Here is a 60,948-nt window from a genome sequence, read left to right on the forward strand (position 1 = left end):
AACTTATTATTATTTTTGTTGCTATTAATAATTATATTATTTTCAACTTAAGTAGCTCATTCTGGTTAGCAGAATTGGGAAATACTGAAATAAAAAGTTTAAAGTACTTCAAAGTTTAGAGTATACAGGGTTACCAAAAAACCTGGAATCCTGGAAAAACCTGGAATTTAAGAAATTTTGAAAAATGTCTGAAATTTGAACAATTATCACTAAAAAACATGGAAAAACGCTGAGTTTTAAATAATTTTTACATGTTAGGTGGTAAAATTTTTATTTGACACAAACAATCTACAAAATAAATAAAAATTTTATGTCAACATCAAATTTTTTCATTAAAAAACACATTTGAAGTACCTTTACAGTTATCTATTCAATGTTGTTATACTACTCACAGGGTTGCCACTTTACCTGGATCCTGATAAAAAACTGAAATTTGACAATTTAGGCAAAAAAATACTTGAAAAACCTGGAATTTTGAACAAAAATCACTAAAAGGATCTCGAATAACCTGGTATTTTAACATTTTTCACATTGTCAGTAGTGAAATTTCAATTTGACTTAAAAAATCTATCATATAAATAATTTAAAAAAAAAATTGCCATCATCAAAAAATATTTTATTAAAAAACATATTTAAAGTAGCATTACAGTATCTTTTCAATGTTTTTATACTTTTTAAAACAGTTTCTTACCTTAAACTTAACTTTAAACTAAAAATAGACCCAAAATGTGTACTTTTAAAAACCTGGAAACATTTTGAAAAAACAAGTGGCAACCCTGTACTTAATACAGTTTTTAACCTTAAATTTAATTTTAAACTAAAAATGAACCATATAACTTGTATTTTTTTTTAAACCTGGAAGAAATTTCTTAAAAAAGTTTGGCAACTTTGAGTATTTATTTTAAGATACTTTTTATATAAAAAAACAACTTCAATTAACTTTTAAGAGTAAGCATTTTTGTAAAAACAATCAAATGATGAACATAAAAAACATGAAGGTTTTCTGAAGTTTAATAAAATTCACTAAAAATTTAAAATCTATCTCTTCTTTCAATTTTAAAGCAATTTATTCAAGCTATCAGACAATGTTCATTTTAATGTTACAGACAATTTGTAGGAGGCAGATTTTAAAAAAAAGTTGTTTGTATTTTCATTTATGAACAAGTTTTAACGCTCCTTGCATAAACAATATTGTATAGTGCAGTTTTATTTTCTTATTAATATTTGATAAGATTTTATTTTTCTCACTGAAATGTAGTAATAAATATAATGTTTAGTTGCACTTGTAGTATAATTGAAAAACATTAAAATTATTTTTTTAATTTGTTTTCTATTTAAAAAAAATTAAGAATAATTTTAAAAATATGTTTCCTACAAGTTTTTTAAATTTATTAAAGATTAAGAGCATAGGGGGTCCACCTTGTTTTTACTAGTTGGTCTTATTTTATAGAGTTTTAATCTGAGCTATCAGACTTTTTTAAGCGCTTGAAAAAATTCAAAGAAATTTTTGAGATATGAGTGATCAAAGTTGGTGACCTCAATAGGTTCCTAATGGAAGGTGCAAAACTAAAAACTCAAAAAAAAAAAGACCATAAAAACTATCTCCTCCTTCATTTTTTAATTAATCTTCTTCAAATATTCTCAGAAAGTATATTATTAAATTCTAAAAATATTTAAGGCAGGAATTTATTGTATTTGGAAAATAAAATTTAAAAAAAACACCTCTTTTTTGTATAATTTATCTAAAATTTTTAATTAACAATATTTTTAAAATCGCTATATTCAAAGTCTATCAAACTTTAAAAGGAACATTTCCTGAAAGTTTAAAGCCCTAGCTCAAAAAATGAAAGAGATTATAGATTTTTAGTGATTTTTAAATTTTCAAGAAAATTGACCCTAAAAGTTTGGTCCATACGTTTGTATCATAAACTTTTTCTAAAAATTACAATATCCTGAAAGTTAAATAAGATTTTTTAATTCTTTAAAAACTGGCTTGTAGTTTATACTTCAAGCGTTCATATAATATCCAATGTTACTTTTGTTAAACAAAAAATGTTGGACCCCCTAAGCCTTTAACCTGAGAAAAATTGCTCAAAGTGCAGAAGGAGATAAATTTTTAGTGAAACAGTTTATTTTTACCTAAGCTTCCATAAAAAACCTATTAGAGGATTAGACTGTCTTTGTATCTCAAAAGTTACTTTGAATTTTTTGAAATCAGTAAAAACAAATGATAGCTTGCTCTTTTATGTAAAAAATAAGACTAAATAAAAAAAAAAGATTTACAATCGTTCTTGTGGTCTTATTTTGTGTTGAGTATTGAATTAAGGTTTGCCTGTTTTAACTTGAAATGCCATACTCAATTAGTTTTGTAGGAATTTTCTCAAAGCAAGAATGATGTAAACATCATTAGATTTTAAATTAATATAAGTTTGATTTAATTTAAACTTGTTTTAAGCTTTTTGTGTTTCCTTCCTTTATGAAATCAAAACATAATGTTTTTAAAATTGTTCCAAGTTAGCTCTTTTTTACTTTAAACTCAAATCCGCCTTGAGTTAAAAAATATCAATAATTTCTTAGTGTTTTTGTGATATCTAGTGCGAAAAGGATCTTTTTTCAAATGCTTAAAGTTTGCCAGAAAAATAAGATGGGCCTTTATAAAAGTTTTATCAAAATAGCTTACATTCTAAAAAAGGGTTTCTTAGGCATTTTTCATAAGTAAAAATTGAGCTAAAACTGTTTGTAGTTTGTGTTTTTTATAATCACCATAATGTATAACATTTGATAAAAAAAAGACTAATTTAATTTCAATTTTGCCAAGATGACTCTTGGTAATTTTTATTTGATCACTAAACTGTACCACAGGACCACTACTTTATAATTGTTTGATAAAAAACTTAAAACTTACAAAAAAAAATCGAAGTGCTTCTGTGAAACTTTTTTCAATTTCTGCAAAATATGTTTTCTTGTTTTCACATGTGAAACTATTTTCAGTTACTATTTAAATTGGAATTTTTAGGGTCCCATACAGTTAACATTGGGGTTATTTTTAGAAAATCAAAAATAGCTCAGTGAAAGTTTTTTTTTAATTTTGAGAAACTAGTTTTATGGTGTTTGTTAAAAAAAAATTATTCTGACTTTGCCAATGTTATACAATACATATAATTGTGAACTTAACTACTAGATTTAATTGATATAAGCTCAGATCTATAGTCTTGTACACTAAAAGCCAGTTGCAACTACCAGTAGTATTGTATTGACTTTGCTTAGGATGTTTTGTCTGTGTTCATCTATGAGGAATTTATTTGCATACTTTGTTTTTTTTTAGTTTAAACTGTTTTTACAAGTTTAAGAAGTACAGTGTATTTCATAGTTTAAATTACAAATAAAAGACAAAAAATGATGATTCAGTTAATTTTTTACAGGTCTATTGAAGGCTATTTAAATGAGTATAAGGAAACAAAGGGCGAAAATATCGTTAGTTATTTAATTTTTTTTGTTCATAAAAATTACAAGTATGTTTTTACTAGCCGGATCCGGAACTGGATTCTTAGTACTCTAAGTTATTTGTAATGTAAGTAGTATAAAAACTACTATGTACGATAATGCAATTTTACATAACTAACTACTAACTAAGTATAATTGTGTGAAGTTTATCTTTTATGTGTTATATCTAACTATATACTTTTGAATTTTGAAAAATTATAGTTTAAAAAAAATTTAGACTAAAAAATATTAATGTGCTGCTAAAATAGTTACATAAAAAGAAAGTTTATGATATGTTATTAAGGTCTAGTTAAGATTAACAGTTAAAAATAAGTAGCTGGTATGTTTGCTAATTTTCTGAACAATATTTACATTTAAATTTTATTAAAATTGAAAGAACAAAAGAAAAACTTAAAATTGAAAGAACAGTAAAAAAAACTTCAAATTGAATAAACAATAATAAACACTAAAATATCTTTTTTGCTAAACTTATAAACTTTCCATGATTTTTGGCAACCAGAATATCACCTAATTTTAGCTAATATCAGGGTTGCCACTCTTTGATTCAAAAAAACTAACCTGAGTGATTATAAACTTTCCTGAGTCAGAATGAGGTTTTGGAAAACCAAAAAAATAATTACTTTAAGCTAATAGTCAGTATAACAGCTAGCCACAAAGTTGAACATTTTAAGTAATGTTTACAATTAAGGCTATAAGGGGGTTAAACACTTTTTTTACAAGTTGATCTTATTTAATAGAATACTATCTTAGCTACCAGATGCTTTTTATAGCTTTACAAAATTCAAAGTAGTTTTTGAGATATAAGCGGTCAAAGCCGGAGAGTTCCATAGGGACCTAGTGGAAGGCGCAAGCTAAAAACGCGGAAATATCCATTTCACTAAAAATCTGTTTCCTCCTAGGTTTTTTAAGCTAGGTACCTCAAATTTTCAAAAAAATATTCCCTACACAGTTTAAAAGCTTTTGAGTGTTGGAATTTCAAATAATTGAAATTTAAAAATTTAAGGTCTAAATTTTCTCAAAAAAAAAAAAATTCCTGCACTTAAATAATTTAAAATTTAGTAAAGAGTAAACGTTTAAAATTTGAATATTATAGCTTAAAAACTGTAGGAGGAGATAGATTTTTAATGAAATGGTTTTTTTTCGCCTTTTAGTTTGCACCTTTTATAAGGAAGCTATTGATCTGGCCGACTTTGACCCCTTGTATCTCGAAATCTACTTTGAATTTTGTTAAGCTGTAAAAAGTATCTGGTAGCTAAAATTAAAATCTATCAAATAAGATCAACTTGTAAAAATCAAGGTGGACCCCCTTACAGCCTTACCAATCTTAAATCAATTAAAATCAAGTTCTTGAACAAAACTAACTAGAAAATCACAAAATATTGAAAACTGGATCATCTCAAACTCATTCAAAATCTAAAAGAAAACTAGCCTGAATTTTTCAAAAAAATCTTAAAACTAGCCTGAGCTTTTATAAAAAAACTTAACTAGCTTGTGGCAGCCTTAGATTTTCAAAAATTCCCAAAAATTTTCAAACTAGCAAGGTTGCCACTGTTTAAGTCAAAAAAAAAAACTAGCTAGAGTGAGTATAAACTAGCCTGAGTCTAAAATTACTTTAATATAATAATCAGTAGAACAGCTAGCCACAAGGTTGACAATTTGGTAGTAAAGTTTTTAATTTTACAACATAGGTAAAGAGTTGCATTTCTGAAATGTTTGTTTCATAGTTTAAATGTAAACAAATGTAAATTAGTCATGTGTACAAAATGAGCCAATCACGGTAGGTGTTTAATCTTGAACGTATTTTCTGACCAAAATGACTCTTTTTAATTTACACAGGGTATGTTTTTGAAAAAATACTTTTCTGTATGCTCTTTTTTACTAACTAGCTCCAAATAGACCGGATCTCTGTTAGGATCCGGCCGGACCCGGATCCAGACTTTTTTTTTCATATCAATATCTGGCCGGATCCGGAGATCAGACAAAAATAGCAATATGCGGCCGGATCCAGACCCGGATAGTGAGTCCGGTACATCACTAGTTTTTACTAATCTTTAAGTTACAGTTGAGTTATTGATTCTATATGTTATTAGGCCAATTAGAGTTGCTTCTGCAACAATAAATATCTATAAAAGTCTGTATCATAATCTGTGAATTTTTTTGAACCACACAAAAAACATTTAGTTATTTTTTAAATTCTACTTTCACACTTGGTTATTGCGTCATTTTAATTTTTTTTTAATTTCTTAACGTTGTGACTTTAGTATACTTTTACTTCATTTTAATTTACAAAGAGACAGTTTTGAAAAGCCTTAGTTGAAAGTACAGTCACCTCTTGCGAGTATATGCTCTCATTTGGTTACGCAATCTTGTTTAGCACGTATTTTAGAATTTTTAGAAGTTACAAAAAATTAAATTAATATTTTGAAAAACATATAAGGAGATTTTTTTTACTAAAATTCAGTTTTTACCTTCCGTAAGGAACCTATTGAACTCTATAGCTTTGCTCTTTATATCTTAGGTGTCATAACCCAATTTTATACTTTTAAATCGAACAAGGTACAATGTCTAATTCCTCACAGTATTTGTGTCATAAAATTTGGTTCTAACTCAATAAACCTTTTAATCTTGTACTAATACCATGCAATGAAAATTAATTTAGTGTAGTCAAGGAACAAATAAAATAAAAAACTTTGTATACACATAAATAAACTTTATTAAATTTCATTTTTATATTTTTTCATTTTCCTTTTAAACAGGAATTACAGTATCTAACTTAATACATATGTACAACTTAATAAAAACTTGTTAAGTAAATAAGGGATTAAAATTAGGAAAGCTCCCAAACTATACTTGACCAAATGCATTATAAGAAAACAGCAAATGTAGTTGGTATGTTTGCGGGTCGGCTGCAGTTGTAAGGCTCAAGAATTTTTTATTCATAAAATTATGCAAATGAGATAAAGCGATAATACAACAGAATATTAAGAATATATATACCCTTATCCTTAACCCACCTTACCCAGTTATATAAAAATAACTCGAAATGAATAAGTTTTATTAATTAAAACTTAAAATAAGAGTGTGTAAAAGAATATTTAAGTAGAAGAGCTTTTGATCTGCAGCTGCATTTCGTTTAACTACGCCTTTTTGCTGTGGACACAATGTGCGTAGATTGGGACTGTGCTTGAGATAAAATAAATATTTATGAAATTTGCGTTGTTATATTTTTCAAATGTGCTATGCAGTGGTAAAAAGTTGTTCAAATACCACTTTCACTATTTTTTTCAGATCCATATCGGTGATTCAAAATCTAAAGTTGAATTAATGCGTGATTTGAAAGTTAATTCTGCAAAAAAATGGTTTGAGAAGCTAGTGCAAGTAATAAAAAAAAAGTTTTTCTTTAAAGTTACAAGATAGCCTTAAATATTAAATCTTATAACATAAAATACAATAGTATATTTTTAACTTCTAGTACTATATTTTACTTATATACTTTTTAAAATATTCAAAACTTGTACAAAAAGTCATTAATAAATTTTTACCAGACTGTTTTTAATAAAAGTCAGCTAGTTGAGCTAGATACTGAGTCTCACAAAAATATTTGACAATAAAACAAGTTTTCGCATCATTATTCTAACTTATTATTTAATATTCAACACTCAAAAACTGAAGATTAAGTGCTTCAACCTCAGTTTTTATTTAGCTCAGAGTGTTCGCCTTGAAAGAACTCCAAGCATTCTCTGATAATCTAAATGTAAATGTTGATGAAAAGATCGCAAATGCTAAAAAAAAATTAAAAGAATTTCATGATGAGATTAAAAAATGGGACAGTGAAGTTGGTGAAATTTTAGAGAGACAGAATCTTGCCGTAAGTTCTTTCATTAAAGTGTTTGTATAACCACTGTTGTTTGATGTTCACCATTAAATTGTTTATCCAGCTATGAATTTAGTTTAAAAGGTTTAAAACATGTTTAATAAGTTTTTTAGTTTATCTAGAATTTAATTTTTTGTTAGTTTAAATTGGCAACTAACAACAAAAATTGAAACCTTTAGATCTGTAAGCAAAAAGTTTCAGATTTAAATTTTTTTTTTTAATGCGCAAAGCAGATATGTAAAATTAACAAATCTGTACATCTTGATTATTTAACGCAGTGTTTCAAATAATAAACAAAATCCTTTAGAGGAAATTTTGCTATAAAGGGGCAATAGTAAGCGAGATATCGGAAAAGTAAACTAGTGACTGGACGGTAAAGTGGCTGGGTTACATGACAATTCAAATTTGGACAACTCAAATTCCGACAATTCAAATTCTTAAAAAATATTTAAAAGACTTTATCTCAACAAATAATATTAATTTGAAAAAAAAAATATATGCACGTAGGTATTAATAATACCACTTTTTTCTTGACTTGTAGATATTAGTATGACCTACACATATTTTTTTTATTTGAAAAATATACATTACTTGTTTATTTGTGGCTAATTCAATTTAAAAAGAATTTGAATTGTCCGAATTGAATAGTCGTGCACCCAAGTGGCTGCATTCAGTAAAATAGGTCGATTAGTTTCATAAGTTAAGTCAAGTATTATTTCATTACAAAAACAACTATTTTGTCAACTTTTAAATATTGTTGTGTCATAGTTTTTTTTTCAGATCGCAGCTAGTAATTAGTCCAATCTGTTGGAACGTCTAGGATTTTTATAGTGCCACTTCTTTAAACTGTAAAAATGAATTGTACCGACATTTCGTTTGTTTATATAAATTTCAAACTTATGTTTCAAAAACATCTCAGGTGTTAGACGCAGATAATCTGGTGTTGGATTTTCAACCGGTGGATCACGCGATAGACGCGGCGACCTTCATGAATGAACTAAGAGATGTGTGTGACGATATTGTGTGCGCAGATGATGCCTCTGGGGAGGAACTCGATAAAAAAATGGAAGGCATATTAGAAGATATGGGACGGAGACAAAGAGCTGTCGACAATGAAGAAGCTGAAGGTGAAAAAAGAGGCGACCTTACGGTAATATTTGCTGTAATATTTTCTTAATAAACTTTAAAATAAGTTTGAATCGAGTGTGCATTAAAAAGATAATGAATGAAAAATGTTTAAACAGTTTTGGAATAGTTGTCATTTTAACCGATACTCTATTATCTAAATACTGATAATAATTTTTTTTTTGTAATACTTTTCAATGTTTATGTCAAAAAGCTATGAGAATAACAAGTAGTAATGTATAATGACATAAGTAATTAGTAGAATAAAGAAGTTAAAGTTATGTTTTTCAATACTGAACTATCAGATAGTTTTAATGCACTTTTTTTCAAATGTTTGTCATGTCAAGTTCACCAATGTATCTTATTAGAAATTTTAATAAAGTATATTCTAAATGACTCTTAAAACTTACGTTAACTAATCAATTAAACTGCTATATGTCTATATATCAATCATCACTTTTTATACATTCGACTTCAATGGAAATTAAATTACAGGGCGATATTGGTTACCAGTTCCAATCAAAACAAAATCGTTATCAAAGTACGCGAAGTTCTGCCAGCGGGTCTCAGAACTCTCCATATCATAACACATATCGCACACCAGATAGATTACAGACTTATTATATGCCTTCCCCAGGTTCACAGGATTTCACCAATAACTTTTTTGATCAAAGTTTGCCTTTACCAGATACATCAGAAGTTTACCAACAAACATATGGTTACTATAGGAGAAACACAGACAGAGCTCGACACCAATGGTACACAGCTCAAAATTCTGGCAATCGTTCCAGAAATAGCAATGCTAGTAGAAAACTAAAGTTTGACGATAACACCCAAGCCGGTGATGACGACGTTTTCAGAGAACTCGAAGCTCCCAGGCAGAATGATGGAAGCAATTCAAATGGTCCATCCACTTCCAACCCGAAAGCTGAACAAGAGGCTTACAGGGTTATCCCTCCCAACGAGTCCACGTTGAGACCTGATAATATACGAGAATTTGGGCCTGATCATGCACAAGGAAAAAAATGGGCTCCTCCCCCGCCAACCAGCGGTCTAAGTACTTTAGAAGGTTATTAATTTAATTGATAAGCTTCTTACCTTAACAAAATTGTTCTTTTTACCAAATAAGTTCGTATTAGTTTTTACAAAATATTTTTTGAGAAATATAAATTTGCTATGTGTTTTTTAAAATTATTTTATTGAACAAAACTTTCTTTTATACATTTTTTGTATTCTACAACGATACCGGATCTAGCTTTGAATGCATGTGTTATATTCAAGAGCTTAAAAAGTATTATATTCAATATTAACCTTCATTAATTTAGTTTTTTTTCTACCAGGGAGAAAAAGAAAGTATTCTATCTCAGAATATAACAACAAAAAGGTTTCTTGTCTGTAAATATTTAAATAAAAAAAGTTTATGAAGTGTTCTCAATTTACCAATAATATTTTTTAAACAAATACTTCTTTTGATTATTAAGTTAATTATCATTCCAATAGTTTTAGTATATTGTTTAAAGTTAAAAAGTTATGTGATTGTTTAATAATTTAATGAAATATTGAAGTTTTTTTAGTATAACGTATAACTCAAAGAATAACTTAAGTAGTTTTCAAACATATATGTTTCTATATAACTAATTTTATGTTTTCTTCAGCGGAGAATGGAACTCATAGAGTCAAAAATTGCAAAATACGAAAGGAAGATAAAGCTAATTCAGTCAAAAATCGAAAAATTTATGTAATGTAACGAATAAACAGCATAAAAAACAATGCAGACTTTTTATTGAAATAACCTAAGAAAAGTTTTTAAGAGTGCTTTAGTATACATTAATATCTAAATTATTATATTGGTCGTGACAATAAGATTAAAATATTAATTTGCAGAGTAGATTTTATTGTGTTACCATACAGATATGAAAATTACAATTAATTTATTTATTATTAAGAAATTAACATAAATTAAACTATTTTATATCAATAGATATCATTGTGTATTTGTTTCCCAAAATATTTAAATTTTGTAAAAATATTATCTTACGTTTGAGAACCTTCCTGGGTTGTATTTTGTTATTGTGTCTTGGGCATGACGTTAAACTGTTCTGGTGTACGACTCGATAACCGAAAAGTTTTTTGCACACCAGGTCCTCAGGCCAAACCTTTTGAGCGCTTTTTTTTCGTTTAATAAACAATGACATGGCTTACAACAGCTAAAATTAAATTATCAAGTAATTTTAATTTTATTATGTAATCAAAGTTCAAAAGCTTTTGTTGTTGTAACTAGTTTTGACTTGGAATTTCAAACTTATTTATAAATACAAATATTTTTGTCAAAAAGCTACGTTTATTCTTTTTTGCCACGCGTTAATTATTGTCTACGATTTAATTTAGATTCTTGTAAAGAAATATTATAAAAAGAAAGAAAATAATAAATTTTTAGTAAACGTTGTAAAAAAAGACTAGTGTTTTAAAAGAAGCCTTGCTAAACCTACGATTGCCTTCAAATCGTTCGTACCCAACTATGTTGCAGTTTCTGTTGCAGCTTTTATTATTTGCTACCTGTTAACAAACCATCAGTTTTGAGATAAAAAAATTTGTGGTGATCAACTAAAATTGAGTAATTTAAGATGTGACACTTTATACAACAGCTAAACTTACATTGGCATTTTATATTAGACGTTTTTGAGAGGCCGAATCGTATTTGATAGTTTTAATTTGTTGCTTACATCGACAAACTCTAAACAAAACTAATTTTAATCAAGCCCAATTACTCTTAACAATTTTTAAAACTTGACAGATACTAATTATTTTAATACCGTTCACTTATTTAACTTCATTTCAACAATATTTAACTCGTTGACTAGGTTTTGTTAACTTTGTTTTGTAAACTAATAAGGGCTAATTGTCTTTTTGTGGGTCACTGAGCAATGTATCTCTCGGTAATTTTAATCATTTCCAAGTAAAATTCAAGTATAGAAAGGTTTTTGCCTAGTCATTTAAATATTAAAAAACTGTTACTTTCAATGGTTTTTAATTTTAACTAATTAATATTTTAATTTTTTGTAAATAATTTATTTGCCAATGTCAAAAACTATCGGATCCTTATTTTAAAAAGGCGGACTACCTGCATTCATTACAATTTTTTAAGCATAAACTTCAAAAAATGAGTTTCAATCATTATTATACGTGCATTTAATGATTATTTCAATGCAATCTCGTAGTAATTTTTTTTTTAAATATTATAACAAAATTGAGGCGCCTGAACTTTATTTAAAGATGACTAAGATTGTTTTTTTTAAAGATTTTCCTTTTGAAACTTACATTTTTACTACTTAAATTATTGAACTACAGTATTACTTAAAAAAATTATTTAAATGTAAGTTTTTTAATGTGTTTAAATTAATGTAAAAATGCTTGATTTTTCTTTAAGAAATCGTACTAGAAAATTTTATGACATTAAAGTTGGATTGGCCGTAAAATATTAGACCCTGCAATTAAAAATGTTAGTTAAAATACATTATTGCTAAAAATGGGGTTTTTGAAAGTTAATCGTATTGGATTCAAAGTACTAACTCTTATATGTTTTAAACATTTGTAATCTCACAGATACATCATATTTTAATAATCATTGGATTTAAATTTATTTATCATTTTTTGAAACTTTATTTTGATATATCAAATTTGGTAATTTCTTAATGCAATTTTCATTCTAGTTCATCGCTCTGTTTTTAGATTTTTGTGTCTGGTTAGCTGCTTTGCAGTTGAACGGCGTAACATAAAAGAAGTCAAACAAAAACTAGTTTATCTTTTTAATGTCAATACTACCAAGGCTCTATTAATAGATTATTAAAAACAAGCGTGAATGCTTATATATCATTATCTTATAAGGAATATATCATTATGTGGTCAGATTTCGTCGAAGGCAGCGTTTCCCAAACTTTTTGGCAAATGGCCCCCTTTAAAGAAATTGAAAAAGCAATGGCCCCCTCAACAAGATTACTCATAAACTACGATAAAAAACACCCAAGACCTTTTTTTTTTGCTCTTCGTCTTCAACTGAAGAATATCTAGTGTAAGTTTCAAGTTATGGCCTCATGGCCCCCCTTGTGGCTACTTTACTGCTCATGGTCCCCTCTTCCCCCGTTGCTGCTCGTGACCCCATGAGTATCTGTCATGGCCCCCTAGGAGGCCACTTTGGGAAACCCTGGTCTAAGGACAGTTATTTTTTTCTAATTTTAATTATCTCTTAACCTCGTAAAATTATTTTAAGTATTTTTAATAATTCTGTAGATGTGCCATAGCTAAGAAAATGTGAATAATATAGTTACATGAAACATTGACAGTATATAGCAAGTCTTTAACAAAATATTATAAGTAAAATAAACTTACCTTGCAGTCGAATGCGAACAAAAATTAAGCGAATAAAAATTGACAAAAACAAAAAATGATAAAAAAAAATTACAGCAAGAAGCGTTATAGAACTGTAAAGTAATTTAAATTAAGATGAATAAATTTGGTCCACAACTTCATTTATACAAATTTGAGTTGAAGCTACGTTATAAACTAGCGAAGGGTTAACAGCCTTGCATAAAAGTCCTCGCGGCCCGTATTCATTTTAAATAGCTGTTTTGACCAGTACAAAAATACCTTTTATAGATAAAAATTTGAGAAAATAAGCAAAAGTAGTGAACAGTTATTCAATTTAGATCCGGACCGTAAGTTTTTACTACAAAAAAAAACTTTTTTTTTTATTTAAACATTATGTTTTTAGCTGAAAATTACCTATCGGACCACGAATTTTGGGTTTGACTAGCAGCTAGTTTAGTTGACATCTAGTTATATTCTTATGGTATTTTCGGATGACAAAATTTCTGAGTTATTGGTAAACATTTTCTTCAGAAGGACTTAATTCTTACCACCATAATCGTAACAACTTAACCTTTTCTTACCTATTGAATTTCTTCACATGTGGCTAAAATGAATTTCAAAAATTATCAAAGCATATCTGTTAGTTATATTAAACTGTATCATTAAATAAAATATTACTACTGTTTTTATAGTTAAGATCTTTTGGTAGAACTTTTTTTTTTAACCTCAAGTTAAATTTAAAGAAAGTTACCCGTTAAAAATAAATGAGACTTTTAATTGCAATGTAATAACATATTTTCAAATTATTTTAACACAAACTTTAGCTCCTATAAATTTTTCTTTGAACTACAGGATGACTGGTCTCATTTTATTAAAGGTAAAAATTTTTGAAGTGTCTTAACCGTTGAGTAAAATGACTGCGCTAATATTTAAGGGGTAACAATAAAGTGTTACTTAGGGTAGAGATGAGCGACTTATATCCGCCGTTTGTACCCGGCCCGCCAAAGTTAACATCTGACCCGAAAGTTTTTAAGACTCAGATCGACTTGTGTAAGAAAAAGGGCTAATTGATAACAAACACTTTATATTCGTTCATAATTTTTTCAGTACACTGCACTAAAATAAAATTGTACAAAGGGTCACTTTTGCACGAAGACACTTTTGCCTGGGTTGAACTTTTTTTAAATACTTTTTTTATCAATTTAAACTTTCTTTTACTATCACTGTTAACCCTAACCCTCAATCGGTACCTTTTTTTTCATTAATTAATTTTATTTTTTTTACTACCACAGTTCTCCCTCACCCTCGGCCGGTAACTTTTTTTTTTACTCTCAGACAAAAATGACACCCTCCTTGCAAAAGTGTAACTCGTGCAAAATTTATCCTTGGTACAAAATTGTTTTCGTGTAATTTGGTCCCATCGTGCAAATTTTTCTTTGTGCAATTTTGACCCGTTCCCGTTTTAATAAACCTAGCCCGCTAAAGACTTCTTTTTATAGTAAATTTCGCCAGTTAACTGTAAATTTATCATCCTTAACTTTGAGGCTGTTGAACGCCGACAAAAAGCAAGGATTAGTAGATTAAAGTTTAATAAAAAATTCAAACTAATAATTTAAATAAGAGCTGAATAAGAACTTTTTAGATATGCTTATTTCTATTGTATTTCTTGAAATACCAAAGGTATAAAAAATTATAACGTACTAAACAGTTTTTGGTTTTAAAATATGACATTTAAGGTTAAGTCAGACTTCATAATCATATAGGTTTTGAATTATGAGGTCACATTTAGTAGTTAAATCATAAATTCTAGAAACAAAATTTCATTCTTTGTGAGTTATATAACAATAATTATTCTCTTAAATAAATGAAAAGATAGTGAATAAAGATAATTCATACAGATGGAATTATTAGATGTTACAAGTTAAATTTTAAAATTTAGTTGTCATTGTTTTAATTTAAAGTATTCAGTTAAAACTTGTAATTTGTGCAAAACTAAATTAACTTGTGAGCATTATAGTGTAAAAAATCAAAATATTAAAATTGTTAGTCTTTGGTGTTTATAAATCTCCCTAGTAGCTTTCAAGTTAAAAGATTCAAGATGAACTTATTCAAAAACGATATTTAGTTAAACTAATAAATATTTAAAAGTTACAGTACATACTGTAGTAAACAACTATTTAGGTACTTAATTTTGCACGATTATGCTTAATCATAATTCAACTGAATATAGAAGTTTAGCATTATGTGATTAAAAGCAGGGGCGTCGCGTAAAGAGGGGCATATGCTTTACCCAAAAGAAATTAAAACTTATCATAATATTATACAACTATTGAATAGACTTTTGTTTCAAAACATTTTGAAAACAACTATTGAATAAACTTTTGTTTCAAAACATTTTGAAAACTTAAGTATTTTTATCTTACTAAACTAGTTTGAAAAGCAAATAAATAATTCATTTTTTTAACACTTGTAAATTTTCTGCAGCACTTAGCGAAAATACCAAGCGTCTTCTCCATTATTTAAAAGCTTACAACAAAAGTTTAAAATTAACAACTGATAGTTTATTTAAATATTCAAAAATAGTGAATTAACACTTGTAGAAATAATTATTTATAAAAACTAAGAACATTCCTTAAAATTAAACAAAAATTGGTTGTAATTACACAAGAAAACATATCTTACATAAGGTATGAATCTTTTAGTTATTATTAAGGGCAGAGGGGGGATAAGACACTTTTTTTGAAATTTTATCTTACTTTTACATAATTAGATAACTTACTTATTACCAGTTGTTATAATCGAAGTAACTTTTGAGATATAAGCGATCAAAGTTGAAAGGTTCAATAGGGTCTTTATGGGAGGTACAAGCTAAAAAGGCCACGTTAAGCAATTTCACTATAAATCTATCTCCTCCCTCAGTTTTTTGGCAATTTTTTCAACCATTTCTCAGCGTAATCTTTAATAAAACTAAAAAATTTGTCGCAGAAACAATTTTTAATTTTTGAAAAAAAACTTTTATAAAAACTAAACAAAAAATTTCGATTCTTTTAACTTCGGTCAAACCTGTTTCTTACACTTTGCTTGTAATATCAAAAAAAAATTTCTATAAAAAAAAACTAAAAATAAAGGCGGAGATAGATTTTCAGTGAACTTTTCTCAATTCAAAGAAAATATGAGTGAAAGTTTTTGATTTCATGCGGTTATATAGATTTTTTTTACTAAACTAGTTATATGTCAAAATTTAGTTGAATATTTTGTTCCACAAAAAGTATTTTATAGTATATACTCTAAGCTCTCAAGTAATCGCCGATTTTTATTTCTGTAAAAGCAAAAAAAAAATTACCTCTCTATGCAATGCTCTTAGTTTTGTGCTCAGATTGCATAAGTTTTGTGCTCCGATTGCACAAGTTTTGTACTAAGCATTTTCTATTTGGATGTAAGTACAAGGTTATTTAAAAATTAAAATGAGCTTTAGTGAAAACAAAAGTTCTTTTTTTTTGTTTTTTATTTTCAAAAGCAAAATGTGCACAAGAACTTAAAGGCTATAACTACCTAAATTAGTATTTCTTTAAAATTCTTAACTTCTATACACTTGCAGGTTTGCCACAGAACAAGCTGAGAAAAGTTTCCTGACTTTTCCGAACTTTTTACTACAATTTTCCTAACGTTTCTAAATCAAACTCTTAATTTAAACTTAAACTAAAAAACATAATCTAACACTTAAAACTATATAAAGCTCTCAATCCAGTTTTAATACAGGTTAAAACAACAGTTTTCTGAAAAAAGACACAATTTTTAGCATTTCCTAATAAAAACGTATCTAAATAAACGAAACAACATATAAGGAACGTTTACAATTAAAAATTTAAGTTAAAAACGAACTTTCCCAACTATAAGTCTTCCACAAGTCTTGTTCATTATTTTAATAGAAAATTTTTGCAGTTTTATAAAGGTTATTTTATTAATTTATACCAGATAAAAGCATTGAGAATTAAATAATTTTGTAAATTTCTAGGAAAATCTTTGAATTTTTTTCTGACTTTAAAGGACCTTTAATTATCTTATTACCACTTGAAAGCTTTGGAAAATAAGGAGTTTTGTAAATTTAAACTGACAAAATCTGATTTTTTTTTAATTTGTCAAATTTCTTGACTTTTTTTTAAAAACTCTCATTTTTTCCTGACTTTCGTAAATTTTCTAGTTTTTCCTTACTTTTTCTGACCTTGTGACAACCCTGCACTCGCTACAAAATAGATAAGTAAAACACTCTACACTACTTTTTTCAATTAATAAAAAAAATCTTGTTTAAAATTTAAGAAAATCTTTTTACTTAAAAATTTAGAATTTGATATGTTTTGAATTTTTTTGACACAAAAAAAACACTCTCTTAAGGGAACGGGTCTAAATTACATGAAGACAAAATTTCACAAGGGGACTAAATTGCACGAGAACAAAATTTCACGAGTGCAAAAAATTGCACGAAGCCAAATTTGCACGAGAGTAAAAAATACAAAAAAAAAACTGAAAAACAGTTAAAAAAAAATTACTGACCGAGATTAAGGGTTAGGGGCAACATTGATAATAAATAAAAATAAAAAAATAACTAATAAAAGTTATTATACATAATAAAAAAATAATAATTAAAAAAATAGCTACCGACCGAGGGTAAAGGGTGACAGTGATAGTAAAAAGTATAAAAAAGTTAAAAACTAATAAAAGTTATTAATATATAAAATAATTAGAAAACAATAATTAAAAAAATAACTTACCGACCGAGGGTAAGGATTAGGGATAACAGTGATAGTAGAAAAAAAAACGTGCAAAAATGTCTTCGTGCAATTTTGTGCACTCGTGCAACTTTTTCCCCTCTTGCAACTTTGTACGCTCATGCAAATTTGACAGCTATCCCTCTAAAGATATCTTAAAAACTCAATTCTTGATACTTAATAATTTGAAAATCTAAACAGAAATACATCAATTATTTTTGCTTTAGTTTAACTTTTATTTTATGAGTAAAAATCGAATTAATTGGTATCCAGACAATTGGTACGCAGTGTTTTTTTTAACACCTTAACAATGTTTGCCCTTATTTAAAAGCATTAAACATATTATTTAAGAACTAAAGCTCAAAACAACTGTATACGGCCAATTATAAAAAACTGACTCCTCGTTCAGCAGTTTTCCCAAGTTTCCAAGAATGCTACTTAAAACATTTAATAACATGTAGATAAAGGATTGAAAAAGGTTATGACAAAAAACAAATATTTTTTAAATTTAATTTTTATATTTAAAAATTGCTTTCCAAAGTTTTTTTTGCTTAAACTGAGACACTTAGAAAACATTTGCTTATAAATGGTAAAATATGTACCTTTAATGATACAGTATTGTTCTCTGATTTTATTTGAATTTTTCATTAGGTGAAATTTTGAAATCTTTATTGAAGTCAATTGCTTTGTCTTAAAAATCATTTTGAAGAAAAAAAAAGACAGTTTAAAATCAGCTATTAGATATCAATGTAAGACTGGGGTCTGGGAGATAGTCACGTAAAAGGTAACTGTAAAAAATGATATTAACTTTTACCAAGTTTACTTATTCCCCTCCATAATGAAACTAACCTTGGTTTTTTTAAAAACATGAATATTTGTTTTATAAAAATAATTTCAACATAATACCTAACTTAATTATGCTCCCTGCTGTAATTTAAAAGAAAAATACGAAGTACAAAAATGTTACTACATAGCAAAAGTAAATTTTAATAATTCTACTTTGGCATCATTTCGATCTCCTTGCAGTTTCCAGACTCCTTATTTGCTGTTCTCCAAGAAATATTGTTCTTGTGGTCTCCTTACAATCCCCCGATCTCCAAGATACTCGGCCTCCAACGTCGAATTTACCTTCACATGAATTGCACCTGTTCAAATTAAAGTATTTAGTTACACAAAAAACTTGTTTGTGGATTCAAATGATGATTATGTTTTTAACTAATAAAAACTTTGCATTAAAACACACTTTAACAATACTATTTTTGTATAAAAAGGATAAATAAAACACTGTTATTATCAATCCATATTTCTGCATGTTTTAACAAAATTAAATTATAAGATCAGAGTTTTAGAAATGACCGTAAAAAAAACTTTTAGTTGTGATTGTTAAACTGCATAATGTAATTCTTATTTGTTTTTGGTAAAAAAAAAAAATAAAATTAAACTAATTTATGAAGCAATGCTAAGATATGCTACCTTGCAAAGATCTTTCTATGACATATATGAGAACAGCTGAGAAGAAAAGTTAATAAATTTAAGTACAATTCAGTGTAACAAAACAGTTTTATTCTCACTTAAAAAATTTATATTTCAATTTAATAGCACTTTAAAACTAATAGCACTTTTAACTTGAGCTCTCAGTGGTATTATGATATTATATATTAGTATTTTAATAGCTTGTTGCTACACATTGTAATATTACAAGTTCAATAAGTTATCTTAATAAAGTTTCACAAAAGTAAACAACAAAATACAAGAAGCCAGCTTATATATATTTAATACAAAACAGCCAAATTCAATACTTATGTCTTGTATTTAAAACTAAGCTTTTCTTTGGTTTCCAAGGTTTTACTTAAAGAACTTTGGTTCTGTATTTTCAAAGAAGTAGGCTACCTTACAATTTTTTTTTTAACTTATCAAAATTTAAGGTTCATTTTTGCTCAGTAAAATTAATATTTCATAACATAAACTAGTATTGGGCATTTAGGCATTTAAGTTTACAATAATTCTTATATTTTTCTTATGTATTAAATATCTATTATTCACAAATAATTATATTTTTAGACGAAAACATTTGAAATAGTGATAGTTTAAGATAGATTAAGAAGTTTTTTATTGGAATACTTTATTTACTGTGTAACAAAAATGTTAAACCATAAGTTTAAATAGAGTGATATATAATGATTTTACTAACTTTTAAAATAATCTTGGATTAAAAAATATAAAAACTTTTATTGATTGTGTAATCATTAAAAGAATTTTACAAAACGTATTAGATTTGTAATCCAAAAAAGTTAAAAAAAAAATTTTATAATCCAGTTTTTTTTAAATATACTAATGTTTGTTTTGTTAAAATAAAATCAATTATTCTTTGTCATTATTTACTCAGTTAGCTTTATAAGTTGAGTAGTCAGATTATAGATAGAGTTTATTAACAATTAATTTTTAAAAAATATAACAAATATGCTACAAAAATTTTTTTAATGAATAAATTTTAATTTAAAAACATTGCAATATTTAAAGCATGAAGTATAAAATGTGTTAATCTAGTTGAATCATGAAGTAAGAATAAATTTATCTTTTAAGTTTTGTTATATAATGACATTTAAACTTATTGAGTCTTTTTACTAAATATACAAGTTAAAATTAAAGAAAAATTTCAAAGCGAACTTGAAACGTTTTGCAACTAAAAAATACTATTTTAAGTTTATGAGTAAAGATTTTTCTTATTTTTATCTACTTAGATCACAATAGTCATGCTCTGCATTTAAACAAAGCTATTGAAGGTGTAAACAAATAATTAAAATATTATATTTAAGCGTTATATATATTCTTTTTAATAAGAACTTGTAATAGATTATTAGTATTAAGGAGCTGAACTCCCAAATTCGAGTTGGACAATAAAAACTGTAAATTTCAAAGATCAATCTTTTTTAACATTTGTTTTTTAGAAGAAGCCAATTAATTAAGTAATTCATAAGCATAATAAGTTAAAAACAGTATTTCTCTAATTTTTTTGGAAATATTCAAGTCTATTTTTTTCAGTGTGTTGTAGAAAATTGAGTTGTTTAAGGTGTTACAAAATATTACTATATTTAAAATACTCTTCAAAGTTTTGAATTTATTATAAATGATAATCGCTAAATTACACAAATACAAAATATTTTTGCTTTACAACAAACTTATATTTATAATCTATTTTTAGTATCAGGGTTGCCAATGACTTTTGGCAAAACTTCTCAAGGTTTTCAAAATTTCTTTCATGTATTTTAAAGTATTTGGTTTTGGGTCTTTTTTAGTTTATACTTGAGTTTAAGGTAAAAAACTGTATAAAATGGCATAAAAACATTAAAAACTATCGTAAAATTACTTCAAGTGTATTTTTTAACATAAAATGTTTGATTATGACAACATATTTTTATCTATATGGTAGAATTTTTGTTACAAATCAAGATTTTTCTACCTAACATGTAAAAACTGTTAACAATTTTAGGTTTTTCCAGTTTTTTTTTGCCTGGATTGTCAAATTCCAGTGTTTTCAAGGTTTCCAAGTAAAGTGGCAACCCTGATAGTATGTTTAAGTATGTTTGAAGACTAGTAGAAAAACACAAAACAAGACAAAATAAAACTTTCAATATTTGGTTCTAGTATAGTACAAACTAAATGATATCAATATCATACTTTATAACACATTTTTTGTGTATTTTCTTTATTTTTACAGATAACAGTTACAGATATCAATTTACAAAAAAAAGAAGAATAATATAATTTTTAATATTTTAAGACTTTTTTTCAACACAATGTTTCACTCAAAAAAGATATCATTAGTTAACAATAAAGTGTTATTTAATAGACTTCTAACAAACACTAAAATACAATTCCAAGCTACAAACACTATGATAAAACAAAACTTTCTTAAGAGTCAAATTAAACTTAAATATATAAACCAACACTGATTTTGTCTCTTTTGTACATAATTTTGTACAATTATTCTAAAATAATTTTTAATTATGTATATTCTTCACAATTATAAAAACCTTTAGCTTTGGAAAGTGAAAAATCAGTCACACCTTTAGTTTTAACATTATAAAAACTAAACGTTTTAACTCGTTTTAGAAAACGTTCAATGGACAAAGCAGAAATCCACTTAATTAATATAAAATAGTTTAAATTTTTATTGCTATTAATATATATTTTAAATCAAAACAAATTGTACAGAAATCTTCCTTTATTGTACCAACATATGTTTCTGTGTGCTAACGATTCACATAATAACTGAATAGAATAGAATAACTGATTCAAATTTTACTGTTGTCAATGAATGTATTTTGTTCATTCATTGACAACAGTAAAATTTGAATCAGTTATTCTTCCCATTAAGTGAGTGGTTTGTTTATATTATGATTTGTTGTTTTTGTTGTGTATTTTAGTTTACTTTACTTATTTTAGACTTAATAACTACAAATATTAAATAGTTTTATAACAGTCGGATTTAATATTAAGTATTTTACCTACTATTAACTATTACCTGTAGAAATTATTTTATTTTAATGAAAACATGTATACACCTACTTTATTCTATGCTTCTGTTCTTTTATTACAGTAACTATTTTTTACAGAACCCAGTTGAAGTGTGTTGATTCGTTAACTCACAGAAACATATGTTGGTACAATAAAGGAAGATTACTGTACAATTTGTTTTTATTTATATTTCAGTTATTTCACTAGGATCTTTTGTTAGCAAACGATTAAACCTATACTTTTGAACAGTTACATATTTCAAACAAATTTTCAGTAAAATTAACATACTTAATGTAACTGAAGCACATTTTGTTGATTAGTACTAATAAAGCTGTACAAAGCTTAAATGCTGTATAAAAAATGTTAGTCTTAGATTTATATTATTTATATATTTAAATGTTATTTTTATATTTATTTATAAATTATGAGTATTGCTACAAAGTTAATATAATTTAAAATTATACAATCATAAAGAGCTAACTACTTTTAAATGCATTAAGAACTAGTTTTTTAGTAAATGGTTAATGAATAATGTTTTAAATGTAGTAAATAAAAAAAAATTAATACATAATTTTGCACACATCTTAGGTTTATAACATTTAATAAATATCTAATATGAGAATACTAACAGTTTAAATTTAGTAATAACTCTTGGTAGTTACAAAATACTTACTTATTTAAATCATTGCGAACACTGTTTTTTTTTCATAATTTCTACAAAGTTTTATGATATTCTTGGAGACTTCTAAACTACAAGTTTTGTTTACCCTTTTAATAGTAAATTGTATTTAATAAAAACTAAAACTTAATACTATAGAAATAATTAACTATACTATAACACCTACTTTAAATGCGAAGAAAACTCTAATATTGTCGAAGTTTTTATGGTAGGTAATAGTTATTTGTAATCTAATCTAAATTTTATTATTTAGACATTTTGTTGTTTAAAATTTACAGTTTTTTCAAGGTAATAATCAAAATTTATAGGTAAGTAAAGGTTAGAATTTTCAAAACTTGATAGGCATATCTATTTATTCAATATCTAAATTTAACTTATAGATATATTGATACTATTGTTGTTTTTAAGTTTTAAGCTTCAACTTTTATTTGTTACAACAAGTATTAGTTTTAATTGACTACATCATAACTTGTAGTATCATGCAAAACACAAAAAGATTAGAATATTGACATGACATTATTTAAAAACAGTAAATTGTAAGATTTTAACCCTTTTAAATTTCTGATACTTCCAGAGTTAAAAAATTAAAGTAAAAATGAAAATACAGTAAGTACATAAAACTTTGGCCATGGTATAGATACACATATAAAAAAAAAACTGTGATAGCTTAAATTTATGAAAAACAATTTAACAAGAAAGTTTAAATGTCACTTTATTTACTCACATTTGAAATGGCATGATCAGTTCTCACTGAACATAATAGGTACAAAACACTTTTCTTTTAACATGTTTAAATTTAACAATTAAATATTAAAAATCAAATATGACACTGATAAATTTGTAGGGATTTGCTTTGATATAAACAAACTACCAGTATCTATTCACTCTGTACTATATTTTATGTTAAAAAAAAATTAATGTATCAAAACAAATTTAACTATAAAACTATTTAATTATCTACATTAAAGCATTACTTTTACTTTAGTTAAACAGCAAGGGAACTAGATTACATATTTTTAAAAGGAAAATTAATTAATATAATCTTAATTTTAAAGAACCACTATTTAACAATTTAAAAGAGCTAAGAATTACAAAAAAATAGAGGAAATTTTGCACTTTAATTATTAATTAATTTTAGCAACTATTTCAATTTTTAACATTTATTTGAAAGTATACATGTAACTTGATTAATAAATAAAAGTTAAAGTAACTCACTTTTGCTATATCAGTTCCATTCTTACATCAAAAAATACAACTAAACTGTTGGATGACAAATGAATTTGAATTTGAAAAACAAAAAACGGAATTTTGATCACATGCTCCAAACTAAACTTTTTTAAATAACATGTTTGGCAAATCAGGTCAACAAAACTTTGATCGTGACAGATGTATTTGAAACTTAGTGTTAAGTAAAAAAAATATACAATAAATGTTTATTTCGGTTTAACAATATTATTTTTTTGTTGGCTAATCTCGAAAACAAATGAACTTTTTAGCTCTTCTGAAGTTTTATCTTTTTAACCAATATCCAAAATCAAACATAAATATACGCTGCAAAGCATTTAGCATATTATCAAACAATACAAATACAAAGTTCAATGATTATCGTCGATTTTTTATTAATTCAAGAAAACAAAGAAATTTGCCTGGTATTATAAAATTAAAATAAAATTAGTCGAAAAATGAGTAAAACGTTGTAAAATTTTCATCTGAGTTAACTAAAAACTTAAGGTCATGGTTGCCAAAATTTAAGTATGGCGTAAATCTAGCGGCTGCGAATTCCATTCGTTTATAAAGGCTTGCTATGAAAAAAGTTAGAAGAAAATGCCACAAAAACAAAAATTGTGTGAAATATGCTGTCAGTTTGTTAAGAAAGTACAATATAAGATATTTATTCGTACTAAACTTAAAAACATTTTATAGGTTGATCTATTTTTTATTTTTAAACAGCTGTTGTTTTTAAAACTAAAAAAAAATGTTAATTTTCAGCTCAAGAAATGTTTAGTTAAAATTTTTAGTAAAAACAAGTTTATTTTCATACTTACTATAAATTTTAAACGTTGTTAAGTTGTGTAAAATATTAGCTAACTACTTTGCTTTTAAAATAAACTTGTTCAGGACTTTAAGCAAAACTAAACGACAACTTTTAAACAGAGTTTTGAATTGAAAAAAATGTTCTAGTCAGCTCTTAGAAACAACTTCTACAAAGTTTTAAGATATAAGCTTCTTTGACGACTTTAACAATCAAGCAAATACGTTTGATATAAGTTTAATGATAAAAGCTAACTTGAGATTTATGTAAGCTCATTAAATTTTGATAGCTTTAGAATTTGTCGTCAACAAATATTCTTTTGGGATTTACAACAGTTTTATTCGCTTAAATTAAAATTTAATGTTTTTAAAACTTTTATGTGGTTTATAAACTACCAAGAAGCTTAACGTTCAAGTTTTATAAATTTGATTGAAAAAGTAAAGTTTTTTAAATAAAGAAAATACGTGTTTTCATTTGTTTTATTTTCTAAATACAACAATGTAAAACTAACTTTTATTTAGTATACTAGTTTTCTAACAACACCATTGTAAAACAAATTCATTATCAATTTTCAACCCATGACAACTTTTAAAAAGTATTACTAAAGTTGTGATTGAGTGAGACTTGTAAATTCAATGCTTTCAAAACGTTTTTTTTTTAAGCTACAGTTAATGTTTTTCTGTTCAAAATTTTCTACAGTACACTACATCTTTAAGTTATGGTGGAGTAAAGTAATATTTCATATATAAAAGATGCTAATACTATTGTATAAAAATTCATATACTTCAAAAGTATTGACAAAGTTTTTGTTTTATTCACATTATATTGTTTGAAGTACTCTCAAGTTCTTCTTCTGCAAACAAGCTGAATAAAAACTGAATACTGATACCTAAGGACAGTTTGAGAATTTTAAATATAACTAAACTATTATGGTATTGTTACTGTAAAAGATGCTAAAACAAGTTTATGTTTTTAGTAAGGATCGTTAAAATTATTGGTTAGTTACATTTTATCTTAGTGATTGACATTTTATTTTATAAATTTTGTGATGAGTACACAAATATATCAAAAGATACTTTTTACTTACACTTACCTTAGATCGGTAAAACTTTGGTACTTTTATCAGAATAAAATAATTATTATATGAATAATAAAATTAGAACTTAAATATTAAATAAAGTGTACTAGTCCTGGACAAGACGTTAAAGGTATCCAAGTGGTAACTCGATAACCGAAAGGGTTTTTTCGTGCACCAGGTTTTAAAACCTATTATTTTCAATGCTATTTTTTTGTCTATCAATAAACTATATACTCAAAGTACTAACAATATTTTAAGTGTTAATATGTCACTTAACTCGTAAACACTTGAAATCATTTTTATTGGAAGATGACGTTTAAAGTATGTTTTTAGACTAAAGAGCTGTTAATAATCAGAGTAGACGTTTGTTTTATATAATAGTTTTTAATAAGTAAGTTTTAGAAACTTCTCCCAAGCTTATTAGTTCTTGTAGAAGTTTAAACTTAGAAAAAATAATAAAATTCAAGCTAATCACAATGAATAGTATTTAGCCAGTTGAAATGAATATTTCACAGCAAATATTTTTTTGTTTAAAAGCTTTTATTCATTGTATATCATTAATTTCTTTTTACTCTTATTGTTGTAGACTTAATGGATCAACTTTCCTTTCATTATATTACATCTTTTCGCGACTCAAACTTCTTTCTCTAACAAATTTTTAAATTAGTAATTTATTTCTGCATCTCTTATCTGCTGTCTATTTTAAGTATATCGACAAACTATGCTGTAAAACAAATCATAGTTTGTCGATTAACTGAGTAATTTATCTCTATATTAAAAATCTTAAGTTTTAGTTTTCACAAACTATAAGAGTTTTAACTATTAAAAAAAGTTGAACATGAGCTATTTACTTTGTAGTAGCTAATAAAATTATTTAAAAAGGTTAGCATGAAAACAAACAAAACAAAATTATGAATTTACCTGATAATACATTTTAAAGTTTTATAAAATTTACAATAATTTTATTTTCATTTTCAAGTCTGTATTTGGGTAAGAAAAGAACTAACTTTTTTAAACTTCTAAATAACAATCTAGATTAAATAACTGAATTAAAGTAAGGTTTAACTCATTATTTTAGTGGAGGTATATATTTTATAATTTAGAATCAATTTATTAAATCTTACAATTTTTTTTCTTTAAAACATTAGACATATTCTGTTAAAATTTTGTAAATCACTATACTAAGTAAATTAAAACAGTTACACTAACAACAGTTGCATCAATTAGAGTTGTAGAAAATTATTTAAACTTTTTTGTAGTACACGTTTAAATAAGCTGCCTACGCAGAAAATACTAAATGGTTTTAAACTGATTTTTTAACACTTGGACAAAATAGTTTCTGAATTTAAATATAACATAAAAGAAAGTTTGCTTTTAGAATTTAATTAAAATACTTCAATGTTTTTATATTTTAGAATAAACAAAACTTTTAATTTGATAAAAGCTAGTATTTTCCATCTAAAAAGTTAAAATACTAACCTTAGCTGAACTTTTATGTGATATTCATTTAAATTTAAAAAAATTTCTTAAGAGTTAAATAATAACTTAATTGTTTAAACAAGTGTATCAAACAAGTTTTTATTAACAAATACAAAAATGCATATACAGTACAGAGTTTACATTAAAAAAAAAAAACAATTAATTGTAATAAAAAGTTCATAAAAATACTGCAACTAATTTCAATGATAATTTCATTACAAAAAAAAATTATAATTTCATTATTTGTGCAAATCTCAATTAAATTATCAAACAGCAGTTAAAATAAAAATTTAGTACTTAATTTTTAAAATTAGTACAGAATAACTTTTTATCCTGGAATGTGTAGTAGTTTTTTTATCTTATTACTAAATGACTTTTTGGTTAAAAACAAAACATAAAATTAAACGTATAAAATTGCACTCTCTTGATTAATATAATAAAAATTCAATATATTACGTACAAAAAAACCTAATAATTATCAAAAAGTACAAAACATGCATAAACAACACCTGGACATTATAGTACATTGGTGCAAAAATTAATTGATTGAAAACAAACCTCGAGTTGTTAAACATTTTATATGTCGTTACATTTATAAATTCATGATAGTTCATTTTAGTTCTTAATTTTTTCAGCAAATAAAAATTGGTTATCTTTAATTAAAAAGTAAAAGTTTATAGTGGAGCTTTTATAGAAGTTTATAATTTTTATAAAGAGCATATTGGGTCCATCTTGTTTTTTAAAAGTTTGACTCGTATGTTTTCATCTTAAATTTCAGATACTTTTTACTACTTAACGAAGCTTAGAGTACATTTTAAGATGAAACTAAACGAAAATGGTTAATTCTGCAGCTTATTGTAATTTATTTAATAATAAAGATTATGATAAAAAATTACAATTCGTTTAAATATATTTATATAAGAATAAATGTGACAATCATCTAGATATAAACGATTTTCTCTTTTATCAGTTGTAATAAGTCAAAAAAAATATCCCCTAATAAAAAAACTTTGAGTAAATGTGGTTGGTAAAAAGTATCTGAGAACTCGAGACAGAAATCCACAAAAAAACTCCCAACAAACAAACCGAACCCAACAACCTTCTAATCGGTCGATATGAGGTCACACGTCTGATCGTCACGCTTGAGTGAATCCCCATCATCACGTGACTCGTCCACCTCGGTAAAGTTGAGCTTGTTCTCGTACTCGAACGTGGCCTGCTGCAGGTCAACCTCTATCGGGAACACGTCATCGCTCAGTGACGTCATGCAGGTCACGTGGTACTGCTGGATGGAGTGGACGAGCTGGTTCAGTTGGACGACGATGTCCTGCACGTGCTTGTTGTCCAACAACTCCAACTTTTCCATTACGTCTGTTATTTTATTTTTTTTTAGTTGTAATTAGAATATAATAAATTATGTTTAATATAATAAAGGTCAATGTGAAAAATATTTTTAGAATTTAGTTAGCCAAAATCTTTTGTGTTCCGATTTTGAATTAGTACAAGGTTCCCCAGAGTGGGGCGGAGGGGAGCGTAAGTAGTAAAGGGTTTATGACGTCATAACTTGAAACTTACACTAGATGTTCTGGAGTTGATGATGGAGAGCAAAAAAAAAGTCTTAGGCGAATTTAGGGAAGATTTTTGATAAATTTCGTCGAAGCTATTTCTATTTCATTAAAGGGGGCCTCATGAAAAAAAAAGTTGGTAAACTCTGTATTAGTAGCTATTTAAAGTATGTCAAAAATGTCTACAACATTTTTAGTTCAACTTATTATTTTCGCAAGCAAGCAACTATGATATTTTTTTGAATCTTTTTAGAACAAAATTTAGTTAAAAAATTAACAATTTTTTTCAAACCTTTTCTTAGTTTAGCGAACACGGTCCTTGCTTGCTGCCTGCATCTCAACACCAGTCTGTACTCGTAATTTCCAGTTTCAACTCGGTAAAGTGGCTCGTGCAAAGCCGCGTATGAGTATTCCTCATCGTCCATTTCCTAAAAAAATAAAATAAATAAATAAAATAATTATATATAAAATAATAAAATAAATATATTTAGTATTTATAAATACATTATGTTTCTTCATACAAATAAAATATTTCTTTAACATTCCTTATCGTCCATTTCCTAAAAAATATTCTCTGTGAAAACTGTATTTTATATGAAATAACTCATACACTTCCTTAAAAAATCATTTATTTCATAATAATTACTCATCTATTTTCAGTGAAAGTTACAGTTGCATTAATATTACTCATACACTCCCTAGAAATTATACGTTTCTTGTTAAATTACGTTTCTATAATAAAATAAAATTACTTATTCATTTCCTGAAAATAATCAAATTACCACCTAAACACTAAATTCCATATGAAAAACTCACAAGTTTAATATTGAACAAATTTCACATTAAAATATTACGTGTACCAGACAAGTTTTGTGTGTGCAAAGTAAAACATAAACAGAATTTAAGTTATCTTCAACTTTCGGAAAATATATTATTAAAAATTACAGAGTTTTTAACAAACAACTAAACAAGTATCAAACAAACTTTAACTTTCAAGTTTTAGGAGAGGTATTCGAAGTACTCATACGTTAACAGCTCTACAAACTAAAAAGTATCAACTAACAGGACATTCAAATTTTAATTTCATAAGCAAACAAATAAACGTAAAAAACAAACGTTTTAATAAATACTAAATAAATTTTAAACCAACTTTAACTTTTAAGCAGTATGAGAGGTACTCGAACTTGACATCCGCGTATTTCCTGATCGTCAACTTGGTATCCGGGATCGCCTTGTTCAGGTACGTGCTCAGGTCCTTCAACATCGGCTTCAGCGTCTGAAGCAGTTTGAACCCCGCCTTTTCGAAATTCAAGTGCGATTCACTGAACTTTGTGAAGGCCTAAATTAAAAATATCAATTAATATGAATTTCTCGAAATTCAAGTGCGATTCACTGAACTCTATGAAGGTTTACAGAAATGATACATACAGTTGTAATAAACAAACATGTTGTAAAGTCACATATTTGAGTTTTAAATTACATAAATTTTTTAAAATGCATTCAGTATCGAATAGTGAGCAAATAATCAGAAATATTACCAAAAGAACAAACAACAACAACATGCTAGAACGCAATTAACTGTTCAGCAAGTTACACTAAATGAAAATCGACTAGCGAGAAGATTAATATAAAATATATAAGTGAATATAAATAAACACCAGATTTTTTTTGTTACCTGAGAAGCATTCGCACACGGCTCTCTGACGCCCACTATTGAGAAGATATCGCCAAACTCCCGATGCACCTTGCAGAGGTTGAAGTAAGATTTCAACAATTTCTTTACGTGTCTCATTAAACCTGTGTTGAATAATAAAACAACCACTTAACAAAAAAATTTCAATAACTTCTTAACGTGTCTCATTAATCCTGTGTTAAATAATATTTTAATAACTTCTTTACGTGTCTCATTAGACCTGTGTTAAATAAAAATAAATATTTCAACAATTTCTTTACGTGTCTCATTAGACCTGTGTTAAATAAATAAAAATAAATATTTCAATAACTTCTTAACATGTCTCATTAAACCTGTGTTAAATAATAAAACAAACATTTAACAAAAATATTTCAATAACTTCTTAACGTGTCTCATTAAACCTGTGTTAATTAATAAAACAAACATTTAATAAAAATATTTCAACAACTTCTTATGTGTCTCATTAAACCTGTTTAGATAAATAAAAACTAATATTTCAATAATTACCTCAAGTGTTTTATTACGCTTGTGTTAAAATAATATAAATAAATACTAAATAATAAAATTCAACAAATTCTTCACTCAAGTCTCATTAAACCTGTTTTGAATAAATAAAAATATTTTAATAATTACCTCAAATGTTTTATTACGCCTGTGTTAAAATAATATAAATAAATACTAAATAACAAATTTGAACAGTTTCTTCACTCATGTCTCGTTAAACCTGTGTTGAATAAAATGAATATTTCAACAATTTCTTCAAATGTTTTATTAAGCCTAGGATAAATGTTTTATAAAACACTTCAATAATTTCTTAACACAAAACCTATTGAAAACACTTATTTAAATTTTATCTAACAACTTATACTAAATGCAATCTTCAACCTCTGTAAACTTGACCGGTTCTCTCCAGATCTTGCAAGCGTTTAACGAGGACGTCATTACAAAGAATCGCTCTGCTAAGACCCAAAGCGTCAGCAGTTCCTGTGAATGAATTTGAAATTTAATCATAACATCAAAAGTTACTTTCTTTAGTTTTACAATTTGTACACGTAACAAGTTTGTGAAAAGTTGTACGCAAAAGGTATTTTTTTAATAACTAATTAAAAAAATATACATCAATGAGCAAGTACAGACATGAAATTAGCAGATAAAATTTGGTTTTATATTTTGTAATACTTTTGCAGTATCAAACACATTAACTCTATTTTCATTCATGTTATTTAAAGTTTTTTTACATCAATCATATTTATAGGCTGAAAAGAAAGCCAAATAATAATTTTGCAAATAAAATAAAGTCTGCAAAGCACACGCCAGTATACAAACAAAACATCAAAAAAAATCTAAATATTTAAATTAGCATCAACACCTTATCAATAGACATGTAAATTTGCTTCAAAGTGACTCTTTACAACAATTATCAAAAAATTTGACAACAAACAAAGCATTCATATAAAAAATTAAAAATCTAAAAACTTCAATCATCTAGTAGCTAACATAGAATTTTGCAAGTCAGGGAACATATGTTGTAAAATCAAAGTTCAACTCTATAAATCTTAACAACTTAAAATGTGAAAGCACTTTTAAACTAAAAATATTGAAAATATTATTATGTTTATTTATTTGCCCTGATGCTTTCTTACATACTGTGAAACATTGTTAATGAATGAAAAGTATTGATTAGATAAATTTTATTATCCAACTAATTTGTGATTGTAAATTTTGAGTTTAGAAAAATATGAAAATAAATTTCAACCCCCTATATAACAATCATATGATAAATTTTACAAATTTAAAAAAGTAAATAAAATGTAAACAACAAACAAACTTTATTTAGCTAAAAATTTTGTGATCAATATGAAACAACTAATCAGTGTCTATTTGTTCAAGAAGTCAATGTTTAAAATCTTAAATCACAATATTATAAAACAAGTAAAACAAACTTCTACCACTATATAAGTTTTACAATTATCTTAAATAAAAAGTTGAAAATAAATACATACACAGATATGCACAAGATTTTATAAACATTATAAATCAACAAGAACATCAACTAATAATTCAAATTGAAAAAGCTACTTTAATACAAAATTTTTAACTTCATTTATTTTTGACATATATCCTAATAACTACAAATTTGAAAACAGTTAAAAAAGTGTGAATAACAAACAAATTTGATATGGTCATAAATATTGTGATCAACTATGAAATAAAGAAACCAGAGTCCACTTGTTAGACGAAGCAATGTTTGAACTTCGAAGCACAATATAATAAAACAAGTAAAACAAACTTCTACCACAATATAACTTTTACAATCATCTTAAATAACAAGTTGAAAATAAATACATACTCAGATATGCACAAGATTTTATAAATGTTTGAAGTTGACAGTAACATCAATTAACAATTCAAGTTTAAAAAACAATTTCAATTACAAAAACTTTAAACTTCATTCTTTTTTTGATATATATCCTGAAAATTTTAGTTCTCAAACCACAAACCAGAGTCCATTTGTTCAACAAGCCGATGTTTAAACTTTTTCAGCACAATGTCCAGGGTCTTCCCCTGTTTTGGGTCGGCATGTAACTTGTTGAAGTTGACCTTGACGTCCCCGTTTGTGGACTGAATGGTCTTGGCCAATTGGGACTTGGTCATCCCCTTCACAGATTTCCCGTTGATTGCAACAATCTCATCCCCACTGGCAAGTTTGCCACTAGAGGCCGCTGGTGTGTTGTCAAATACCTGAGTGTACATAAAATAATAATTAAAATTTTATTTTTAAAGTACAGAACTTTTTTCTTATTATCACAGGAAAATTTTCCTTAAAATTTCAGGTCTCAAAACATGAAATAATTGATGGATTTTTATAAAACTGAAAAACAAATTAATACTAAAATTATAAATATTGCAACTTTTTGTTTTCTAGTGCTTTATACTTTGTATTTTTTAAATATTGTAACAATTTTGTTATATAGTTAACTAAGATTAGTTGTCAAAAACCTGATTTTTAAACAAATACAAAAAACATACCCCCATATGTCCTTAACTAAAAATTAGAATAAGGTTATTAGGATATTTAAAAAACATTAAAACTTGTAGTAAAATATTAATATTATACTGAATTATAAATTTTGAAAAAAAAAAATTTAAAAGATTTAAAATAAAGACATCACAATTTACATGTTAAATCATAAACAGACTGTTTGTAGAAGTTTATAAGTATGTATTAAAATATGTGTAAATTAAAAAGAAAGCTAACAATGCTCCTTTAAGTTTAAAAGTGGTTGCAATATGTAACAGTATTTTGTATAATACAGGGTTGCCACTCTTTGATTTAAAAATACTGTCCTGAGTGACCTTAAACTGCCCAGAATAATCCTGAGTTTATTTTTCAAATCTTCAAAAAAGTTTTTTCAACTTTTCAAATTGATTAAAACAAGTTCTTTAAATAAATTGGTTATAAAATAACAAAATATTGAAACTAGCTGAATTACATTTAATTTAAAATCTAAAAAAAAATCTGTTCTGAGATTATAAAAATACATAAAACTACCCTTGGTTTTTTATATAAATAAAAAAATGCCCTGAGTCAGCCTGAGTTTAAAGTAAAACTTAAAATACCCTGAGCTGTACTGAGACTTCCAAAAACTTTCAAAATACTCTTGAGTTATCCTGAGTGTGTGGCAACCCTGATAATAACAACTTTGTATATAAGTTACACACTTCATGTGAGGTTTTGTAAACTACTTTGGGTATGTTTATAAACTATAACTGCAGATTATAATCAGTTTTCTTTCACATACCTATATACAAAAGTTTTATAGTTTTATATTTATAAACACAACCAGCTACAACAGGAATCAGCAGGACAAAAAGGAAAAAATCTTAGTCCTTAAAAATCTTCCTTTGTTTTTGTTTTTTGAAAAAATTATTGAGAAAGATCATTTTTAAAGCATTGAAATAAAATTAAAAAACATCTTTGAAGTATACAAACATTAAATTAATTCAATTAAACTGTTTGAAAAATCTAACTTACAATAAAAAAAAAGAAAAGTTATTGTTTTTACCTGCACAATGTACAAGCAGGGACATCTAGGCGCACCCCCACCAATACTGATGCCAACCAGGTTCTTTTCATCTTTTTGGAGGGTCACAGTCCCCGACAAAGTGGTCATTCCCAGCTTGTCCTCCTCCATGACAAAATCGTCCATGTCGGACTGCGTATAGTACGGACTGTGCATTTTATTTCTGAAAAAAATTGGTATGTCAGAATGTACATGTGTGAAATGTAGCAAAACTTAGACATTTTTATTATGTGATTCAGTTTAGTCAGTAAAGTAATGTTTTTATATATTGAAGTAAAATTTTCTCATGAAAATTATTTTTGAGTTAAGTTGGGAATTTAATGTACTTTACTTTTATTATGACTTTAGATTGGGATGTACACAAGTAACATCAGTTTGCAAAGAGTAGAATTTGAGATTGATTTAAAAAAAAGATGGCAGTGACTTAATAAAAAAACCAAATGCTCAATATTGGATTTCTACGAGAATAAGATTTTATACTTTTTTTTATGTATATTTGATTTTGTAGAGGGAATTTAATAAACTTAATGTAATATGCTGAAGATTATATTTCAATTTACAGTGTATTTAATTATATTTAGGGGTGGGTGTCATTTAGGGGTGAAGGAACACTTTTGCACTAGTGGACAATTTTACCTGGCATCAGTTTTGCTCAGAGGGTCACTTTTAAACAAAGAAAACTTTGCAAAAATTGAAAAGATCTTACTTTTTTTTTTCTTTGCTTTACCCATATTCCTTTAGCCTTGGTAGGTAAATTTTTTATTAATTCTTTTTTTGTTACTTATGATTATTTTTCATAATTTTTTATTTTTCTGTTTTTTTTTTTTAATTAATAAATTTTATTAGGTTTATATATATTTATTTATCACGGTTACCCCTAACCTTTAGTCTGTAACTTTTTTTTTCATTCGTTTATTTTAACTTTCTAGTTATTAATTTTATTTTTGTAATTTCTTAATATTTATTTTTACTTTCACTGTTACCACTAACCCTTAATGGTAACTTCTTTTTTTTATTAACTAATGTTTTTATAAATATTTTTACTCGTGCAAAAATGACCCTTTCTTTGTGCAAAAGTGACCCTGCGTGTAAAGTGTCTGAGTACAAAAAGTGACCTCTTCCCATATTAAGAGACTATTTCTTTGAGATACAAATTTTAGCATTTTTGTTTACAAGTCCATTTGCAGATGTGTAAGCTACAGCTTCAGATTTACATTCTATTTAGATATTTGTAGCAAAGTTTCTGCTTAGGTTATTAGTGCATTTTATGAAACTATATTTTTATGACGAAAAATGACCTTTTTTTTGTGACGTCACTTTTGAACAGAATACGTCAAAAATTTAAAATCAAAGACTGAATTGCAAAACTACAGACCTTGGGAAAGAAGCCTATACCATCTTTTAAGTCCATATTTGACGCTTTATATGAGAATTCTCCGAAACTATTTTTTTATGACAATTTTTTTCATTTTTTATGACGTCATTTTTGAACAAAATGCGTCAAAAATTTAAAATCAAAGACTGAATTGCAAAACTACAGACCTTGGGAAAGACACCCATATCACTTTTAAGTCCATGTTTGACGCTTAATACGAGAATTCTCCAAAACCATTTTTTTATGACAAAAAATGACTTTTTTGTGACGTCTATTTTGAACAAAATACGTCAAAAATTAAAAATCAAAGACTGAATTGCAAAACTGCAGACCTTAGGGAAGACGCCAATACCTCTTTTAAAGACCAAATTTGACTTTTTATATGAGAATTCTCCGAAACAAAATTACATCGAAAACTTGGCGAATACTACACTAAATGCTGCAACGTACTGTCACATTATATTGGAAATTTTTTTAAAGAAGTCAATTATGGTCAAAATAAAATACAAGTGCACTCTTTATCTCTTTAGGTTTCTAAATATGTAACTTATTTTAAAAATTACCATTTTTTTCGTCTTATAAAATTTTACCAAAGAATTCTGTATAAAAAAGTCAAAACTCGTCTATAAAAAGAGTATGAGCTTATCCTTATGCTCTGTGATTTATCAATTGAGTATTTGACTCCGAAAGTTTTATTTAAATAACAATAGAAAGGATATATATTTTTGAATTAAAAATATGTGTTTGTAGTTCGCTCTTATACGGAGTCAAAATTTGTTTTAAGTTATGACATCTTAAATCGATTAATGTATATTTAATAGAACTATTTATGGAAAATATGAAACCATTTTAATATAAACTGCAATGAACCGTATTTTACTTGAAATAAGTATATACACATTATCTTACGGTTTTTTAAGAGTAAAATTTTTCTGAAAACTGTGCGTACTAAAGTACACCAGACTTGCCAAAACAAAACGTTTTGATGACTTCTATTCTACTAACTTTTTTTCAAGGCGAAGCTGTCATATACAAAGTGTCATTAAATCAATATGTTAAAAAATTTCTATAATTTACCACAGTTAAGCAAGACTAAACGGTTGAAGATTTAAGTTTAAGAATTCATATGGTTTCAATTTCAACCCATAGATTCACTTCACGCCATACTAAAATTCTGGCAGTTATTCTTACTCAGTTTAAAAAAGTTTATACATCTATTGACTTGCACAACTTCAAATTCAACTTAATTTGTCAAAAAAAAATATTTCAGTGATTTCTTTCACTGGAAATAAGGTATATTAGTAAAACACTTTCGTGTCAAACAAACAATCAAAAAGAAAATGTTTGCCATGGTAGCAAACTCCAAAACGATATGCAGTTTTCTTTATTACTTTAAAAATACAATGAAGACTAAATAACTGAGACAAATAAGTTAGTATAATTTCAACAGCTTTTATAACTAACTAGTTTGATGCTTTTTATGCTACTATTAACCTATATTTATACTCTTATTAAATAAAACTAGTCTTTTATTTCAAAAAATATATAAAGTCTTAACTTAAACTTTGTGATAAAGGTTTGAAATAACTAGCTATTTTTTAAACACAAATAATTTCAAGTTTTGAACAGTTATCTTGTATTTCTAGCACTTTCATTTGTTGTTAACTTATATTATTTTTATTTTCGAAAGCATGGGTAGTTTTTTTGTGGCATCTTTTGCCAAAACAAAATATCATTTTAATACAATTTGAATTAAATATTTAAAACAAAATAGTACCCGTAAAAATGCTAAAATTACTGGCAAATTCCTTTAAATTAAATTGTATCTTTAAATTAGATGAAAATCTTCATTTTTTTGTTAATTTTACTTTCACTCATGGTCAAGACACTAAACTGTATCCAAGTGGTGAAGAGCTTGATAGCCAAGAGGTTTTTTTCGTACATAAATTATTTTGAGAAACGCTTAAATAGCTAAAAAAGCTGTTTTAAACAGTAAAAGTTATAAAAGTTTGTCTAACAAGTTTTTTGCTTAAGATTTTAAAACTAAGTACATATCTATTATAAAGTTGCAAAAAAAGTTAGCAAAACATTGTAATGAATTTGAATTTTTTAAACATAACATTTTTATACATCAGTTTTTTTTTTAAACTCTTTTAACTAAGTTATTGCTGGGTTCCAAATTAATTCCAAAACATGAAAAACATAACTAGTAGTTTCTCTTATCAAAACTTAAAAAAATAATCGACACAAAAAAAACGTTGCTGTACAGACTAAAAATTGGTAGTTTAATTAGTTTTGTAGCTTATGTTTGTTTTTATCAAAAAGTGCGGAGAAATTACCATGAATCAACCTATGAAACTTTTATTTCTATTTAACTTGTTAACTTTACAAACATATTAAATATCTGTCTTTAAAAATGCCCCTCAACGAGAAACAAAAATTCAAAAGATTTTCTATATCTCAAAACTTTTAACTGGGGTTTCTAGAGTTTTCATAGATACTTACCAAATTTATTATCAATTAATTGTTATTTCAAAATAATGATCAACATTTTTGAAGCAAAAAGCGTGATTTACGTCGAGCAAACCTTAGTTTATTAATTAACTTAATAAGTAAAAGCTATATATTGAAAACTAAAAACTTTTTATCAAGCTTTAACCTGAATAACAAAAAAATATTCTAAAATCATAAAAATGGAAATTAGGAATAATAACCTAAGACTTAGATTTATATAATCATTTACAAGTTTACTTGAGAATGTTTTACTATTTTAATACTTAATCTTATGACAATAATATCAACAAATTTGTTTAAATACTTTGAGTATAGGTACAAAAATATAGCAACTAACAAACAATTTCAAAAAAGAAACTTTTTAGTATGTATAGAAAATAAATCGCTTTCTTAATGATTTAATAAACAATTTTTATTAGTTTTATTTTTGCTAACATTCTAAACTAATTTTCAATTACCTGATAGTATCCTATCTATACTAACTATAAATTTTAAATAATACTTAATATTATTAACTTAATATTTATATTTAGTATTTAATATTATATTTTAATAATAGTTGTTGTGAACGACAAAAAACAAATAAATGTGTAGGTACAAAAGTTGCGCAGTGAGAGAAGAAACAGAGCAGTTGTAAAAAAATTAATTACTTGTTTAAAATTTCCGCAAAAACAATGTGAAAAAAAAAGTATTTACAATAACCTTTGGAAAAAAAAATTAATGAAAGTCTGTATCAAAAATAATTAATTACTTGTTTAAAATATCCGCAAAATTAATGTATGGGTGAAAAAAAAATTGACAATAGCCTTTAGAAAAAAAATTAATGAAAGTTTGTATCAAAAATAATAAAATTGGTTATTTACTTTATTAGAAAGCTTTGATGTTAAAATTTTAAAATTAATCAAAAAAAATTTGGTTTTAATAAAAATATGAAAAAATAAAAGAAGAAAAAATATTGCACTTATCCGAGTATTTAACGATCAAAACTTTCACAGCTTAAAAACATTTTTGATCGTTTAATAATATTTTGAACATTTTATTTGTTATCAGCTCAGTAGATGCCAAAATATTAAATATAATTAAAACATATAATACTTTTTTAAGACACTTTACTGCAAAGTGTTTAAGATTTGTAAACACAATTTTTAAGAAAAAACTATTTTAGAGTTTTCACAAAACTAATAAAGTAATAAGTAAGTATTCAAAATTGTACAAGAATGTAAAAAAATGTTTCTTTTATTTAATGAAGGTATGACTAAAAATAAATTTTGTGCAAAAAACATAGTTTGACTATAATATACAAAGTAAATAAAATATCATAAATTTATAAATGATACAAAATTTAACTTGAAACTTAGTATTTATATTTTTACATTTTTACTACTCTTATGCGACATCTAGTGTTATGGTTGGCGAAGAGCTATCTTTGCTGTTTTCTTTTATGACGTCATAGCAGTCGTCCAAAGCGCGCACTCTCACTTGGTACTGACCGCTGAGTAGAAACAACACGGTGCAAGAGAAACTACAAATTTCACCCGGTTGTACCTGAAAAAATATTAATTTTTTAAACAATAATTTAAAAAAATTTGGTAGGACCTGAATATTGATTGTAAATAAATATATATTGAGTTTAACTAACCAAAGTTTAATCCGAAAAATTTAAGATTAAAAAACTGTGTAAAACAGGGTTTTAAATGTTTTTACTGTCTAAAGTATTATTAAAATATCTATTGGACAAATTTGCAGAGTTTCAATTTTCTTAAAATAGTGTTTTTGATTCATGTTTTTACTCAAAGTAGTTTGGTTATCTAAAGCTAACAGCAAGGTCTTTTCTAACCAGAAATACAAACCATGCGTGTTATTTAAATAATAAAATTTGATGACTGCAAGTTTGTTCAAGATATTTCAAAATAATATTTTACGACGGTTCAATTGAATTACTAAAAACCAAAATTGTAATGTTTATACAGCTACATTATGTAGCTCAAAATTTATGTTTGGAAAAATCAGGATAACGCTCTAATCATTCAGTTAGTTTATATATTCTCAAAACCAGAAAAAATCACTAAAATTTTAAATGACGTCAGCAAATTTCTCAAATTGCAAACTTAAACTTTTTTTTCAATTATTTGTTTATGCAGAAAAATAAATTAAGTAAAAAATATCAAATAAGAATATCTTTATTGTCAGATTTGAACTATAACAATTTAAAAATGATAACTTAACTAATTCAGAAAAGTGAAAAACTAATTATAAGAAAAAAACTCAAAAAAATGTAAATGAGGATAAAAACCATGGAGTATTCAAGTATAAACACTATAAAACGATAACAAAAAGCATAATATATTATTTAAAAAGTATATATAATGTAAAAACACTAAAGCACATCATAAAAGAAGTAACGGAAATCTATCTTTATCCAAGCTATGCAAATGTAGAAAAATAAGTGAACATCTAAGGTGATTTCGTAAAATAAAATATAACGTACAAAAGTTTGTAATAAATTGACAGCAATAATTTGATAAAAAAAAAACAAAAAAAAAATCATAAGATTAAATAGTAAACCATCATAAGTATTTCAACAGAACTGTCAAAGGATACAATAGCTAAAAGAAGTAAAACAGAATAAGAGTCAAAAATTAAATAGATTGTTTAATAATTCTGGTACATTTAATTGCAAAGCATGCTTATATGAAGCACTAAGTAAAACTGGAAAAAACTAGATACTTTGAATAGAATTAATGGAACTTGTAGACATCAAGAAAAATATATACCAAAGAACTAGAAAAGCAACGAAAGTTGAATGAAATATTTAAGCTTTTTGTATTTGTTATGAGTGTATGTTACAACTATTTTGTGTTATTTGTCAAACAAAATAAAAAAATTTAATACTTATCAGTTAACAACAGAGTATGATAGTAATTATCACAAAAAATTAACCTTTATTATCATTTAAAAACAAAAAATCAGAATGAATGCACGCAATAAGTTATAATGTGCTTTTTGTATCATAAAATAGTACAGATACACTAAATACTGGGTTACATTCTAACATATTTGTTTACTTGAACCATCTAACAGCCATCTTGTATGGCTTAAAATTGTGAACGATTTTGCACTCATATCAAGTTAAATAAGTTCTCAAATATATTTGCTCAAAAAACAAACTTTTCTACGATTTTATAACGATGACGTCAGGAGCAATTTAAACTGACAAAAATTGTTATGTTAAATTTTTAAAACTGTGTTTATGTAATTGTAATGTACAATAAACATGGACAGTGTACATATATACAAGTGTTTCTTTTCAAAGCTTAACTGTGCAAACCAAACTTTAAAACAATTAAATTTATTGTTAAAACTTTAAATATTTTAATAAAGTAATACCAAAGAATTCAAAAACGTTCTATAAATGTTTTGTTTTAGTAGTTGTAACGAAAAGTTGTAGTTACTTTTCTAATAAAAAATTCCAAATAATAAATGTTCAAACTAGGTTGTCTAAGTATAGGTGGTGAAATCTCTACATGCTTTATTTTAGCTTTTAATACCAAATAAAGACGGAATTTATCATAACATTAAATTGATTTCTTGCATACAGTAGTGCCTACTACATAATTATTTATTTGGTCGAAGACATATTTTTTAGCCTGTGAAAACCAAACAAACAAAGTTGAAAACTTTCGTAAAAAAAAATTTAAAACGTGCTTTTAATTTGATTTCTTTAACACAGTAGTTCTCTTATAAATGAGTATTAAACCACAAATGTGTTGAAAGAGATTTTACTAAATACAGCTTAGGACTGACACACAAAAAAACTTTATCTGGTTAATGTAACAAGTTTTATAAAAAAAATCATCACTCCTACTTTTAGTAAAAACTTTATATTTTCGTGTTTAAAGTAAATTTCAAAATCTAGCAGTAGATAGATTAACTGTTTACTGTGTAGAAATATTTACTGCTAAAAAAACTACAATTAAATAAATTAATATACTTTATTTAAAATAATTTAGATGATAACAACCTTTACTAAAGTACATTTTAGATTGATGACAACAGTTTTGAAAGTACTTTAAGCAATATAATAAGTGTATAATAAAAATTTTGTCAATTTCTTTGAAGTATAGTATTTTTTATATATGTTATTAAGATACAGGTAATGAAACCGGTTTAAAAAACCACATAAAAAAAAAACTGTCTCAATTTTTTTACAGAAAAAAAAACAAAGATCTTTCGTTTATTATATAAACATTTTCAATGCTAAACCAGTTTCATTAACTGTAGATTACAATTTTCAAAATTGTCCAATTTAAAAATAAAAACAAAAAATCACAAAGAATAATTTACATGCCTAAGGACGATTTGCGAAACTTAAATATTTCGATATTGTTTCCATATTATATTTAAAATAACTAATATGACAAACATATTTACTACAATTTATTAATACTAAATATCATAATTAAAATAACTAACATGATAAAAATCTTTACTACTGCATCCAATTACAATCAATGAATGTTCCATATTATATTCGATCATCCCATTAAGTTGATCTTGAAACAATTCTAATTGCAATTCCATTTTGTTTATTATGTGTGCTGTTAATTTTTTTTGTTAATTTACCAATTTTGTCTTTTTATATACAACAGTTTATAAAAACAAAGACTGCAGTAAAAAGATTGCAACTAGTTAAGTTTTCAAAAATTAATACTATTATTTTATTTAAATAAAACGCAACCATATTTAAAAATAAAACTTAAAATTAAAACAATTCTAAATAGATAGAAATCTAAAAAAAGATGTTCCATTAACTTTTGTGAAATACATTTAATATAAAAATCATTTTTAAATATGGTACACATACAAAGGGCAATTAAATATTGTCAACTGACCTAGATATTTCTGTTAAAACCTCTAAAACTTTTATTTAAAACAACAAACTACATTAATAATTTGAATACTTTTTTTATAATTAAAACTTAATTAACTTAAACAACAATTTAAGGTGGTATGAAATTTAATTAAATATTATTTTATATTACTTTTACTAAGATATTTAAAATTGTTTAACTTTTTAGAATATAACAATATAATATAATTGAAACTAACGAGAGACATTGGTAATATTATAATTAATGTTGCACAATTGGTCAGTTGTGTATTTATAAATTCCAAATTCATCGCTGATTTTCGCATCTAAACTAATATCTATAAAAATTTATTAGAAGTTAATTAAAAGTTGTAACTTAACTTAAAATAATGAATTTGATCGAATACATATTATTAAATCTACATTAAATAAATTTAAAATTTTAAGACAGATTTATATAAATTTTAAGATTTTTTAAAGTGTAAAAATTAAAAAAATGCCTTAAAAATGCAAAACTTGAAATAGTACACTACATCAGAAAATATATATTTGGTAGGTCGTAATATTACTATCAGGTTTCATAAGTTAAAAATAATAAACAATTGAAGTATATTTCTATATAGAATTTTTAATCTTTGATTATACAATCATGTTCGATCAAAAATTCAAACATAATAATAAACTACTTATTATAACAGTGATTTTAAAATATAGAAAAATTTACCAAGCCAACCTTATTCGAAAAGTACACTATTTAAGTTTTTAAAAATATTGTATTAACGAACAAATAAACAAAGTAACAACTCACCCCAATGCATAGGCGGTTTTAGTATATTTACAATTGATTCTATTTTTGGTAAGCTCATTTTTTCAAACATCAATTTTCCATGCCTTGATTCGTCTGTTAATTATATTTTAATATAGACAATAAATGTTTTTAAATGGACAATATTAAAGTGCACAAAGAAAGTAATAACAAAATTAATTACCAAACGTTTATTGGTAGAACTAATAATTATATATAATTATTTGAAGATGTGCCATAAAGTAGTAGTACTTTAGTTGTACAAATAAACCTTCGGTAATTAAAAGTTCTGTTACCATATTTTAATAGATATTTTTCAAGTATAAACCCATTTAGTTTTGTCGTGGAAAGTTAGTTATGATAACTATATTATAATATTGTAGTAGTAAGTTATTGTAAAATATATTATCATAAATTTTTAGTCACAGCTTAAAAACCACTGTTTAATAAAACAGCTAACTTGTAACATAATAAGTAAAAAAAAAGTTTAGTATGTAGTTTATAATAGTCAATTAGTGTTAAACTATTTTATCAGCATGTTTAAAATACAACTACAGATATTTAATACATACAGTTCAGAGAAGACGCTTAAAAGATGCAGTGTTTAAAACTGATTTGAGGGTAAACATTAATACAATTTTTTTAATAATGTGGAATTATGAGCATACTTTTAGACGTTATAACATACAAGCTACATATAAATAAATTTAATCAACTATAATGGCACTTATATGAGACAAAACCTTCATAATAGTGGCTTACTATGTTCGAATTTTTTAACAATTTATTTATTATATTGTTACATTTAAAACTGTATATATAAAGATTTAATTTGAAAGTACATTTCTAGGATTTATCTTTCAACTTTTGTATGCGGCTTCATGACATAAAATAAAAAGCACACTTTTTAGTATTAAAAATTTTATTTTTATTTGTAATGATAAAGTTTTCTGACAATATTAAATACAATAATCAAAGACATCAAAAACAAACTTTTATTTTTTATATTCCAGCTAAGTAGCATCAATTTATCAAGTAATTTGACAACATGATTTATTTTATTGATATGATCTATTTTTTCATTGTCGTTTTCTACACATTTAATTATGAGTGTAGAAGTGGATATTTCTTTACCATTTAACTTTGCTAACAAAAATCTTCCATCTTCATCTAGCTGTTATCAAAACAAAAATGATGTTGGTATTTAAATATGTTTTTATATATTTTTTTGGTGGTTTGAGTATTTATTTGAGTTTTAGATGATTAAAAAGATAAAGTAAAACTAAAACAAGTAGAGATTTTTAATAAACCAACTCAAAAAACTATTCAGTATCATAAAAACAACAAAGTTTAAAAGAGATTTATGATAAAATCAAATAGTTAAATGAATGTTAAATAAACTTATGTACTAAATTATAACCTTTATAATAGTAGTTAAAAAAAAAAACTTACTAAAAACTGATAGTTAAAAACGTATAATACATCATGAAGATATCTAATAATTAAAAGCAATTAATAACTATAAATTATTACAGAATACATTTAAGCTACTAAAAAACATTTAAACAAACAATAACCTCTAAACTTTCTTCGTAAATATTTTCCGAGTTTAGTCCATTTGATGTTATTGTTATTTGTTCTTTTAATTTATTTTCTAATGTCATTTGCATTCTGAACCAGCCCTGTCTAAAATTCATATTGTTTTTATGAAATTAAATTAATAAATATTACAATAATTCATATTATGAAGACTTGTATCAAAACTTATCAGTTTATTAACTATTCATTAACTTAAAGAAAACATAAACGTATACAAGTTTAAAAAAATAATATCTCAAACCTGGTAACATTTTTACTTATAAAATATAAAACTAGCTTTTAACTGAATATAAATTGTTACACAAAAACAAACTTATGATACGGGTGAACTTCCAATGTATTTACTGTGACGTGATTTTTATAATCTATTTTCAATTTTATCTGCAACTGACGACAGTAATTGCAGTTTGAATCACCTGATTTGTATTTGATAGTGACGTCATAATTATCTGGTTCTTTGTCTTCTTCTGACAAATAAAGTATCATTTAGATGTTACATACAAAACATAAATGAAAACATTATTTAAAACTTACATTAAAAATAAAGCTTATGATGCCAAAGAACAAATGAATTAGTTTACTAGAACTTTATCAATTGTATAACGTTATAATTTTAAGTTTTTTAGCTGAAAATATTTTTTTAAGAATTTTTACTGAAACGTATTATTGCATAAAAAGAATAAACTTCAGAAAAAATAACCATGTACTTAAAATGTCAAACATAATATTTAGAAAAATATTGTGTTTTATAGTCTGTCCCACTATTGTGATTTTGGGTGTACTTAATAAAAGTTCTTAGAATGATAACTTTTTGGAAAATTCAGGCATAAATTTAATAAACAGGTAAAACAAACAAAATCTCAGGTAAAATATAAACTTAACTAACCGATCACGATGTCCTTAGCAACAACTTCAACTCTGTACAACGCTTCACCGTTGGCGGGAATATTTTTCATGTTGGTGACGTCACAACAACTAATGCTAGCACGTGATTGGTCACAATCGGTTGCCATGGCTCCAATAAAACTACACTCGGTATCACTCAAGTTTTTCAGGGGCAACTCAACCGTTTTCCTGTAAAATTAAAAATAAAAGCTGTAGGACGCATGACACTCAAAATTTTTGTATAACTCTGAGAGATGGTAAACTATCTCTTTCAGTATTTTTTTAAATCTTATAATTAATCTTAATTAATTTGATGTTCTGGTAAGTTATATATTTTTTCCTTAAATAATTTTTGGGGATATTGTCCCTTGGAAGTCCTTGAAAATATTAAAATTTGAGGGTAAAGCATGCACGAAGAGTGACTTTAGCACGAGAGTAAAAAAAATTTTTTTAATGTTTTAAAAAATATTATAAAAACAAAAAAATATTGTTAAAAAAAAAACCGACCAAGGGTAAGGGTTAGGGGTTAAAGTGAAAGCAAAAAAAAATAATTTCAACCCGTGCAAAAGTATCCCTTTGTGCATATTTGACATCTACCCTTAAGTTTTATATAACCATATAACTACAGGATAACAATAAATTACAACCAACATATTTTATAGTTTTTAAATCAAAATCTTTTTAGATAAAAACACTAATAATAACATAAGTTTACAACTAAACTAACTTTTCTCCCGGTAATAAGTCAACTTGGACTATTTTCTCTTTTGTCGAACTACCAGGAAGATTTAGCTGAAAATAATTCAAACATTTGTTATTTTAACTATTTAGTATTAAACATACTTTTTAGCATAAGTAAAAAAAATAGCGTTTGTTGCTTGTGTTTTTTACTTACTGAGACAAATTTAAATCGAAGGACAAAATACTATCAATAGTACGTATAGCTCAAAAATAGGGTGTTAAGAAAATAAAATATAAACAAAATACAATTTATTTCAATTAAATTTTATAAAACAAAAAAACAGTTATTTTAATACTTTTCGTTTGTATAAGAACTTTAAAAAAATAAAATAATAATAATTAGACGAATTATATGATCAAGAAATTTATATTATAAAAAAGAGAAAACTTTCGAAAATCACATAAGTAAGATATTTATATTTAGTAACAATATAATCCAATAGAGTTTTTGAAAAAAATACTGAAAGAGTTGATTTAAACAAAGTAACTCACTATCAGCAAATGAACTAAATCTTAACTTCGCTAAAATTTTTGGAACAGAATTTATATAAAAAACATCCACAAGTTCCAATAAAAACTTTTAATATAGTTGTTTTATAAAGTCCTCATTCTAAATTTACTAAAGTGAAATAAAATAACTTACTTTTAGCAAGGGTAAGGGAGGAGTTACTTCAACTTTATATTTACAAATTGAAGGCAACCAATTCATATATTTCAAGTAACAATTTGATTCAACTCCGTATAATAATGTTGCGTATCCTATAAAATAATTATAATATTGAAATTTATTAAATACTAGATAAAATAATAACTTAAATGCTTTGAGCAACAATTCGATTCAACTCCGTATAATAATGTAGCGTATCCTTAAATATGAAAAAAATATATTTTTTGTAAGAACTAATTTAATATTTTTTTATATACCATTTGCAACTTATTTTTGACAGATTAATCATTTTAATTTATTTTTTATTTCACAAAGCTTTTCAAAACTATACTAGTTTCATTGTCAAGTGGTAAATGTTAAATATAATTTGAAAAAACTTTAGTCTAGTAAACAGCTTAAAGAATAACTTTAATTTTATGACGTATGAATGAATTCAAATAAAAACAAACTTTAGAAATTTAGCAAGTAAAACCAAAGTAAAGATATGTTAATCAACAAATTATTATTAATTTTGCTTTTCAATTTAATGCTATTTGCGTATTTAACTTAGGTCGCTCTTCCTCAATCAATATTGATTCCAGGCTGTGGAGTTCGCTTTGTTTACATCGTTTACTAGTTACACTTGACAATGAAACTAGTACAGTTTTGAAAAGCTTTGTGAAATAAAACATAAAACAAAAAGAAGTGTGTTGACTTGTTTAACACACAGAAACATATGTCAGTGTAATAAAAGAAGAATACTGTAAAATTTGTTATTATTAAAATAAAATGAGTAATCTGTTAATAATGCAAATGGTATATAAATACGTTTAAAAACTTTCCTATAATAGTAGTTAATTTAATAATAATTAATATGTTTCAAACAACAATTTGAATTCAAGCTCATATAATAATGTTGCGTATGCTTAAATTAATTTATTTGTTTCAAAAAAACATCTAATAAACAATAGTCTAATAACAACCAAGAAATAGTTTAATAAACAAGTAACAAATATGATAAACAAATAATAAACAATAAAGAGATCAAACCAATAATATCGAGCACACCACTTTCTTCGGGGAATACCCTGACTAATTTGCATACGGTGGACATCGGCGGAATGTCGAAACTCAATCCCTTGCACCTGATTGGTTTATTTTCACCGGTGGGGGTTTTCCCCAACAAGTGAAACTTTTTTATTTTAATAATGGAGTGCTTCAATGGGTTGTGAAATTTTACTTTCACCAAACTTTCTTCATTTAACACCCATTTGAAATCTGTGAAATAGTTGTCAAACATCAAACTAAAAATTAACATTGAAAATATTTCACCAAGCTATTTACATATGATTATAAAAACAAAGGAAAAAAAAAATGTCCATAAAATACAAAGATAGTCCCAAAAAATAAACTTCAACTTTTCGTAAACATAAAAAATTAAGATTAATTATTAATTATTAAATCTAACCGACACGATTATTGTCATCTAAATTATTTCTGAAATAAGAAGAAGGGGTGAAGAGAAACACTCCGGAATTATTTTCACTCTTCGTTATTTGAAGAGGTTTCAATTCTTCTTTTAAAGGTTGCAACTCAATCATTCTGTTTTTGTTAAAAAGTTATTTTAGTGTTAATATATATATATATATACATAAAATAAGGTTAATGTTTAAACTTAAACACTTTCAACTGAGCCCACTTGAAGGGCTTTTAAATAATTTATTGAAATGGCGATTTTAAAAATTCTGGAACATATGTTTCATAAAGCTTTAATTTTTCATAAAGCTTTAATCATCAGCCAGTTAAATTCAAAATGAAAAGCACTGTACTAAACAAAGATACAAAAGTTATGCAAAAAAACAAAAAACAACTGTTGTTTTCGTTAATTTTAGTTGTTTGATTAGTTAGAAGGTAGATCGATTTTTGTACTGAATATTTGTAATGTACAATATTACGTCATACTGTTTTTTGTTTTTTTGCATAACTTTTGTATCTTTGTTTAGTACAGTGCTTTTCATTTTGAATTTAACTGGCTGATGATTAAAGCTTTATGAAACATATGTTCCAGAATTTTTAAAATTGCCATTTCAATAAATTATATATATATATAATTTACTTAAATGGTCATGAAAAAGCATTGAGGCAAAAGTTATTGCAAAAATTATACGTAAAAATCGGCTTCTACTAATTAATGCACTTTGCTAAACTGTAAAAACATATTACTAATATATACCAAAAGCTATTATATCCTTAAACTAATATTTCAAGTTTTTGTTAAAAACTTTAAATTAAAATAATCTTATACAATTCCAGGTTTAAATACAAATTTGATCACATTTTGTTTAAATACCAATTATGCAAAAAGATTTGTGCTAGTCTAAGTTTAGAACTCCTGTTTTTTTTGTTTTTTTTTTCAAAAAATGTCTTGTAGAATTAAGGCTTACAGATTTAATTAAAATACAACTTTGCATAAGAAACAAATGACAGCTTCTAAAACTATTACACTTAAAAAAATTTCAATAGAGCAAGACATAAACCCATATGTTATTTTGACTCGGAATGATTTTAAGCAGTTAGTACTCACAGTTAGTACATTGTTGCTTCATTTTAGTACATTTAAAAATTAAAATCCTACAAAAATTTATTACTAAAACTCAGTGCTAAAAAGTTTGTTGAACTTAGATTATATGTTACTTTTAGATAAAATTTTATGCATAGACCAGCTTATTTGCACTCGACATAACACACAGTGAAGACACAGTGAAGACAATATTACGTCATACTGTTTTTTGTTTTTTTGCATAACTTTTGTATCTTTGTTTAGTACAGTGCTTTGTATTTTGAATTTAACTGGCTGATGATCAAAGCTTTATGAAAAATTAAAGCTTTGTGAAACATATGTTCCAGAATTTTTAAAATCGCCATTTGAATAAATTATATATATATATATATATATATATTAGTAAGTGAAAAAAAAATTCCTTGTTTGATATCTAATCTATCTCAACAAACATGTTAAAAAAATAAAGTATTTATTATGTAATATAAAAAATATTTGTTTAAAATCTAATGCTGTTATAGTTTTGAATTTTGATTAATTTATCTTAGCCATAGGTTTACCAGCATAAATTTATAAAACCATTCAATACTTTCAGAATTAAAATTTTAAAATCGAAACTAAAACGTCATTATGTACTACTTTAGCTAAAAATTAGAAAACTTTGACTTAATTACTTAAACTTTGTAATAGTTTATTTTAAAGCAACTTGATAGTTTTAAATATTTAAATTGGGTTTGAAAATTAACTATTCAAAATATAAATTTAAGTGTTTGTTATCAAAAAAGATCCTAGTGAAACAAGTACATTGAAATATAAAATTAAAAAAAATTGTACGGTAATCTTCCTTTATTGTACCAACACATGTTTCTGTGTGTTAACGGATTAACACACTTCAACTGGGTTCTGTAAAAAAATAAATACTGTAATGAAAGAATAAAAGCTAAAGTAGGTTTATACATGTGTTCATCAGAATAATTACAATTATTATATAGTTATATAACAGTCGGATTTAACATTAAGTATTTTACCTATTGTTAACTATTAACCTCTAAAAATACGTAGAAATTATTTTTATTTTAATGAACACATGTATACACCTACTTTAGCTTCTATTCTTACATAACAATATTTATTTTTATAGCTCAGTTGAAGTGTGTTAATCTGTTAACACACAGAAACATATGTTGGTACAATAAAGGAAGATTACTGTATAATTTGTTTTTAATTTGAAGATTAACCAATCAAAAAATTCAAAAAGTTTTCAAAACTTCAGAAAAAAACACCTGAATTTTTTCTGTACTTCTTTTTAAAATCATTTGCCACCAACTTAATATCTTTTTTTTAAATATTACATTTTTTTTTGATATCTTTATTAAAAACTTGAGTGTGGGGATTGTGTAGAAGCTGACGGGCGGCAGAACAGCGCCATCGTGCGACGTCACCCCCAAAATGTCCAATCTCCCGTCATTTTCTTCACCACTAGGTGGCTTCTGAGTGGTGAGCTGATCCAGGTGGCGGGAAATTTCCTTCTCTTCTGATTCGCTCATCTCAGAGTGGTAGCGCGCCAACGCGTATATCATTATCCTGTCACGTCATAAAAATACTTTTTTTTTGAAGCTAAAAATCTTTAAATTCTAAAGACCTTGGTGTTTTTATATTAAACAGAACTTTTAACTTAGTTGTTTGTAAGTAAAAGAACTGAGTTTTTTATACGTTGCATTACCTTGTACATTAATAACTTTGTCATATAACTAAAATTTACTTCGTAAAAATCACATCACAAAAAGACAATAATTATATATATGAGCTCAAGCACACTAAAAAATATTTTATTTAAAGAAACTTTGTTTGTCACAAGAATTAAAAAAATTAACACCCTTTCATAACCCAACACACAATCTTTTAAAACACAAAATGATTAATAAATCGACTAGTCATATAAAAGTCATAAAGCTAGCCTGAGATTTTGGAAAAAGTCCAAAGTTTATCAAAAACTTAAGCCTGAGTTTTCAAAATAATCTGAAAAACATTTTAAACATAGATGTTAATACACTTTTCTGCTTATTTATTCGATAATATCTCACCTAGCAGCAGTTCTCTCATCTCCGAGTCTTCTGCTCGCGTATGCAAGCTCGTGCAAAATTCTCAGTTTTATCAAAACCCACCCTGCCTCACTTTCGCATTGTAGGGGAATTCCCACGTCGGATAGCAAGTCGATTCCGAACCCGAGTAGTGAGCGGTGCAGAATTTCACAACACTGTTTGATTTATTAATAATTTTTTATAAATATATTTACTATAAGTATATTTCCTCCTATTTAATAATTCATTAGCTTTGTATAATTATGCAACAGATAAACAAAATCATACTAAAACTTCTTAACAATGTAATTTAAAACTTTTGGCTGTTTTGTTTTCGAGAATATAAAACTTTATAATTCATTTTATCGTAAGTCTTTAACAGTGTTGTTGAGCTGGTACTTTTGCTACTAACTATCTTAATCTTATTTTTTAATAGAAGTTGTTATTTTAACTTACATCTTTCCAATGGGAATCATTGGTTGTAGTCACGCACTGCATAGCTGCTACTCTCAAATAAAATGAACATTTTCTTTTCATTCCTATCTTCATGTACAACTCTGATAAGGAACTGTATCTGTATATTTATTTTTATGTTAAAAAAAAAACTTTTAAAATATTCATGTACAACTCTGATAACGAACTGTAAATTATTTATTGATGTCTACAAATTGAAATCTATTTTATAATACTTTGAATTACAACTCTGATATTTTGTGCATTAATAAGAAATGTTTAATGCTCATTTTTTAAGTTATAATTTACAACTCTGATATGTGTATCTTTTTTTTTGTGGATTGTATAGCAAAGCATTACGTTCTCTTTTAGATAACTATCTTGTATAGTTGTACTTTTATTTTATAAAAACAAAAATAAAATAAGGTTGTAGGAATAACTAGGAGTAGGAAATTTAAGATTTTAAAAATGTTTCAAATAATTAAAAAAATTAGTAAAATAACTATATAAAAAATGTGTAGAGTTGTGTAGCTCATCGTATCGTATTTTAATATCTTTGCAGATTTTTCATTTTAAAAACTGAATAAGGAGTTATTCTTCACAGTTCATACTACAAAGCTTAAGCTAAATAAGAATTAGAAAGTACCAGCTACATGCTTTTAATTTCATATTTAGTTTTAAGAAAAACATCAGAAATTTTATTAAGGTTTCACTTTATAAAAATAAACAGAGTTTATAGAAATACTATTGTCTATAATATATACATTGTATTAAAATTTATAGATTTAAAATCCTCTAAATCCGCTAGCTTCCTTATATTTACTTACAACATTAAAATTTATTAACTTAAAAACCTGTAAACTCGTTCTTGGTCAGTTAACTGAAGGTTTATGTAAACAGCGTTTTGCAGAAATTCACTTGCTTCCTTATATTTTTTCATAATTGCCATGGTTCTGGTTGCTTTAATGCATGCTTCCAACTCAACTACTGCTAAATGCTTTTCCTGGAAATATGGTTAATTTATCAGGCTCTATATATTATAAATTGAAATGTTTGACTTTTCTCAAGGTCGCCTTTATTTCAAATAAACAAACGAATTAAACTCAATTTATGGGTAATTATTAAAAAAAGTTTAACATTAATTTTTTCTTACTAATAACAGGGATGCCTAATATTTTTGGCAAATTTACTCCAGGTTTTTAAAACTTCTTCAAGGTTTTTAAAATACTTGTTTTAGGGTCTACTTTTAGTTTAAAATTAAATAGTATAACGACATTGTAAACATATCTTAATCCTTCTTTAAATGTGTTATTTTACAAAAATAATTTTTGATGATGACGATTTTTTTTTTCTATACGATAGATTTTTTTTGTCAAAACAAAATTTATCACTGAACATGTAAAACTTGTTTAAAAATCCAGGTTTTTCCAGGTTTTTTAGTCTAAATTGTCAAATTCCAGGTTTTTAGCAACCCTGTAATAAACATTTTATACTTGCAGTTTAATATGTATTAAAGACTTCAACGAATCATAAATTATTTACCTTGCAATAAATGATAACAGCTTCTTTATATCGTGAAATAAACTGTTCTGGTGTATTGAAACACTTTTTATTAAGATCATCAGTAGAAACTATTGAAGAAGTTGAAGCTATACTTTGAGTGTCTGTTTTCTGTATAGTAAATATAACTTAATCAACTTTTTTCAGCTTATTTATGTGATTCTGAGTATCTAAAAGCAATTCATGGACTAATGAAACTTTCTATTAATCAAAAATACTTTAATAAAATTATCTGGCAAATTTTTTTTCTGTAAACTGACATTTTCATTTGTAGTTTTACCAGGAGTTGGTACATTACCATTTGAATCTTGATTGGTTACACTTTGGTTTTTATCTGGCCACAATATTATCGAGCTAACTGCACATATTCCTTCTATTGTAGCTGTTAGATGTTTTTTTATTTTTTAACTATTATTTTAGAATTTTAAAAGTTAATTGAAAAGTGGTTGAAATAATATTTTTTTTACAAAACAAACCTGAAAACCATGATGAAATGGTTTAAATAACATTTAATTTTTTCACATTACTTTCTAAATAACTTTTCTTTTAATTTTACCAAGTACAAAACAAATAAAATTAGTTACAAAACGTAGAATTAATCACCTATTATCTTAGTATTTATCATATATGTAGTACTATTTTACATAAACTAAACAAAAAAAAACATACAAGATAAACCGACAAAAAAAACTTAATCGTTAGCAGATATCAACAGATCACCAATGTTTACAATGTTATAAATTAAATACATACACATATATAATAAAACAAACCCGCCATGAAAGTTTCATCATTGGCACTTATCAGCAGATCACCGGCTTGGGCCTGCGACTTAATAGGCTTATACATCCTAAGCGAAATATCCCCAATCACAGGCCCATCAAATATAGGCTTATATAGAGATGATGGTCTTGCAATTATAAAACAATCCTCTGGAACCACACTTGAAAAAATGAAAAAGTCCCTTATAAAAAAAATGTCTTCAATAGGTTTTGAAATTACAATAGATATTGGCAACACTAGTACAGAATTTCTTGACGTCTCCCTGGACCTATCCCTAAACACCTACAGTCCCTACCGTAAACCTAATTCCAAAACTAACTACATCAACAACAATTCCAACCACCCTAAAAATATACGTAACAATATACCAAAAATGATTGAAAAAAGATTATGCAAACTATCTAAAAATGAAGAAGTTTTTAATAACATCAAAGGCTTGTACCAAAACGCATTAAATAAAAGTAATTTTAAATATAATTTAACCTACAAACAATTTGATAGTACAAACATTAACAAAATTAGAAAAAGAAATTGCATTTATTACAATCCCCCCTTTTGTAAATCTGTACAGACTAAAATTGGCAAACTTTTCCTGGATTTAGTAGATAAACATTTTAAGAAAGACACCATCTATCACAAAATAATCAACAGAAATTCTATAAAAATATCATACTGCTGCGCACCTAATATTATGGCCCTCATAAATTCCCACAACAAAAAACTCACGAAAAAATCAGATAAAAACGAAAAACTTTGTAATTGTAGAATAAAAACAAACTGCCCCGTTGATAACAAGTGTTGCCTAAGTAATGTAATATATCAAGCTAAAGTCTCCACATCCGTAAATGACCACAAAATTTATATTGGTTCAACCAAAAGAACATTTAAGTCTAGATATAATGAACACAAAACCTCTTTCCCAAAACCTTTTAAAAGCAAACCCAAAAATTGTACCCAACTTGCAAATCACCTATGGGATCTATACAGTAACCATATAAAATACTCAATTGAATGGAAAATAGTAGAATCAGTAAAATCTAACACAAACCATACTAACATGTGCACTTTATGTAACCTAGAAAGACTCCATATAGCCCTAGCAGACAAAAGAAAAACCTTAAACAAGAGAAATGAACTGATAACCCAATGCCCACATTACTTAAATGAATATTTATAATTTATATCTCACACAGGTATCAATTTTATTAAAATATTTTATTATTTGTGCATATATTATAATATTATTCCCATTCTCAGTATTAAACTGTTAAAACTATTTTTTTTTTTTTTTTTTTTTATTTTATTTATTTTTTTTTTTTTTTCAAGTCTGTTGATTAGTTAAATATATTTTATTAAGATATAAGATAAATTGTGCATATATTATAATATACCCATTTCCAGTTGTAAATCATAATTATTGGAGAATTAGTATACATATATTTTTTTTCTTGAGTTGAATTATTAGTAGTTTATACTCTCTTTGATTATCTCTCAACTAAATATATTCAATTTTTTATCTTATTTTTTAAATTTAACATCTGAAATCTAACCCTCATTCTATTTTTCGCTTATCTAAAATTTTTCACAAAAAGCCATTTTATACTTTGTCATCATAATACAACTCTGTTAACAATAACAACAACAATGCTTTCATAAAAATTTTTAATGCTTACTCCCTGGTTTTATTTTGAACATTATTACATTATTAATTTATTATTAGAACTGTGTGCTTAATAATATGTATATACTACTCCATAACTTCTAACTCTGTAAAAGTTTTAATCTCTTTAAATCCATTAGATATCAATACCCCACAGTATACTATGGTTTAATTGTATTGTTTGTAGACTATAATTTGATAGTTTTAAAATTAAAGGTTGTTCTACATTAATATAATTCTTAATTTATTTTTTATTTTTTTATATCAGCTTAACTCAAACCAATTTTCAAATATTTGTCATTTTTAATATTATTATTTTACCACAGATTTACAATTTGAAAATCCGCTCTGCGGTGAAACTGAGTAATTGTTTATTCTCAAAAATAATAAATTATTAAATAAACAACTTAACAAATTTAAACAATTTAGCTTACTTAGAAAAATTAATTTGTTTTTAGGAAAAGAATGAGAAATCTTATTTAAGGTACTGAAGTAATTGGTATCGAGAATGTGTCAAATATGTTTCTCGAAAATAAATAACATCACATACTATCATGAAAGTAAAACGTTATTTGGAATTGTTTAAAATAAAATTTAAAACAATCTTTAAATTTAAATTAAATACTTTCATAGAATAATTAATAAACAAAGTTATTAAAATAGTAAATACAAACAATTTGTAGGACATTATCAAAACAAATATTTAAAATGACACAAAACATTTTTTTCTTATCAAACACAAATAAATTAAATTAATAGAAAATCTAACTATTCTAAACAAAAACAAACCATTGTTAATTCCAAACACGAAGCACCTCGAGTCGTATATCTGAGATCTGAGCTCCTTCTTCTTCTGGTAGACTTCCTGCAGCAACGCCACGTCGATAGGGGTGGAGCACTCCGCAAGAACGATCATCCCCAGCGGTCTCCTGTGAAGCTGGAACGACCCCCAGTCATCTCCGGACACTGGCAAGTCTTTCTGTTGAGAAAATTTTTAAATAAAATTGTTCTAATGTACTGGAAGGTCTTTCTGTTTAGAATTGTAATATTTTTTGATGGGTTGTTTTATTTGCAAGTCTTTCTGTTGAGAATTTTCAACTGTAATATTTTTTAATGGGTTGTTTTATTTGTAACTTTTACCTGTTGGGTTGTTTTACCTCTAAATTTTTTAATGGGTTGTTTTATTTGTAAGTTTTTTCTGTTGGGTTGTTTTAATTCTAAATTTTTCTAATGTATTGTTTTATTTGTAAGTTTTTCTGTCTGGACAGTGAATTGGCTGGTAAAAAGAGATAGTAAAAAACTTAGGCCTTAATATGTCTTATTTTAAATTTGATATGTTTAACAATAATTGCCAGTTAATATACTACTTAAATCGAATAATTGTAATGTGATCATTTATTTTGTGAAGCACTATCATATCGTAAATTTTCTTGATAAATTTGTAAAAGCAAACAGCCTTTTACACTTCTAAAGTTAGTTTTAAACGAAACAACATCAGAGTTTATTTTTTAACGAAAACTATGAACATCTCTTTAGATTTAATATTAAACAAGCTCTTTAGCATAAAATACCAGTAGTGGCTCGAAATTTTAGGCGGATGCTTCTATTAGAATTTTTTATTTCCAATTTTAAGTGCGTATAATTTAAGAATAAAAAAACAAACTACATAAACATGGTGAAAAAATTTTAAATAATTTTTTTTTAACAAACAACACTTGCACCCACTTGAAATTTGAAGTGGATGTTTCTGCCAGCATCTGGTACGTTGATGACACTGAAATTGTTGAGGAACTTGAGACATTCATCAAACTCCGCATCACCTATGCTCCCTCCTTGCTCAACAGAGATGAGGATCTTTGAGTGATCCAAGCATTTGCAAGAGTAATTCGCACTGCTCATCACAACATTTAATTTTCAAAAAAATACTATTTAAAATATGTTTTTAATTAAAACTTTGTACAACTGCGCAATTTTAACAAACTTTCAAAACTTATTTAAAATATGTACAACCTACTGAAAGTTTAATTTTGTAAACATATTTATATCTCAATATAGATATTTTATTATTCACACACATCTTATAAAAGCTATTGTTACAATTTTTTTTTATATTTGACCTAAAATTAATGTCCTTTAAAATATTACCTACTTATTTCACCTAAAACACAAAAATAAAGTTTAGAATGAAAAGTTATCATTGGCATCAGAATCCTTGAGATTGGTGAGCTCCTGTGAGATGCCGTTCACCGTATCAAGGATCATGTCCTTGTGGTCCTCGTGAAAAAGACCTCCAAAGTTCTGCTTCAACTTATCAGAGTGCCACATCAGCAGCTGCCTCTTGATGTACTTCAACCTCGTCTTCTCGTCTGCTCCTTCCTCCAGCCCCTTCATGATCACCTCCACCTGCTCCTTCGTCGTTCCCCTCTTGCACGGCCACGGGATGTCCATGAACCTGATCTTCTTGCTGCCACTTCTCAGCTCCTTCATCTGGCTCAAGCTCTGCTGGTAGCTCTCCACCTGCTTCTGCAGCTTCACCTGCTGCTTGTTCCTGAACACCTTCATCGTCTTGTTGGCCTTCTCCTCCGTGAACTGCATGGAGTTCTTCTCGTTGAACTTCTGCCTCTTGGTGCTCTTCTGGTGCCTCAACCCGTCGAACCGCTGCTTTCTTGTGTACTCCTTGGACATCCTCTCAGCCCACTGACTGAACATTTTCACGTTGTCCTTCTCTTTGCCATCAAAAGAGCTTTCTTCCTCTGCCTCTTCATCTTCAGCAGCATTTTCTTCTGCAGGCCTCTTAGTTCCTGTTGATGGAGATTGCTCCTCTTTGTCTTCTTTCTTATCTTCATCCCCTTCTTCACCTTGATCTTCATTTTCAGAATCAGATTCTTTCTCTTTGTTCTTTTCCGCGAGCTCCAAGCAGAACTTGTGGTACTTCTCCCTTGCCTCATCCAGATAGTCCCCGGGGGTTTTTCCCTTGTGGTTCTTTTCATAGACCCCTTCTGGGTGGTGCTTGATCAACGGATTCATTATGTCCTTGTGGGTCTTGTAAAACTCCACGTTTTCCAGCACAAACTGGGCTGCTAAATGCATGGGAAGATTCCCAGTGAAGTCCTTCACATCAGTGCGGGCTCCGTACTTTATCAGGCACTTCACAACTGCCTCGTCGCCAAAAGTGCAGGCGATGTGCATGCAAGTTCGCTTCTGCTTGCCTTTCGTGCGGAAGTCCAGCGTGAAGTTGATGCACTTCTTCTCAAACTCCATGATGTAGTGCTTGAGGTCGATCACCGAGCCGCTCTGGACGTACCTCACCACTTTCTGGTGGTCGAAACGCTTTGTTGGCTTCATTTTGTTATAATACTATTATCTGAAAAGTTTTTAAATTTCTATTGTATTATTTGCAGCATATTTTTTAAGCTTTATAAATAAGCCATAGGGGTTAATTAATATTTTTTTAATTTGATTTAACTTGTATCTGAAAAGTAAGTTGTTAAGAAAAAATAAATTAAATTTTAAGAGATATAATGGGTCAAAATGATTTTTTGGCTTCATGTTGTTATAACATTGTTATCTGAAAAGCATAAGTTAAATTCTGGCAGTAAAGCTCATAATTTAAAGCATATTTTGTTAAATATAAGTATATTGAAGCCACAAGT

The 60,948-nt window shown here is 26.2% G+C and overlaps 3 protein-coding genes across 6 annotated transcripts; all 3 read right to left on the reverse strand.

Annotated features, from left to right (window-relative positions):
• Nucleotides 1-27,744: 27,744 nt before the first annotated feature.
• On the reverse strand, nt 27,745-35,878 carry LOC145838661 (PRKCA-binding protein-like). Of its 2 annotated transcripts, none has more exons than XM_082946285.1 (8): nt 35,754-35,878; nt 34,746-34,926; nt 33,180-33,420; nt 31,564-31,662; nt 30,661-30,782; nt 30,136-30,324; nt 29,278-29,413; nt 27,745-28,791 (listed from the first exon to the last, which is right to left on the reverse strand). In XM_082946285.1, exons 2-8 carry the CDS (start codon nt 34,917-34,919, stop codon nt 28,523-28,525), a joined length of 1,230 nt encoding a protein of 409 aa, XP_082802411.1. In that variant the 5' UTR covers nt 34,920-34,926; nt 35,754-35,878; the 3' UTR covers nt 27,745-28,522. The 2 variants fall into 2 exon arrangements, with proteins under 2 accessions (XP_082802411.1, XP_082802412.1); XM_082946286.1 differs by lacking the exon at nt 35,754-35,878 and adding an exon at nt 35,646-35,733.
• A 4,029-nt stretch (nt 35,879-39,907) lies between these two features.
• LOC145838241 (trafficking protein particle complex subunit 9-like) lies at nt 39,908-59,213 on the reverse strand. 3 transcript variants are annotated; one of them, XM_082945804.1, is made up of 20 exons: nt 59,021-59,213; nt 58,085-58,274; nt 55,113-55,234; nt 54,835-54,963; nt 54,147-54,295; nt 53,296-53,413; nt 52,843-53,015; nt 52,139-52,342; nt 49,667-49,800; nt 49,249-49,476; nt 48,196-48,311; nt 47,539-47,603; nt 46,813-47,000; nt 46,240-46,390; nt 45,905-46,013; nt 45,321-45,501; nt 44,331-44,423; nt 43,762-43,860; nt 43,126-43,250; nt 39,908-40,197 (listed from the first exon to the last, which is right to left on the reverse strand). In XM_082945804.1, the coding sequence occupies exons 1-20, from the start codon at nt 59,192-59,194 to the stop codon at nt 40,039-40,041; spliced, it is 2,907 nt and encodes a 968-aa protein (XP_082801930.1). In that variant the 5' UTR covers nt 59,195-59,213; the 3' UTR covers nt 39,908-40,038. The 3 variants fall into 3 exon arrangements, with proteins under 3 accessions (XP_082801930.1, XP_082801929.1, XP_082801931.1); XM_082945803.1 differs by having other exon boundaries at nt 46,240-46,393; XM_082945805.1 differs by having other exon boundaries at nt 46,240-46,393; nt 58,085-58,270; nt 59,017-59,213.
• Nucleotides 59,214-59,307: 94 nt separating this feature from the next.
• LOC145838371 (uncharacterized) lies at nt 59,308-60,647 on the reverse strand. Its single transcript, XM_082945950.1, has one exon. The coding sequence runs from the start codon at nt 60,638-60,640 to the stop codon at nt 59,474-59,476; it is 1,167 nt and encodes a 388-aa protein (XP_082802076.1). The 5' UTR covers nt 60,641-60,647; the 3' UTR covers nt 59,308-59,473.
• Nucleotides 60,648-60,948: the final 301 nt, after the last annotated feature.

Source organism: Thalia democratica, chromosome 6 (assembly GCF_965202585.1).
Source record: "Thalia democratica chromosome 6, ktThaDemo2.hap1.1, whole genome shotgun sequence".
NCBI lineage: Eukaryota > Metazoa > Chordata > Thaliacea > Salpida > Salpidae > Thalia > Thalia democratica.

Bases quoted from the DNA above. Each gene is read 5' to 3' on its own strand.
- LOC145838661 (XM_082946285.1), bottom strand. From the start codon at position 34,919: ATGCACAGTCCGTACTATACGCAGTCCGACATGGACGATTTTGTCATG. The intron at 33,421-34,745 runs GTAAAAACAATA...ATGTACACTCAG, and splicing joins CCTGCTTGTACATTGTGCAG to GTATTTGACAACACACCAGC. The intron at 28,792-29,277 runs GTTTGAAAAAAA...ATAAAATAACAG, and splicing joins GTTCGCTAAACTAAGAAAAG to ACGTAATGGAAAAGTTGGAG.
- LOC145838241 (XM_082945803.1), bottom strand. From the start codon at position 59,194: ATGAGCAGTGCGAATTACTCTTGCAAATGCTTGGATCACTCAAAGATC. The intron at 49,801-52,138 runs GTTTTTAATAAA...TAACAAAAACAG, and splicing joins TACACAATCCCCACACTCAA to AATGATTGAGTTGCAACCTT. The intron at 48,312-49,248 runs GTTTGATCTCTT...ATTATTTTATAG, and splicing joins TGGTGTGCTCGATATTATTG to GATACGCAACATTATTATAC.
- LOC145838371 (XM_082945950.1), bottom strand. From the start codon at position 60,640: ATGAAGCCAACAAAGCGTTTCGACCACCAGAAAGTGGTGAGGTACGTC.